At 47.4% G+C, this 70,738-nt stretch overlaps 2 protein-coding genes across 11 annotated transcripts in view; one reads left to right on the top strand and one right to left on the bottom strand.

The window, feature by feature from the left end:
- The window catches only part of WDR5 (WD repeat domain 5), a 24,018-nt gene extending 4,575 nt beyond the window's left edge, over positions 1–19,443 (bottom strand). Inside the window, exons 1-10 of one of the 5 annotated variants that reach the window (XM_070758920.1) lie at positions 19,279–19,443; positions 18,427–18,564; positions 17,074–17,182; positions 14,165–14,238; positions 9,215–9,304; positions 6,073–6,162; positions 3,579–3,662; positions 3,403–3,458; positions 2,066–2,112; positions 1,865–1,940 (exon numbers count right to left, since the gene is read on the bottom strand). In XM_070758920.1, the coding sequence (XP_070615021.1) occupies positions 1,865–1,940; positions 2,066–2,112; positions 3,403–3,458; positions 3,579–3,662; positions 6,073–6,162; positions 9,215–9,304; positions 14,165–14,238; positions 17,074–17,182; positions 18,427–18,507 (707 nt within the window). In that variant the 5' untranslated portion in view covers positions 18,508–18,564; positions 19,279–19,443. Of the gene's footprint in view, positions 1–1,864; positions 1,941–2,065; positions 2,113–3,402; positions 3,459–3,578; positions 3,663–6,072; positions 6,163–9,214; positions 9,305–14,164; positions 14,239–17,073; positions 17,183–18,426; positions 18,565–19,237 lie in introns of all 5 variants that reach the window. The other 4 variants (XM_070758921.1, XM_070758923.1, XM_070758924.1 and 1 more) reach the window with 4 other exon arrangements.
- Positions 19,444–23,842: 4,399 nt separating this feature from the next.
- Positions 23,843–69,972, top strand: BRD3 (bromodomain containing 3). 6 transcript variants are annotated; one of them, XR_011559700.1, is made up of 14 exons: positions 23,921–24,037; positions 37,771–38,099; positions 43,239–43,376; positions 43,585–43,732; positions 46,979–47,211; positions 47,395–47,766; positions 52,706–52,834; positions 56,690–56,881; positions 57,382–57,414; positions 61,267–61,502; positions 62,454–62,746; positions 67,490–67,618; positions 68,214–68,663; positions 68,862–69,972. XR_011559700.1 is itself a non-coding variant. In XM_070758915.1 (13 exons), exons 2-13 carry the CDS (start codon positions 37,899–37,901, stop codon positions 68,330–68,332), a joined length of 2,256 nt encoding a protein of 751 aa, XP_070615016.1. In that variant the 5' UTR covers positions 23,859–23,941; positions 37,771–37,898; the 3' UTR covers positions 68,333–69,972. The 6 variants fall into 6 exon arrangements, 5 of the variants coding, with proteins under 5 accessions (XP_070615020.1, XP_070615016.1, XP_070615015.1 ...); XM_070758915.1 differs by having other exon boundaries at positions 23,859–23,941; positions 57,382–57,447; positions 68,214–69,972; XM_070758914.1 differs by having other exon boundaries at positions 23,903–24,037; positions 57,382–57,447; positions 68,214–69,972.
- Positions 69,973–70,738: the final 766 nt, after the last annotated feature.

Genomic DNA, 70,738 nt, shown 5'->3' with positions numbered 1-70,738 from the left:
ACAAGCACACACACAAACATACCATGCATAAATGCTGGGATTTTGCTCTGCTGGGATTCCCCTGAGGCTCCCCTCCATGGGAAACCCCACCTCTAGACTTCTGTGTTTTTGTGATGCTGCAGGGGAATCTTTGCCAGCGAAGCGCCCGTTTTTGTGCTGCTGGCATTCCCCTGCTGGGATTCCCCTGCAGCATCACAAAAACACGGAAGTCCGGAGGTGGGGTTTCCCATGGAGGGGAGCCTCAGGGGAATCCCAGCAGCAAAAAAAGGCGGGTTTGCTGGCAATGGAAGTCTGGAGGCAGGGCATCCCAGCGGTGGCAATGGGTTTGTAAGGTGAAAATAGTTTGTAAGAAGAGGCAAAAAAAATCTTAAACCGCAGGTTTGTATCTCGAAAAGTTTGTATGACGAGGCGTTTGTAAGACAAGGTATCACTGTATTTCTCTCGCTTTCTTGCCTGTTTCTCCCCGTTTGTTCACACCATCTGTTTTTCCCCTTCTGGAAATTGTTTAAAAACCACACCCAAATATTTATTTTGGGGAGTTTATTCTTTACCTAAGCCCTTTCATCTTTTGGAGGCTCTTAGGCTGCTACTCCTAAATGGAAGCGGTAGTTAAATAGAGCAGTGTTTTCCAACCTTTGCCACTTGAAGATATCTGGACTTCAACTCCCAGAATTCCCCAGCCAGCATTCGCTGGCTGGGGAATTCTGGGAGTTGAAGTCCAAATATCTTCAAGTGGCAAAGGTTGGGAAACACTGAAATAGAGAACTGTTGTAAAACTTGAAGGGAGAAATTAAGCCGGGAGGGTTCACCCTATGGCTTGAGGGGAAGGCCAGGGGCTGCTCCTGAAGGAGGACCAGGCAGCGCCAAGTAAAAACAATCTAAAGCTCTTTTACAAAATATTATTCTCCAGCCAGGTTTTTAAAACACAGTAGTACCTCGTGATAGGAACCCCTTGTCATACAAACTTTTCAAGATATGAACCCGGGGTTCAGAATGTTTTGCCTCTTCTTACGAACTTTTTTCGCCTTATGAACTTGCCGCTGCGAACGCCGAACCCGGAAGTTCGGCAAAAGTTCAAGTTCGCATTTCGGGAGGCCGCCGAGAAGCCCTGCCGCCCGACTATCACCTCCCGAGACAGCCGGGAGACTTCACAGTATTCTCCTGAATGCCGAACCCTGAAGTTTGGCAAAAGTTCGGGTTCGGTGTTTGGGTGGCTCCCGAAAAGAGCTGCTGCTCCACTGTCACCTTTGCAGAAGAGCCATGGAGCTGTCGGCCAGTCGGGAGGCTCAAACGGAGGTGGGGAATCCCAATAGGGAATTCCAGGGACAGAGCTTTGACATCACGGAGATGTCCTTCCTGGCCGGCCAAAACGTGGACTCCAGGAAGGACGTCATCGTCCGAACCCGAACGCCAAACCCAAACTTTTGCAAAATGTCCGGGTTTGGCATTCGGGAGAAGCCGAGAAGCCCCACGGCTGTTTCAAAAAGTGACAGCCAGGCATCGGCGCCCAGCGGAGCGCCATTTTTGCAATTTTTTTTCTTTGCTTGCACGCATTAATCGATTTTACATTGTTTCCTATGGAAAACATTGTTTCGGCTTACGAACCTCCTCCCGGAACCAATTAAGTTCGTAAGACGAGGTATCACTGTACTTCCCTTTCTGACACCTTTACAAGTACAGACAGGCAAACCCTTCGGCTCCCTGGGTTCTTCACTGCCAGCCTAGGAAATGGAAGAGCCTGGCTGGTCCGGGACTCTCCAGGGCTAGAAGCCCAGCGGGACCTTCCTCCCATCGCCTTGGTCAGCCTTTCCCTCCTCCTCCCTCCTGCCACTTTCTTCGGAAAATCGAATCGTTTGGCTCTTACTTATCCAGAGTTGCTGCTAGAATATATTTGCCATTTGGAGAGAATTTCACAAATGACACAGGGGGATTGTCGTCATCTGAAAGAGAGAACGAAAGAAAGAGAGAGAGAGACAGAGAGAGACAGAGAAGGCCCCATGTCAGCACCGCGTGGGGAAAGGAAGGTTCACCTGCGCCAATTCCTTCTGGAGGGGAGCCAACTCACCAATCAATGTTTTCAAGCACTGGCCAGAAGCCGTGTCCCAGATCCGGCTGCAATGCCAAGGGAGTCACATTAGTCAGGCAGAAAAGTGGGGGGGGGGGGGGGGGGGGAGAGAGAAGATGGACAGATGATACACACATAAAACACCACAGCACAGCACAGCCAGGGCACTCTGAATAGAAACATAGAAACATAGAAGAATGATGGCAGAAAAAGACCTCATGGTCCATCTAGTCTGCCCTTATACTACTTCCTGTGTTTTATCTTAGGATGGATCTATGTTTATCCCAGGCATGTTTAAATTCAGTTCCTGTGAATTTACCAACCACGTCTGCTGGAAGTTTGTTCCAAGGATCTACTACTCTTTCAGTGAAATAATATTTCCTCACATTGCTTTTGATCTTTCCCCCAACTAACTTCAGATTGTGTCCCCTTGTTCTTGTGTTCACTTTCCTATTAAAAACACTTCCCTCCTGGACCTTATTTAGCCCTTTAATATATTTAAATGTTTCGATCATGTCCCCCCTTTTCATTCTGTCCTCCAGACTATACAGATTGAGTTCATTAAGTCTTTCCTGATACGTTTTATGCTTAAGACCTTCCACCATTCTTGTAGCCCGTCTTTGGACCCGTTCAATTTTGTCAATATCTTTTTGTAGGTGAGGTCTCCAGAACTGAACACAGTATTCCAAATGTGGTCTCACCAGCGCTCTATATAAGGGGATCACAATCTCCCTTTTCCTGCTTGTTATACCTCTAGCTATGCAGCCAAGCATCCTACTTGCTTTTCCTACTGCCCGACCACACTGCTCACCCATTTTGAGACTGTCAGAAATCACGACCCCTAAATCCTTCTCTTCTGAAGTTTTTGCTAACACAGAATAGGAATGGAAAAGACTCTGGCAGCAGTGTTTCATTTGGCTTCCCAGGAAATTATTATTATTATTATTATTGTTATTATTATTATTATTATTATTATTTATTGGATTTGTATGCAGACTCCGCAGCCCAGTTTGAGAAGGGAAGGATGGGCCTCAGGGCTGTCCCCAAAGGGTCTTTGCAGAGTACAGAAAAGGCAGCTGGGGGGGGGGGGGGCAGGGAGGAGGAAGGCAACACAATGAGCCTAAATGACTTCCCCTCCCAATAAAAGCCCCCATCCCCACCCTTACCCTCCAAGGTCAGGTCTGCTATGCTTGAAATTAAGGGTGGAGTGTGCTCTCCCTGCCCCAGGCCAGGCCTGCCATGCCCTACCCCAGTGGGAGAATGGCTTGCGGGACCTGCTTTGCCCGGCTAGGCAGCCTTGGCTCAGGGCCACAGGCCTTTCCTTGCCCCCTACTCACCACAGACCATCGTAGCTGCTGGACACAATCAGGGAGCCGTCGCGGTTAAAATGCACCTGAAGGCGAGAAGAGATCCTGCTATTTGGGGGGCAGACGGAAGAGAGGGAACAGGCTCGGGGGGCCATCCCCCTCTTGTCCCTTCTTCCTGGCCCCCTTTCTCCCAAGGAGATACCTACGGCAGAAACGGGGTCTGAATGAGCTGGCAGCGTTTTCAGGCACTTTCCCGTCTTGACGTCCCAGATCCTGACGCTTTCGTCAAACTGGAAATGAAGCAGAGAAGACAGTCAGACCTGCAAACACTCGAAGGGCCTCTTCTTTGGCAGGGGACCATTTCCTGCTCTGGGGGAAGCCTGTTTCCCCCCCCCCCCAGACCCCAGAAAAAGGCTCCAAAGGATCCCTCCCGAGGTGAACAGAACAGCCCCCGGCTCTCTCAGGGGAAGAGGCTGCAGGCCACAGAAAAGAACCAGGAAAAATCTTTCCATCACAGCATGGCTCAGATGCCAGGGGGACCTTCGCAGTGCCCGGCTATCAACCTCATATAATGACCCCATAATCCCTTGCAGGGTGGAGTCTGGGCAACTGAATGAATATTTACTGGCCGGATGCCCTTCTGGTCGCCAATGTGGAGTTTTGTTCAGTCGATATACAGTGATACCTCGCCTTACAAACTTAATTGGTTCCGGGACGAGGTTCTTAAGGTGAAAAGTTTGTAAGACGAAACAATGTTTCCCATAGGAATCAATGGAAAAGCGATTAATGCGTGCAAGCCCAAAATTCACCCCTTTTGCCAGCCCAAGAGCCCGTTTTTCCACTGCTGGGATTCCCCTGAGGCTCCCCTCCTCCATGGGAAAGCCCACCTTCAGACTTCTGTGTTTTTGCGATGCTGCAGGGGAATCCCAGCATCGCAAAAATGAGCGCTTCGCTGGCGGGGCATCCCAGTGGCGGCGGTGGGTTTGTAAGGTGAAAATACAAAGAGGGAAAAAAATCTTAAACCCCGGGTTTGTATCTTGAAAAGTTTGTATGACGAGGGGTTTGTAAGATGAGGTATCGCTGTATTCTCATGGTTCCAGTGCCCAGCTATGGAACCCCCAAAAAGCCACTGTTTCTGACTGGGCGCCCAGAGTGCCTCCATTTTGCACACACCCGTTTTCCCCACACCTTGTCAGTTAAGCCCCCCACGTCTCCCTCAAGCTCCCACTAGCATTCATGGGGCAGGGCGCACTCATTGAAAATGCCAAAAAAACATCAAAACCCTGTATGGAGGAAGACATTCATGGGGCAACACTTAATTTTGTCGCATGAAATGGCTGCCAGATAAATGGGAGAGGCGGGGATATAACTATTGAATATTTGAGCTATAATTTTCAGGAAATTTTTTAAAAAGGGGCGCAATTCTAGGGGAATGAGACAGAAAGTAATGGGAATATTTTGAAAAGGTTGTTCCACTGTAAAAAAATCATTCATCCCATATCTCCTGCTCTATTTGTTTACATATACAGTGATACCTCGTCTTACAAACGCATCGTCATACAAACTTTACAAGATACAAACCCGGGGTTTAAGATTTTTTTGCTTCTTCTTACAAACAATTTTCACCTTACAAACCCACCGCCGCCACTGTGATAAACCCGCCTCCGGACTTCCGTTGCCAGCGAAGCACCCGTTTTTGCGCTGCTGAGATTCCCCTGAGGCTCCCCTCCATGGGAAACACCACCTCCAGGCTTCCGTGTTTTTGCGATGCTGCAGGGGAATCCCAGCATTGCAAAAATGGGTGCTTCACTGACAACAGAAGTCCGGAGGTGGGGTTTCCCAGCGAGGGGAGCCTCAGCGAAATCACAGCATTGCAAAAACACAGAGGTCCGGAAGTTTCAAGGACTTCGGTTGCCAGCAAAGCGCTCGTTTTTGCGCTGCTGAGATTCCCCTGAGGCTCCCCTCCATGGGAAACACCACCTCCAGGCTTCCGTGTTTTTGCGATGCTGCAGGGGAATCCCAGCATTGCAAAAATGGGTGCTTCACTGACAACAGAAGTCCGGAGGTGGGGTTTCCCAGCGAGGGGAGCCTCAGCGAAATCACAGCATTGCAAAAACACAGAGGTCCGGAAGTTTCAAGGACTTCGGTTGCCAGCAAAGCGCTCGTTTTTGCGCTGCTGGGATTCCCCTGCAGCATCGCAAAAACACAGAAGTCCAGCGATGAGGTTTTCCCATGGAGGGGAGCCTCAGGGGAATCCCAGCAGCGCAAAAACGGGCACTTCAGCTGGCAAAAGGGGTGAATTTTGGGCTTGCACACATTAATAGCTTTTCCACTGATTCCTATGGGAAACATTGTTTCGTCTTACAAACCTTTCACCTTAAGAACCTCATCCTGGAACCAATTAAGTTTGTAAGACAAGGTATCACTGTATTCTATCTAATTAATAAGATTTTCTCACCTATGGAAAAAATAGCCAGGCAGAAAGAGAGAGGATGCTGGAACTCACAGGAGACCCTCGTCCTCCTCCCCCCGAGTCTGGAAACCCCAGGGTTCTCTTTGACCCAGAGGAATCCAGAGCCCGGCCCCTTCCAGGGACATGGGGGCTGGAAGGCTGCAGCTCTCGAAAACCAAGGAAGCCCATTCAGACGCAGGTCCGGAGAACCTAAAACAGGATCCAGTCCTGCCCAGCCAGATGCTTACCGATCCTGAGACGATGAGGTTTGACTGAGGGTTGAAATTGCAGCAGAAGACATAGTTGCTGTGCCCCTTCAGAGTTTTTAAGCATTTCCCCTGCAGGGAGGGAGGGAGAGATGAATTTTTATAACGTGTCCCACCCGCACTTTGCAGAAAGAACCAAAATGGACTCAGATAATATAATGAAAGGGGGCTGGCGAAACACTTTTGCTTTGGTCAGAGCTTGGGGGAGAGAAGGGAAGAGGAAACGTATCCAGGCCTGCCCAAATTTCACTCCTGAAGACTGGGAGATGGGGAAGGCCTCCATCTGACCACCTGACTACTTTGCAACTTGGAACTGGCAGATAAACCTTGACATGGGCTCTGGATAGGCCTCTTCACAGAATTTGGCATTTTTTCTATTCTCAAAATGACACTATCGGACACTGCACACCAGAACAACTAACACAAGGAGCGTCCCGTCCCCCCCCATGCCAACTAATTCCCACAACACTGTCAAACTATTCAGTAAGGCTGTATTAATTCCTCCTCCTCCTCCACTTTCCTATTGCTTATTTCCTTTTCTACTTATGGCTATGACTTTGTGGCTTGTATCTTTACAATTTATATTGTTTTATTTAGTTTCCTAGTGCAATTTAGGTGGATTGCTTACTTAATATCCTTTGACTCTCATTAAGTGTTGTGAGTATTGTATGATCACTAAGTGTATGATTCATAAAAAATGCATTTTTATGACTAGGATCATGATTTAATGACTTGTTGCTTGAGAGTTTATGCACCAAAGATCATTTCCTTGTGTATCCAATCACACTAGGCCAATCAAGAATCCTATTCTATTCCATTTTGCTTGGTGCCCTCACCCCACAGGGCCCCTGGAAGGCGGCTGCCCTTCAAGACAAGCCACACAAGGTTGTACTTGCTCCAACCTAGCCAGCCAGACAGGCTGGTTGGGCAAGCAAGCAAGATGCCTACCTCTTGAATACCACCCTGGCATCACCAGTCCATTCCTATCTAGTTTTTATGTCCACAGTACAAGCATTAATTCTGGTGTAAGGAACAGAATCTCATTCAAAATTTCCAGATGGGGAAATGCTCAAAGACTAGCCATGACAATTAAATATCTGCACCAGTTCTGTCCTTTTTACCCAGTAAATATCACTCCAAAGGCTCTGTAGGCTTTTGTTTTTTTGCTAAAATATAGAAAAATAAGACCAACAGGGTTGGGAAGGACCTTGGAGGTCTTCTAGTCTAAACCCCTACCAGAACAGGGGACCTTATACCATTCTGGACAATGGCTGTCCAGTCTCCTCTGAAAAGCTTCCAGTGAAAGAGCACCCACAAGCTCTGAAGATGAGGTGTTCCTCTGATTTTAACCATCACTCAACACTCATATCCAGAGTGATTTTAAAACAAAAAAATACATTTTCTGCTTGATGCATTCCCTTCATCATTCATCAAATGGTTACCTCTCCATACTCCTAATCCTATTTGTTGCTCTTCTCTGCACTCTTTCTAGGGTCCCAATAACTTTTTTATACTGCGGTGACCAGATTTAGATCAGTGCAGTATCATTATTATTATTATTTTATTAGATTTGTATGCTGCCCCTCTCCGTAGACTCGGGGCGGCTCACAACAATAATAAAAACAATGTAAAACAAATCTAATAATTAAAAGTCACTAAAAAAACCCCTTATTAAAAAGCAAAACATACACACAAACTTACCATGCATAAACTGTGTAGGCCCGGGGGAGAATGTCTCAATTCCCCCAGGCCTGGTGGCAGAGGTGGGTTTTAAGAAGTTTACGAAAAGCAAGGAGGGTGGGGGCAATCCTAATCTCATCTCCTGTGATCTTGATGGCCTGGACTCTGTTGATACAATCTAGCACTACATTGGCCTTTTTTGCTGGTGCTGCAGAGTGCTAATTCATACGTAGGCGGTGATCTACTAGATCCCTCTCAAAGTTACAACTATTAAGCCAGATACTTCCTGTTGTGTATCTGTGCAGGACCTTATATTTCTTGCCACTGAAGAACGGAATCTTTTGAATAAAGCCCAATGTTTAATTCTGTCAAATCCTGATTCTATCTTCCAATTCTGCTTCCCGGAGAGGGGCAGCATACAAATCTAATAAATAATAATAATAATAATAATAATAATAATAATAATAATAATAATAATAATTCTCCTTAACTTGCTATTACTTGCAAAGGTGATGAACTGCCTTGCTACCCCTTCATCTAGGTGTTGAAAAGTACTGGGTGCAAGACAGAACTTTCCAAGTTTTCATATCTATGTACAATGAGATTAAACATATGTGAAATCACCAATTCTCTAAGTAAAACTTCACAGATCCTGGAACCCACAACTCTCTTCAGGTTATATATTAAGGCAGAGAAGAGAAAATGAAGCACCGCAATTAAGCTTGGTTGGAAAAGAAAGAGGGACCCTAACTCAGTGGGTACATTGAAACATAGAAACGTAGAAGACTGACGGCAGAAAAAGACCTCATGGTCCATCTAGTCTGCCCTTATACTATTTCCTGTATTTTATCTTACAATGGATATATGTTTATCCCAGGCATGTTTAAATTCAGTTACTGTGGATTTACCAACCACGTCTGCTGGAAGTTTGTTCCAAGGATCTACTACTCTTTCAGTAAAATAATATTTTCTCCTGTTGCTTTTGATCTTTTCCCCAACTAACTTCAGATTGTGTCCCCTTGTTCTTGTGTTCACTTTCCTATTAAAAACACTTCCCTCCTGGACCTTATTTAACCCTTTAACATATTTAAATGTTTCGATCATGTCCCCCCTTTTCCTTCTGTCCTCCAGACTATACAGATTGAGTTCATTAAGTCTTTCCTGATACGTTTTATGCTTCAGACCTTCCACCATTCTTGTAGCCCGTCTTTGGACCCGTTCAATTTTGTCAATCTCTTTTTGTAGGCGAGGTCTCCAGAACTGAACACAGTATTCCAAATGTGGTCTCACCAGCACTCTATATAAGGGGATCACAATCTCCCTCTTCCTGCTTGTTACACCTCTAGCTATGCAGCCAAGCATGCTACTTGCTTTTCCTACCGGAAGTGTCTCTCCAAAGGTAAAGTTGTTGGACATTGAAATCACATAATCACTAACTTCTTACCGAGCTGACATCCCAAATTTTGAGAGTTTTGTCATCGGAGGCAGAGACAAGAAGATTGGAATCAGACGACCAAGCAACATCAGAGATTCCCTGCAAAACAAGAAAAAGTGCCTCTGCAATGATTTCTTCTTCACCAAAGTTTGGGGTAACATCTTGGGAAATGTCATCCCTCCCCAACTGCCTCGGGTCATCAGGAGAGGCTCCTGAAAAGCCAGACTGCTAGGAAACCTCAGGAATATACATGATATTTGGAAGCTTAAATTTTAAACCGAGTCAACGGAGAGGGGCGGCATATAAGTCCAATTAATAAATAAAACTGCAGAGAAGAACAGTTGAACTTACCTGAATGGTCTTCTCGATGCATCGCAAGGGGAGTCCAACATGGGTGATACTTCAGCCTTATTGTCAGGGACTGAGTTAAAAATTAACATATAAAACAGGTCCCGCCCCCTTAGCTGCCCCCAATGGGCCAGTCAATAAAAAACGAAGGAGTAGTGTAATGAAAAAATAAGAATTTATTAACCACAAGTATGCAAGGAAAAAACGTTAACTGAAAAATAGAAAAATAGAAAGACCAACACCCTGCGCCCCGGGTGTCAAGAAACGGCTGGGAGGGTTTGGACTCTCCTTGCAGTGCATCGAGAAGACCATTCAGGTAAGTTCAATGGTTCTTCTCCACTGCGCTGCTATGGAGAGTCCAACATGGGATGTACCCAAGCTCATTAAACTGGGGTGGGAGAAGGCTGTACCAGGGGCGCAGAAGTAACGCACACCCTTTGCAGCACTCTATGTCCGAAGGCAGCTTCAGCCGAAGCGTAAGAGTCAAGCCGGTAGTGTTTTATGAAGGTGGTGGGGGGCAGCCCAAGTGGCCGCACGACAAATTTCTTCCAGAGGGGCCTGCGTAGCCCATGCAGCCGTGATGGCTGCGCTCCTGGTGGAGTGAGCTGTGACCCCCGCAGGTAGGGGGGGTAGCCTTTGACTTGTATGCTGCAATTATACAAGAGCGAATCCATCTGCTGATGGTCTTGGATGACACTCTGAACCCCAGATACGAAGGGAGGAAAAAAACGAACATAGATTCCGTTTTCCTGAATGCTTTGTACGGTGGATATACTGTACACCTTTGGAGCTCTACGAACGTCCAGTTTATGCCATCTCAGTTCCAAGGGATGGGATCCATGAGTGCAAAAGTCCAGTATTTCTTGGGCACAATGAAACCCTGGTCAGAAAGGTTGGATCCAGGCATAAGACTACGCCCAGGTCAGGTCTCACAGACAGGGCAGAGAGCTCTGATACTCTCTTGGCCAATGTAATGGCCTCTAAGAAAGCCGTTTTAAAGGATAGGAGCTGTAGAGAAATCAGGCGTAATGGCTCAAACGGCGGGCTCGTAAGTGCCTGCTCCAGGTAGGAAAACGATGGATAATAGGAGGACAGAGTTTAGATGCTCCCCTGAGAAAAATCGTTGACCCATAGATGATGGGAGATAGGTCGAAGGTGGTCGGGTCTAAGCACCATAGCTATGGCTGCGACCTGTCTGCACAGTGTATTTGGCGTCAATCCTTTGCCTAGGGCCTAGGCCATACTGTAGGAAGAATAGTAGGTGAACCACCGAAGAAGACTGAGGGTCAACGTTTTGTGTTTTGCAGAAGGTGCAATAAGCTGCCCAGGTGGCCTGATAAATGCATGTCGTAGACGGTCTGCATGACGCTTGGATTGTGGGGATGAACTTATCTGGTAAGTGTTCTCTTCTCATGCGGTCCCCCTGAAGTGCCACACAGAGGCCTGGATGTAGTATGGACCCCTGGCTGAGGGAGACCCGGTAGACGGGAATCCACCATGGACTCGATACCGACAGGTCCATGAGATCGGTGAACCAAGGACATCTGGGCCAATAATGGGCCACCAGTAAGACTTCTGCTTGCTCCCCTAGAATCTTGGCTACCACCCTGGGAATGAGGCAGATCGGAGGGAAGGCATACAGTAGGCGCTCCGGCCAAGGGGAGTGTAGTGTGTTGATTTGTTCCGCTCCCGGAGATGGGAAGCGGGAGAAGAACCTCAGTAGTTGGTTGTTGAGGTGTGTCGAGAACAGGTTCACCTCTGGCATTCCAAATCTAGAGATAAGGTCCTGGAAAAAAATCAGGATTCAAGCTCCATTCCGCTAGGTCCAGTGTTGTGCGGCTTAGACAGTCCGCCTGAATACTGGACACTTCCAAGATATGCTTGGCTCAAAAAGAAATTAGATGAGGTTCCGCCCAGGTGAATAGCATCTGGACTTCCTGCATCAGTCTGCCTGACCCCGCCCCTCCCTGGTGGTTGATGTGGGAATGAGTGACCACATTGTTGGTCAGGATGAGGACATGGCAGCCCTCTACAAGACGGGTGAAGCGTTGAAGAGCCAGGGAGACTGCTTGGAGATCTAGCAGGTTGATATTGACCTCTAAGAGGTCCTCTGGTGTCCAGAGCTCTTGGGCCACTTGAGAGTCCGTGTGCGCACGCCCCTTCCAGAGGCTTGCATCGGTGGTGATTGTCACCTCGTTGTGTAGCAGGAAGGGGGAACCTTGTTGCAGGCTCCCGGATCTCCACCAGGGGAGGGAAGGCCTGACTTCTGTGCTGACCAGGACGGTCCGTTTGGAGTGGCTGGTTGGTCCTCTTTGAAACGGGAGCAGAAACCACTGCAATGGTCTGGTGTGTAGCCGGGCCCAGGGGATGATGTCGATATAAGAGACAAACATCCCCAATAGCTGGGATAGGAAGACTAATGTTGATGTGCCTGGTGTAACATGGTCCTGATCCTCTCCTGGATATCTGAAGAGACATACACCTTGCAGTCTCGAGTGTCTAGAATTGCCCCTAGATGTTGCAGGCGTGTGGTTGGTGTCAAATGATTTTTTTGGTAATTTATGGTGAAGCCCTGTCTCTGTAAAGTTTGGATGGTCTGCTCAAGGTCTGTGCGTGCCTGTCGTGGGTATCTGGTCAGGATGATGATGTCGTCTAAGTACGTCATGAGCCGTATTGATTGTGTCCTGAGGTCTGTCAGTATTTCGAGGATCTTTGTGAAGGTTCCTGACGCTGACGATAGGCCAAACGGCATCACCTTGTATTGGAAATGTCGCTCCTGCAGACAGAAACGAAGAAACTTTCTGTGGTCTGGATGGACCGGTATGTGCAGATAGGTCTCCTTGAGATTTATAGATGTTAGCCAATCGTACCGGCGGATGGAGGCCAGAATTGTCGTTAGTGAATGCATTTTGAAGCGGTGGTAGCGGACATAGATGTTTAATTGTTTGAGATTTAAGATTAGTCGGCAACTGCCGGAGGCCTTGGGCACTATGAATACAATTGAATAATAGCCCTGGCCTTACTGGCTGGCCGGAAATGGCTTGATACTTCTGATATCTAGCAGGTGCAGGACCTCGAGTCAGCGTGTGGCGTTTGAGTGTCAATTACTGTCGGGCAGTTAGGGAATCTGGTTGGAGGGTTGCAAAGAAACTCTATTCGGAGGCCTTGACGGACTCCCAGGAGGCGATGAAATGTTGAAGTAGGCCGCCAATGGGAGAGTGACTTGGCGAGTCACTTGGACCTATGGTAGCCTCTGGTGTTGCTGCTCTTGAATGGGCGTTGGGACTGTTGGAACTGTCTGCTTCTATCGTCAAAGGTAGTTCTGTCAGATCTGTAGGCAGATCTGAAGCCCTGGACGTTTGGATGTCATATCTGGCCCAGAAATGGCGGGCGTTCTGTCGCCCGCACCCCAAATAGCAGACGTGACTCTCTAGGAGGGAGAAATACCAGCGGGAACATGTAATAAAGACCCAAATGGCATTGAATCTCCGGAGAGGGGTGGCATACAAATCTAATCAATTATTAGTATCATTATTATTATTATTGTGCCGATCCTGCGCCTGCGCTCCATCCCCGCCAGTTTCCTTGACCCAAGGCCCTTTCCACGCTATTTTCTTGATCAGCTGTTCGGCGCTCGGATCTCACGCTTCCTTTCGCTCTCCTTATGTGACCTAATCAAGGTGATCCGGGAGGGGGGGGCGATGAGACACGCGTCGCAACGCGGAGGCCTGGGGAAGAGCAGTCTTGAATGGTCTTTCTTGGTGTGCCCCGCAGAGCAGGGACCCCAGACCAACGATTCCCTGGCTACGGGGCAATACTCCGCAGAGCAGAGGGCCCCAACAGGGAGGCAGCCAGTTTCCAGGTAAGTAGGAGGGAGGGGGAAGAGGCGATGCCCCGCAGGGTAGAGGCCCCAGAGAAACCCCACTTTTGTCCACTCCATGCAGTAAGACTTCTTCCTATGAGAGAAGGGGGAGAAAAAGGGAAAACAGATTTATTATACTGATGAGAAATAAGCAGAAAAGAACTCAGCGTCCCTACACTACGGCTGAGTTTTTAAGACTGGCCCATTGGGGCAGCTAAGCGGGCGGGACCTGTTTTATATGTTAATTTTTAACTCAGTCTCTGCCAATAAGGCTGAAGTATTACCCATGTTAGACTCTCCTTAGCAGTGCAGAGGAGAACAGCAATAATCATCTCTTTTAAAACACCTACGTGGATGTCACGTTTAATCTAGAAATCCCTCTTCCCTTTATGTTTTTTGTCTCCAAAGTATCATCTGTCTAATGCAGTGTTTCCCAACCTTGGCAGCTTGAAGATATTTGGACTTCAACTCCCAGAATTCCCCAGCCAGCAAATGCTGGCTGGGGAATTCTGGGAGTTGAAGTCCAAATATCTTCAAGCTGCCAAGGTTGGGAAACACTGGCCTAATGCTATGACTAAGAGGTCACCTCAGTGATAGACCTGAATAATTAAGCCAGACTGTAACTTTCCTCCTCATGGCTTATTATAATACCTCCTTGGGAAGGATTTTGCTAAGAAAAGGGATCCTTGGGACCTTCTCGGTTAAATCTGCAAGCAGCATCAAACTCCCAGCCCAGGCATCATACTTACCAGTTTATGTCCAGACATTGTTTTTTCAAACTTGCCATCATAAGCACCCCAAATTTTAATCAGCTTATCAGCCGCTGGAGTAAAAGAATAAAAAAAAAGTGAAAACGATCAATTATAAAAGTCAGTTTGCCACTCATAACTTTGTTTGCTCAGAAAGCAAGTGAACCTCATTTATGACCTATAAAGCCCTTCATGGCACCGGACCAGATTATCTCAGGGACCGCCTTCTGCTGCACGAATCCCAGCGACCAGTTAGGTCCCACAGAGTGGGCTTTCTCCGGGTCCCGCCAACTAAACAAGGTTGCTTGGCGGGGCCCAGGGGAAGAGTCTTCTCTGTGGCGGCCCCGGCCCTCTGGAACCAACTCCCCCCGGAGATTAGAATTGCCCCCACCCTCCTCGCCTTTCGTAAGCTCCTCAAAACCCACCTCTGCCGTCAGGCATGGGGGAACTGAGATACTCTTTCCCCCTAAGCCTTTACGATTTATGCATGGTATGTTTGCTTGTATGTTTTACAATAAGGTTTTTTTAGTTGTTTTAGTATTGGATTTACATGCTGTTTTTTGTTGTTGTTGTTAGCTGACCCGAGTCTACGGAGAGGGGCGGCATACAAATCCAATAAATAAATAAATAAATAAAATAAATGTTGTTTAATTATCATTTGAAGTTATGATGGTGCTGGAAATGGGGTGCTTATGACAGGTAGTGGCCCTCAGTAAGTCCCGTGCAGTCACATGATTGAAATGTGGGCACTGGCAACTGGCACACAGTTAACCCAATGAAAGTTGGGAGAAGGCAGGGCAACAGCAGGAGCTCCTTTCCCATTGGGAGGACAGGAGAGGCTGAGCATTGCAAGCCACAAAGTGTCGTCGATACAAACATTTCACTTTCATCTTTACAAATAACTGGGCAACAAATCCATTCATAGCGAGCTGTGATAAAAACCCCAAAGTTCAGGGGCTTCCACTCGCCTCTGCCCAGTCCAGATCATGGGAGAACCAGATTACATTGTGCAAAATTATAAAACGTTTACACCAATCACAAAAATGGCCTTCTTAGATACACCACCGAGCATATAAACAGCCTCAGGAAATCCTAAGCCTGCCAGTTTTACAGATGTTCTGACATGATGTGATCGCCCACTGCATCAAGAACAATTTTTCTTCAGTTAAAATGGCAAGTGTAACTTAAAAGAAAGCAGAGACAACATGTGCACAATTAAAATAGCAATAAGAAGTAGAGTACCAAACTCCTGCGTTTTGAAATACAATAGTACCTCGTGATGCGAACCCCTCGTCTTATGAACCTTTCAAGATACGAACCCGGGGTTTGGGATTTTTGTGCCTCTTCTTACGAACTTTTTTCGCCTTACGAACCCGCCGCTGCGAACGCTGAACCTGGAAGTTTGGCAAAATTCGGGTTCGGCGTTCGGGTTTGTAAGGCCGCTGAGGAGCGCCGCCGGCCAGCAGTCACCTTTTGAAACAGCTGGGGGACTTCTCGGCGTTCTCTTGAACGCCGAACCCGGACGTTTGGCAAAGTTCAGGTTCGGGGTTCGGGAGGCTGCGGAGAAGCACCGCCGCCCGGCTGTCACCTTTGCAGAAGAGCGCGGAGCTGTGGGCCGGTCGGGAGGCTCAAACGGAGGTGGGGAATCCCAATAGGGAATTCCATGGGCGAAGCTTTGACGTCACGGAGACATCCTTCCTGGCCGGCCGAAACGTGGACTCCAGGAAGGATGCCTTCGTGACGTCAAAGCTCCGCCCATGGAATTCCCTATTGGGATTCCCCACCTCCGTTTGAGCCTCCCAACTGGCTGACAGCTCCGCAGCTCTTCTGCAAAGGTGACAGCCGGGCGGTGGCGCTTCTCGGCGGCCTCCCAAACCTGAACTTTTGCCGAACTTCCGGGCTCGGCGTTCGGGAGAATGCCGAGAAGCCCCCCGGCTGTTTCAAAATGTGACAGCTGGGCGGCGGCACTTCTCGGCGGCCACCCAAACCCGAACTTTTGCCGAACTTTTCAGGTTCGGGAGAACGCCGAGAAGCACCCGGCTGTTTCAAAAGGTGACAGCGGAGCGTCGGCGCCTGGTGGAGCGCCGGTTTTGCAATTTTTTCTCCTTTCACGCATTAATCCATTTTACATTGTTTCCTATGGGAAACATTGTTTCGTCTTACGAACTTTTCGCCTTGCGAACTTCCTCTCAGAATGAATTAAATTCGTAATACGAGGTATCACTGTATAGCATATTTTGACATTGCTTTAAAACATTCCAATATCTGAACCTGACACTCAAGAAGAGAACACATGGGAAGACATGCCAGCTTCCCAGAGGGGATGTCTCGGAGGGGAAAATGATGTTACCAGCTGCTTCAATTGTAGTGATCACTGCTGGAGGTCTGATGAGCAAACACCAGGAACCAAGCGTCTGTAGAGATTCTCAGTCATCCAGGCTAGGGTTGTCCCAAAGGTGCTTTTTTTGGGAGGCAGCTGGACTTTGTTGTGTTTTCTTTTGAAGATATTTCGCTTCTCATCCAGGAAGCTAGTTTGGCTCTGACAGGGGCTCCATTCCCCACTATCTTATCAGAGCTGAAGAAACTTCTTGTATGAGAAGCGAAATGCCTTCAAAAGAAAGAACAACTGTTCCTGAAAAAGCACCTTTGGGACCAACAGGAACCAAGGCAAACTGCCTTCATAGAGCCACCCCTGCACTTCCAAACCCATCTCCAAGGACCTCTGAATAGCAACTTGCTCAGAAGGAAGCCTTCACCGTGTGACACAAATATCCATAAATGTAAAAACAAAACAAAAACCCCAACCCCACACATTTGGCCTCCACTTTAAAATTACCATGTTAATTTTAGTTCCTTTAACTGGGATGACATGTTGCAGAAAGAAAAGAAGGGAACAGGAGGATACTTACAAGAACTAGCCAGCCACTCCCCATTGGGACTGAATTTTACCGAGGAGACAGCTTTGGTGTGTCCCGCCAATGTGAACTTCAGGGCATAGTTGGGTTTCACAGGTGCAGGCTGGCAAAAGAAAGTCACGATAGGTTGAGAAACAACTTGTCCTCTTTACACACAGCCAAGCAGAGGCTGCACAATTCTTTGGCTACCACTTGTCAGGATCCCCCCCCCCCCAAGCCCGCTCTTTGTACCTCCCCCTCCCGGCAGCAGAGGAACAAGGACCGGATGGTGTTGGCAGAGAGTTCTGCTGGAAGGCTGCCTTGGCTTCGGGAAGGCCAAACAATCCCGATAAAATAATAATTGAATAAATGAAATATAATCTGTTATTTCATGGTCCATTACATCAGCCTTGCGACCACAAAGTCCCTCAAGTTTTATTGCAATGCTATCAAATGGGCCCATCATATTTTAAGCACTTTTTGCTAAGCAAATGATCATAAATTGAGAACTACCTGTATCTGAAACGTTTGATCAGTAGTTAGAATAGAAATAAAAGTGTATTTTTTATATCTGGCTCATTTTCAGATGCTGTATCCAACTCTTTATTTACATTGTAGTAGAATCTTTTTTGTATTTCCCATATTTTTCTTTTTTTATTTGAATCTTAGATTGATTGATTGATTTATTAAATTTGTATGTCACCCCTCTCCGCAGACTCGGGGCGGCTCACAACAGCAACAGAAAACAATATATAATACAAATTCAATAATTAGAAAGCTAAAAACCCATAATTTAAAAAACCATGCACACAACATACCATACATAAACAGTATAGGCCTGGGGAATATATTTCAGTTCCCCCATGCCTGACAGCAGAGGTGGGTTTTAAGGAGTTTGCGGAAGGCAAGGAGGGTGGGGGCAGTTCTAATCTCAGGGGGGAGCTGGTTCCAGAGGGTCGGGGCCGCCACAGAGAAGGCTCTTCCCCTGGGACCCGCCAAACGACATTGTTTAGTCGACGGGACCCGGAGAAGGCCAAGTCTGTTAACATAATTACTTGATATTGCTCAAATAAATAAAGTTCTTGCAAAAAGTTACTAGAATGTAAATACGCAGATTCAACAATTGCAAAGTTGTTGTTGCAATGAAAGCTATCATGTTCTTGAACAGATGGCACAATAGCCTGCTTCTCATGTCACAAACATTGTTTATGCTTTGACATGATGACTCTGTGAACAACTAAATCCTGCAAGTGAGGAGAGAGGTAAGCATTCTGGCCCATCCTTCTCAGCAAAAGGCAGGTTTCCATGCTCCTCGGGGTCTCCCAAGGAATTCTACTCAGGACTTGCAGCCAGAAACTTTCCACTCACCTTGCTCTGATTGGTTGAGGACGAAGGAGCCGACTGTGGTTTGGCTGACTCCCCATCAGGTTTCTTTTCTTCCGTAGCCATGATGGTGGGAAGCACAGGCCAGGATTAGGCGGTCTCCAAGGAAGCGTTCACCTGTCTCTGGGGAGAGAAAGAGACAGGACCATTTTACTTATATGCATGTAAGAGTGACACACAATGTGGCCACGGAAGGGAAGATGCAGTGGGGCATTTTACCCACCACCAGTGAAATAAATTGGGAGGGAAGGACACATTGGGAAGCCACCCAAGGGCGGCAGAGTTTCTGCCAGCCAACCAGAAACCAAAGCCCATAAACGGCTCTGGAAGGCAAGTCCCGTCCCGAGAAGACATCTCAACTGCAGGGCCAGGCCTGTACACAGGGAGCCTGTGTTGCACAACTGATCCCTCCCCCCAAAAAAAAATAACAAGAAGGGGATGTGGCAGACATCAGGAGGGACCCAAAGGGAAGCAGCACGGAGGAGGTCGGACTGCCCCCTCCCCAAACAGTACCCCTGAAGAGGGTGGACTCCGATCCCCTTCATTCCCCAGCCAGCTTCCAGGGCCGGGGTGCGTGCGCGGGGAGGTGTGTGTGTGTCACGGCCTTCCCCTCACGGTCACCAGAGCAGAGAGGCCCCGCAGCCCCATCGCAGTGGGGGGTGGGTTTGAATCACCGGCCCCAGCGGTGCCAGGGAAAAAGCCTTCCGAGGACTCCCACAGGGCCGAGGCCCTAAACGGACCGCCCGCCCAGCGTCGCCGCGTGGGATGGAGGGCCCGGAGGCTGCGGCCGGCCTACCATGCCCGCCTGGCTGTCCGCCCGCCGGGAGGCTGACTCACCGCGCGCCTCCTTCGCGGGGGGTCTCGCGGGCTCCGCTGCCGCCGCCGCCGCCTCCCTGCGGGCCGCCCGGCGGGAGGAGGGAAGAGGGAGGGGAGGCCTCGCGCAGGCGTACTGCCGGCGGTCAGGCGCGACGCTACTTTCTGTGCGCGGGGTTTGCCCTGCTCGCGCAAGCGCAGAGGCTCCTGGTAAGGCGTGTCAGGACACGCCGGGCGGAAGCGCCTCTCACGACTACGGCGGGCCTGGAGGGTCAAGAGGCGCAGGCGCGTAGCAGGGTTTGGCGGGAACTTTCAAGGAGGGAGGGATTTCAGCTGCTGTCCGGTTTCTTTCGTAACAAGGAAGGAGGGATGGAGGGAGCGGGCGGCCGCCCTGAGCGGCTTCAGGACTCCTTCGCTCCCGGAGTCTCTTCCTCACACCTCCCCCGCCCCACGCGCGCCTGTTATCAATGCATCTCCGTCCTTTGTGGATTCTGCTGAAGGGTCGCTTGACTCCAGACCAATTCCACACGCGCAGCTCACGGCGTGAAACGTTGTATCCGGGGTCCCCAAACTTGGCAACTTTCAAACTTGTGGACTTCAAATCCCCAAATTCTCCAGCCAGCAGGGTTGGGAATTGAAATCCTCAAGTCTTAAAGTTGTCAAGTTTGGGGACCTGTCATAGAGCAACAGGTTAACCCAACAACGGGGAAAACGTATACCAGCTGCCTGAATTTTCGGGGAATCCTCCTCCGGGTGCTGCAGTGGAGATGGAGCCCTGCTTAGTGGGTCCCTAGAGATGAAGCTGCTTAATACAGGGGACCTGGACTCTGCAAACTCTACCACATCAGATCAATTAACCAGGCACTGTGTGAAGCAAGGCTTTAAAAGGTCACAACCAACACTTAAAACATACCCAAAGAAAACTGGCCACTGGTGTAGTTCACAAAGTGGAAGTTTCCGTGGCTGCCTGCCCTGCTGAATTCTAGGCCCGAGAAGGCTTCTCATTCATTGGGCTTCAAGGGCAGCTTGAAGTGCAGCAAATCTTTGACTTATGAATGCTGAGCAGCCATTGGAAAGTACAGTGGCGTTGAATGAAAAAGGACTGTCAGAGAAGATCACAAGCCGCTTCCTTTCTCCTTCCCAGTGTGCCTGTTCCCCTCCCCTGTCCAGAAAGTTAAAAAGACTTTTTGGCTCAGGGAGGCAGCAGGGGAGGGCACAAGTTGGAGAAAGGAAGAAGCTGTATTATTATTATTATTATTATTATTATTATTATTATTGTATGCCCCCAGGGGCTGGAAAATTGGGCCCCTGTAGTGGGGAGGGGACTTGTACTGGGCAGGAGAAAGGAAGCAAGGCTCCCCGGGAGTCCAAGCATCCTTTCTTTAGCCCAAAGTACTGGTTCTGCACATGGAGAGGCACTGCCAGACTGTTACTCATTTTGCTTAGCATCTGGGAGTGCTGGGACAGTGGTTGTTGAGTGAGACAACCATGCAGGAACTTACTTAACAACCACAGTAACTCATTACAGTCCTAAATCAAGGATTATCTGTATAGCATTCTGCAATTGTGGGTGTCCAGGGCAGGACCCATGTCAGGCTACTAAGGGCTGATTCTATTTCAGATCCTGTGCTCAGTTCAGCTGGCGCTGTGGGGCTTCCCTGGGTTTCCCTGACTCATCAGACTTAAAAGTATTCCACTTTAAGCCACTTGTCAACCTCAGTGCTTATACTTTGTAATAATTCTACATGTACTCAATTATTTTCTCCTCTTATGAATAATCCTAACTCAATCCTTATGAATGAGTGAATAATCTTTTGATTTTATTACTTTACAGTGACTGAGTGTTCCCAAGAAGAAATTGCAATTATGAAAATAAATCAATACAGGGTAGACCCGAACATTGAACAGCAACAATACATTTTATTTTATTTATTTATTAATCAGATTTGTATGCTGCCCCTCTCCGCAGACTCGGGGCGGCTCACAGCAATCGCCATACAATGTAAACAAATCCAATATTTAAATTAATTTTAAAACACCACAAGTTAAAACCAATCATACACACTAGCATACCATACATAAATTTTATAAGCCTAGGGGGAAGGAACATGTCAATTCCCCCATGCGTGATGACAGAGGTGGGTTTTAAGGAGCTTACGAAAGGCTAGGAGGGTGGGGGCAACTCTGATATCTGGGGGGAGTTGATTCCAAAGGGTCGGGGCCGCCACAGAGAAGGCTCTTCCCCTGGGTCCCGCCAAACAACATTGTTTAGTTGACGGGACCCGGAAATGATGGTTTATTAAAATTGTAAACCACTCAACTCAGGGAAGTTCAAAGCAAAGTAATTACTATTGCAATGAAATATAAAAACTGGCAAGTTTAACAAAGCCAGGGGTGTGAAAGGTGTGTGAAAGTAACTATGGGAGACTGGAAGAGCCAGAGCCTAGACAAGGATCTGATGAACGAAATACAAGTCCAAAGAAGGGGAAGGTGTCAAGTGACACAATCCCTAATTCACTGAAAAGCAGGGTGGGGGAAGAGTCCTTTCAGATTTGCAGAGTTCGCTTATTGTAAACTTATCATAAGGCTATTAGTTGTTGAGGTTGTACTTGGTTAACGATGATACAAGAATGGTGGAAGGTCTTAAGCATAAAACATATCAGGAAAGACTTAATGAACTCAATCTGTATAGTCTGGAGGACAGAAGGAAAAGGGGGGACATGGTCGAAACATTTAAATATGTTAAAGGGTTAAATAAGGTCCAGGAGGGAAGTGTTTTTTAACAGGAAAGTGAACCCAAGAACAAGGGGACACAATCTGAAGTTAGTTGGGGGAAAGATCAAAAGCAACATGAGAAAATATTATTTTACTGAAAGAGTAGTAGATCCTTGGAACAAACTTCCAGCAGACGTGGTAGATAAATCTACAGTAACTGAATTTAAACATGCCTGGGATAAACATATATCCATCCTAAGATAAAATGCAGAAAATAGTATAAGGGCAGACTAGATGGACCATGAGGTCTTTTTCTACCGTCAGACTTCTATGTTTCTATGTTTCTATACAGAGGAATGTGTCCTTAAGTGATACATTTGTAAAGTGTGATGTCATGTGATTGCATCAGAATAGAATGGAATAGAATTTTATTGGCCAAGTGTGATTGGACACACAAGCAATTTTTCTTGGTGCTTATGCTCTCAGCGTACATAAAAGAAAGATACATTTGTCAAGAATCATGTGGTACAACACTTCATGATTGTCATAGGGGTCAAATAAGCAATGAAGAAACAATATTAATAAAAATCTTAGGATACAAGCAACAAGTCACAGTCATACATTCCTAAGTGGGAGGAAAAGGATGATAGGAATGATGAGAAAAGCTAGAATAGAAGTGAAGATTTAGTAAAAAGTCTGACAGTGTTGAGGGAATTATTTGTTTACTAGTGATGGCGTTCAGGGAAAAACTGTTCTTGTGTCTAGTTGTCTTGGTGTGCAGTGCTTTGTACTTAACCAAAGCAAGCCTGGAACTCTGCTGTCACTGTTAAGCAAGGACGGTGAGTGCCAGGGGTTTCACAAGCAGGCTGGCAAGTAGGTAAATGGCTGCCACCCTAGGGGGAGGGCATGCGGGGGGCCAGTATGGCATGAGCACAATGGGCCTAGAGAGTAACTAGCATGAGTTGCCACTTTCCCCATTGACTTTGCTTGAAGAAAGGCAGGAAAGGTGGCAAATAACTATCACCTTACTTCAAGATGCTGCCAACTATTGTTTGTCTAAGTCAGCTGCCAGGGGCCCAGATTGCAACCATGTGGCATTAGGGCTGCTGAGACAGTCAGAACTTTGAGGACTCATCCTAAGTACCACCCAATACCACTCTAACTTTTAATGGTCATGGGACAAGTGGCCAATGTATGAGGCCTACCCGAATTTACTGTTTAGGAGCCACGTTTCCACAGCTCCAAAACATGGCAGAGTTGGGCACATCCAGATCTCTGGGGGAGCCACAGAGCAGGTGCTGCTGCAGAGAAGGCTCCTTTCCGAGGTGTGTCAGAACCTGGAGAGTGCCAGTCTTGCAGGAACAAATTGGCTGAGCAGATGCTGTGGGGGGGCAGGACTCCCTCAAGGAACCAGACGCTAAGGCAATGTAGACTTTGTAGGTACACTCTATATCTGGCTTGCAAACAAACGAGCAAACAGGCAGGAGCGTTGAAAGGCTCTACTGAGGCATCAGGCCCACCAGGGAGCAGGTTACAGCTGTCGACCCAGGACCCAGCAAAGGCCTTCCCGGAGACTCGGGCGGGAGGGGCCTCAGGAGAGGCGCCCAGGGTGGCTTCGCCAGGCCTTTCGCGACCTCCACCTCGGAGGCTTCCAGGGCAGAAACGGAGTCGGCGGGTGCCTCGGTCAAGCCTCTCCCGACGGGCTTCCTCGAACGGAGGCCTACCAGGCCGGGCAGCCACCGCCGAGCGCTTTGTTGGCGGTGCGGCGAAGAAAGGCGGCGCGCGCAGGCTGGGGCTTGTAGTCCCCGCCGGGCGGAGCGCCGCGCCAGGCCGCGCCAGCGAACTACGCTTCCCGGCGGCCAACGCGGCCGGCGCATGAGCGCAACGCTGCGCCCCGTCCGCGCATCAACCCGACTGGCCCCGGCGGGCGGCAGCGGACCGGAGCGGCGGCGGCGGCGGCAGGAGCGGCTTGGTACGCAGCGCCAGCCAGCAGCCGGCCAGTCTGCCCGCCTACCCGCCCGCCGGCCTGGCCAGGCGGGGGTGGTGGCGGCGGGGGCTGCGGGCCCAAGTAAGCAGCGGGGCGGGCGGGCGAGCGCAGGCCGGGAGGGGAGGGGCGCTGCGGGGCCCCCAACCGCCGCGCGGAGGGAGGGGCGCCAGGGCAACAAAGGCGGGGGAGGGCGGGCGGCGACTCCCCCTGCACGCCATCTTCGGCGGCGGCGGCCACACAAAGGCCGGCGCCATTCGGTGGGCCCGTCTAAGCGGCGCCTCCGGGGGCGGCCGAAGCCGGCCGTCCTCCCTGCCGAGCGCCCTTCTATCGCGCGGGGAAGGGGCGCCCCTCGCGGTCTCGGCCGCGGCGCTTCCCCCGAAATCGGGGCAGCTTCTCCCCCCCCCCCGGGGGGCTCCCACGCGGCCTCCGCCGTCCCCGGGGTTGGGGGTGTCCGCTGCCCGGTCTTCTCCTCAGCTGAGGGCGAAGGCGGGCGCCGCGCCTGGCGGGGCTTCCAGCAGCGAGGAGGGACCTCACCCCCCCAAGAGGGCGGCCTTCTCGGGCTCCTTGGGCGGCGGAGTCGGGGCGCCCCCGGCCCCGCTGAGCTCTGCCAGGCGAGTGGCAGCCGGCTGCCCGGATGGATGTGGCAGCAGCTGCCGCCGCGGGTCCCCACCGGGCCTAGCGAGACATGCAGCCATTCATCGCGGGGTTCTTGACTTGCTTCTGGTGCTCCCAAACTCCCAGCTGCCAAAATCCCGCTGCCTCTTCTTAGCCTTGATCAGAGAAGTCCGGCCTTGGCAGCATGGAAGAGCCGGCAAAGAAAGTTACTGACACCTGTCACAACTTCCATTAGGTTGAGGAAGAAGCTTTGGGGGACTGGCAGGTTGGGGCTAGCCCCACTGGGCTGCTGGTGACCCAGCTCTCAGGCAGGACTGTGTGGAAACAGGGGCTCCCTCTTAGTTCAAGTGGGGAATGGATTTTGCCCAGGCAGAGACTCCAGTGAAAGTTATGCTAAGCCTAACTTCACTAAAGAAGCCATAATGGATTGGAGGAAAGATGCTCAACCCAGCTCTGAAACCAGGTTTGGGCCTGATTGCCCAGATCAGGGAAGCTTGTTTCTTGAGTCCAACAGAAGAGGCCTCCTGTCCTGTGAGGTGTCTTTGGTGTATCAAAATGCATTTCTCTCATCAGCTTTGAACTCTTAACTGGTTTTAGTTTTATGGGTGGATGGACTTTATATTTTGTGTTTTCTTTACCAGTTGCATGCCAGCTTTATATTAGCAGAAGGGCAGGATGCAAATTTCACTGTAAATGCCATGTTTTGGAGGAACGATTGTAAACCCTGGCATATTTAGCGGGCAGTAACAAAGCTACTCTATGGCTGAATGCAGAGTATGGTTTGAGCCCGTGTTTCTCTGGATACTGCTTGGTGCTGATGGACTTTGACCCAAGGCAGAAAAGCACACACACAGATAGAGCACTATTGAAATCCCCCCAACCCCCAGCATCTATCTATCTATCTATCTATCTATCTATCTATCTATCTATCTATCTATCTATCTATCTATCTATCTATCTCTATCATCTATCCATCCTTCCTTCCTTCCTTCCTTCCTTCCTTCCTTCCTTCCTTCCTTCCTTCCTATCTATTGTTTATATTTATATGCTGCCCACTCCAACAGGACTCAGAGCAGCATTTAAACCTAAACAATAAATAAATCCTTAAAGAGCAGGTGGGAACTTCCTTTCACTTCCCCACCAGACCTAAGGAATTTAGTTCTCATGAGGAGATGTGAGGCTTTTAGGTTGCCATTGAAAAGGAAAAAATGCTTTAAGTCACTTTATTTATTTATTTATTTATTTATTTATTTATTTATTTATTTATTTATTTATTTATTTATTTATTTATTATTTAGATTTGTATGCCACCCCTCTCCGAAGACTCGGGGCGGCTCACAACAAGATAGAACAAATCATAAATAATCCAAATAACATTAAAATATTTAAAGATTTAAAAGAATCCCATATACTAACAGACACATACACAAGCATACCATGTATAAATTGAACATGCCCGGGGGAGGTGTTTCAATTCCCCTATGCCTGACAGCAAAGGTGGGTTTTAAGGAGTTTAAGGACTTTGCTCAACTCTGGGTCTAAAGTTCGATTACTAACCTGTAACTCTCTGGAAAGTCCTACTTTCTAATATATATTCTAAACATTTAGAGGATGGTCTTTGGATTGCAGTACTAATTGATTGGAGCTCTCAAAGAGCAGAAATTCAATAACTAACTGTGGTGAAGGCGTATATCAATACTTAAGTGCACACTTAGGAATAAATACATTTGTCCATAAGATACAATGGCCCTGGGATCACACTGCTTTGGTTGTCGATGAATATTTCCCGTTCCTGCCCAGATGATACTAAACGAGTAAGCCCAGCCTGCACAGACGTTGTTGAAGAAGTTAGATGTAATGCTTGTGCTCCCTCTTCGAGCCCTGCCTGGGGAAGATAGGTGAAAGAGGGGGCCTCTCATAAGTTGTGGATGAAACTCTGGAAGCTGAATGTGTGCTTTGTTAGCCTAGTTCAGTACTTAAGTTGTGTGCCCCCCCTCCCCATCCCGAGTGGATTTATTCAGCAGTGAGTCTGATAGAATAGCCTCATTTCAGAGAGCGTAGGCTTCAGCTCTAACCTTTGAGATGTTTTGTGACTTGGTTCACACACTGCCTAACACATTGTTTTCTTAAGCAGGGCTCGCTGAATGAGCTGAGATTGGTTAAAGTTTGCATATCAAGCTATCTGAGCTTTACTAACGGCAGTACAGTAGCTGTTCCATAGAAAGCAGCTAAAATAGCTTTGCGTGCATTGATGCATTCAGTCCAACTTCAGCCATATTTATTTATTTATTTATTTATTTTATTACTTAGATTTGTATGCCGCCCCTCTTTGTAGGCTTTTAGGTGTAATCGAAACAGTGTCACCTAGCAGTTGAACGTCCGTCGGGTCCTTGGAACACTGTGCTTGTTTTCTTTCAGACATTTCATTACCCAACTAGGTAACATCATCAGTACTAGTAAGGAGTGCTGTTTGCTGTCAGTTTATATTCTGGCCTGTGTGGGTGGGGGCTTCTTAGGGTTACTTTCGTTGACCTCTTTACTTATGGCTCTTTGGCAGTTTATTTATTTATTTATTTATTTATTTATTTATTAGATTTGTATGCCGCCCCTCTCCGTAGACTCGGGGCGGCTCACAACACGATAAAACAGTTCATAACAAATCTAATAATTTACAATTTAAAATATTTTAAAAAACCCATTTTTGAGCAGGCATACATACAAACATACCATACATAAATTGTATAGGCCCGGGGGAGATATCTCAATTCCCCCATGCCTGACGACAAAGGTGGGTTTTGAGGAGTTTACGAAAGGCAAGGAGCGTAGGGACAGTTCTAATCTCTGGGGGGAGCTGGTTCCAGAGAGTCGGGGCCGCCACAGAGAAGGCTCTTCCCCTGGGGCCCGCCAACCGACATTGTTTAGTTGACTGATTGTTGGTCAGAAGTTAACTTGGAGTTAATCTGTGCTGATCTGGGTGTTGATTGCTGATGGACAAGTGGAGGTCTTGTTCTCTTTTGAGCTGGTTGACGGTCTCTTTGCATAACCTGTAGATGGAGTTAATGTCTGTGTGTCTTTTGATGGCGGATTTGTCAGAGTGCCAGGCTTCTAGAAATTCCCTGGCATTTTTGGACTTGGCCTAGTCTAAGATGGTCACATTTTCCCATTGGAAACTATGGTTAAATTTTTGCCATGTCTTCTGACTGCCAGTTGGTGTTCATTGATCATGAATTCTGCCAGCCTTCTGCCTGTTATAACCTTATATTTATTTATTTATATTTATTTATTTATTCATTTGTCCAATATACAATACATATGGAAGAGAATAGACATGAAGTAATATATATAAAGATAATATGTAAAAATAGAGGAGATATATGAAAGGAAGAAAATATATATGATATATGAGATAAAGGAAAGACAATTGGACAGGGGACGAAAGGCACATTAGTGCACCTATGTACGCCCCTTAAAATAGTCAATTTGTAAAATTGACTATTTATAAAATAGTCAATTTGTACACACGTATAAATGTTGAACGTTTAAGATCTTCTGGGATTAGAAACATAGAAGACTGGCGGCAGAAAAAGACCCCATGGTCCATCTAGTCTGCCCTTATACTATTTCCTGTATTTTATCTTAGGGTGCATCTATGTTTATCCCAGGCATGTTTAAATTCAGTTACTGTGGATTGGCCAACCACGTCTGCTGGAAGTTTGTTTCAAGCATCCACGGCGCTTTCAGTAAAATAATATTTTCTCAGGTTGCTTCTCATCTTTCCCCCACCTAACCTCAGATTGTGCCCCCTTGGATTGCTGCATCACTAGCTTTCCAGGGCTGGGGCTTGGGCATGACAGGTATGGGGGAGTGGGCTTTGCTCCAGGGGTGGGTTCTGACTTACCTTGATGCCATTTTGCTTTCGCATGCACTGTGTAGGTGCACCATGTGGGCGTGTGGGTGTTTCACGCGCATGTGCAGTGCTAAAAATCAAGCTTCTGTGTATGCCGGTTTGGAGTGGGAATTCCCACTACCAGTTCTATAGAACCGGTTCCAAACCGGCAGGAACCTACCTCTGGTTTGCTCTCATTTGATGCTCCCTGTGTGGATGGAAGTGGCTCTTGCCAGTTCTTTGTTGTTTATGGTTAGCTGGTTTGTCCGAGTGGGGGTTCCATCACAGTCCATTGAATTTAATGTTTCCCCCCTAGGATTAAGCCAGAGGTGCAGTGGAGGCTTTGCGTCTCTGGAGGTCTCTGCTACTACGCTGGTTTGTGGAAGGGATTTTTGGTTTTTGAATCACAGGGAAGCAGAAAGAGCTACACTGGTTCATGTGCTAGGGGGGCACCTTCTTCATGAGGATGTCTAAGCTTATTCCAGGGAAATGTGCAAAAAACTCCACCAAGAAGAAAAACCACCACTTAGGTTTTAAAAAAAACACACAGTTCAGTTAGCTGAATGGTTTTCTAAGATCACAGTCTTTGTAATTACTTGCCTCCCCCAGCAACAGGTTGTGGAAGGAACTTGGAATAAATTCCTTTATTCCGTAGGGCTGTTTGGGGCTACAGCTCCCATGACCCCTAGTCACAAGGGTCAGAGGGGCTCAAAACCTTAATTGCCAGGAGTGCACGGTGCAAACTCATCTGCTAAGAGGGGCCGATGGACGTTTGCCGATCCCAAGGAGCCCCTGGATGGGGGAGAGCCATGGGATGGGGAGGGGGGGCAGAGGTGGGCACAGCAGTGCCACTCACAGGATTTAAGTGCTGCCTGATAACAGAGAAGCTTCTGGAATCCAGAAGTCAACTACCTCTGAAAGTTTAATTGTGGAGCTCAAATAAAACGGGGCTTTGTGCCTGTTAGACCTTCTCATTATTTGGAGACTGTTTGGACTTTATTCTTTATCTGTGACTTTATTTATTTTAGCAAAAATTCTGGGGAGAATTGCAGCATTTTTTCTGTCATTGCGGCTTATTATTATTATTATTATTATTATTATTATTATTATTTAGATTTGTATGCCGCCCCTCTCCGCAGACTCGGGGCGGCTCACAACAGTGATAAAAACAATATATATTGACAAATCTAATAATTAAAATCTAAGATAACAATTATACATTGTTTAATTACTATTGTTTATTGTTATTATGGCTTATTGTTTCTGACAAATATGAAAACCGGATGCCCGAAAGTGTGTGTATGGGAACGCCATTCTTGGAAAAAGTTGAGCTTTTTCTTTCTGTGTGTGGGACTCGGAAGTTGTGTCCCCCCCTTTTTTTTTCCTTGGCAAAGTAATTGGGGAGAGTGAATTTGGAGCAGCACTTAAAAGAAACCAGAAGAATGCAAATTGGCTTCCTTCCCTTAGGGATGAAAGCCGGATGGGTGACTTTGGAGCAGGTGCTGTTTTTCCCTCTTCCTCTCCCCCTTCTTCAACCCACCTCACAGGATTGTTGTGGAGAAAACAGGAGGCATTAAGCTATGTATGCTGCCTTGAATTAAAAAAAAAAAAAAAGCAACAGGACACTAGTCCATAAGTAAACGCAATTGCCAGGACCTGAGAAATGTTTGCAGTAGCCCACCAGGTGTTTGCTGCTTTGCAGAGCTTTGTTTGTGATCTAACACAGATACCAGTTAGGTCCCACAGAGTTGGCCTTCTCCAGGTCCCGTCAACTAAACAATGTCGTTTGGCGGGACCCAGGGGAAGAGCCTTCTCTGTGGCGGCCCCGACCCTTTGGAACCAACTCCCCCCGGATATCAGAGTTGCTCCCACCCTCCTAGCCTTTCGCAAGCTCCTTAAAACCCACCTCTGTCGTCAGGCATGGGGGAATTGATACTTTCTCTCCCCCTAGGCTTATAAAATTTATGCATGATATGCTAGTATGTATGATTGGTTTTTAAATTGGGGTTTTAAATTAACTTAAATATTAGATTTGTTTACATTGTATTATTATTGCTGTGAGCCGCCCCGAGTCTGCGGAGAGGGGCGGCATACAAATCTGATAAATAAATAAATACCACTTCTCCACACAGGGATCTGGGCAGGTTGGAGGGCAAAGCAAGTCCTTCTCTACCCCAGGGGTGGTGTCCCCTCTGCTTCTCTTGGGCTCAATTCAATTCAATTCAATTTATTAGATTTGTTTGCCGCCCCTCTCTGAAGACTCGGGGCGGCTCACAACAGTAATAAAACAATATTATAGCAAAACAAATCTAATATTTAAAAAAGCATATAAAACCCTATCATATTAAAAAGCAAACAGCACATACATACCAAACATAAATATAAAAATATAAAAAAGCCTGGGGGGAAAAGTATCTCAACTCCCCCATGCCTGGCGGTATAGATGGGTCTTGAGTAATTTACGGAAGACAAGAAGGGTGGGGGCAGTTCTAATCTCCGGGGGGAGTTGATTCCAGAGGGCTGGGGCCACCACAGAGAAGGCTCTTCCCCTGGGGCCAGCCAAATGACATTGTTTAGTCGACAGGACCCGGAGAAGGCCAACTCTGTGGGACCTTATCGGTCGCTGGGATTCGTGCGGTAGCAGACGGTTCCCTAGGCTTCTCCTGGTACTCTCCAGCTCTGGCTTCCTGCCAGCCAGCCAGCTCTCTCTGACCTCTGCAGGGCGGTTGGGATCCACTTTTGGTGAGTTTTTTTGGGAGCCCCTGAGTTCTCTGACCCCTTTCAAAGCATGGACTGACTGCACTTTTATGAGAGTGGGAGGATTAAGGCTGTAGCTTCCGTCAAAGGGCAGCCTAAGCATCTGGGCTCCAGCTGATGACTGAACGAAGCCAGCATCTTGCTTTGCTTTGAAGCAGAGGCATCAAATAATGAGAGGTGGTGGTGCCCAGGAGGCACCCTAGGAAAGAGAGGAAGTGGCTCCAGGAATTCTGCATTACTCATGTCATTCTTGAGCTTGTAGCTTGAGCTCTACAGCAGTGTTTCCCAACGTTGGCAACTTGAAGATATCTGGACTTCAACTCCCAGAATTCCCCAGCCAGCAAATGCTGGCTGGGGGAATTCTGGGAGTTGAAGTCCAGATATCTTCAAGTGGCCAACATTGGGAAACACTGATCTACAGGGAGCCTTTCCTCCTCCCCTTATTGAGTCTCTTCAGGAGGGAAAAAAATAAGAAAAAACAACATACTTTTCACTTGTTAACACACAGGTAGTTGTAGCCGAAAACAGAGAGTTGGATGATGCGCGTTGTGTGCAATTGGGAAAACTTAGTGGAGAATTTCCCATCATTTATAGTCAGACGTAACTTTGCAAATTCTAGGCTGTGGGAACTATTGTTTTAATCTGTTCCAAAGTTTGGGGGATTGATTCCAAAGTATAAACCGTGGTTATGGTCATGAAAAACTGCTTCAGAATTTCAGAAAAAGATGGAATTGGTTAGAGCCTTAGGAGCACGGAGGGGGAAGTTTTGCAAACTGTCCCCAATTTTATCCCCATTTAGGTGGATCCAAAGGGATGGGGCTCCCTGGAGAGTGGAAGGCCAGTGCCTCAGCCATCCTTGTTTTTTGCCCTCTTTTCTGACCACCTGGATTGGGCCGCGATAGGCAGAAATATATATATATATATATATATATATATATATATATATATATATATATATATATATTTGTTTTCGTAAATTTTCACGGGTATATGTATGTAGATTGTTCTGAGTTCGGGTTTTGCCCTGTGTAATATTTTGCATGTTTATGTGACGTTTCGGTGAAATCACATCCACCATCATCAGGCTGAAGTTTCCAAGCTTCGTGCTGTTGTGCAGACATTCCATTTTACAACAGCACGAAGCTTGGAAACTTCAGCCTGATGATGGTGGATGTGATTTCACCGAAACGTCGCATAAACATGCAAAATATTACACAGGGCAAAACCCGAACTCAGAACAATCTACATCTATCTATCTATCTATCTATCTATCTATCTATCTATCTATCTATCTATCTATCTATCTATCTATCTATCTAAATATATAAATATATAAATATATATATATATATATACACACACACACACACGCACACACACACACACACACAGTGTTCCCTCGATTTTCGCGGGTTCGAACTTTGCGAATAGCCTATACCACGGTTTTTCAAAAAATATTAATTAAAAAATACTTTGCGGTTTCCCCCCCTATACCACGGTTTTTCCCACCCAATGACGTCATATGTGATCGCCAAACTAATAATTTTTGCAAATAAATAACAAAAAAAATAATTATTGTTAATAAATAATTATGTTTATAAATATCAGGATCACTAAGTGTCTTCTTCAATGGTGAATATCAGTAATAATGGTGAGTAAATGGTTGTTAAGGGAATGGGAAATGGTAATTTAGGGGTTTAAAGTGTTAAAGGAAGGCTTGTGATACTGTCCATAGCCAAAAATGGTGTACTGTATATACTTCCGCATCTCTACTTCGCGGAAATTTGACTTTCGTGGGTGGTCTCGGAACGCATCCCCTGCGGAAATCGAGGGAACACTGTATATATATATTAAATTTGTATGCCGCCCCTCTCCGCAGACTTGGGGTGGCTCACAGCAACGATAGAAAACAATATACAATACAAATCTAATATTACAAAGTTAAAAACCCATAATTTAAAAAAACATGAACACAACATACCATACATAAACTATATAGGCCTGGGGAAGATGTCTCAGTTCCCCCATGCCTGACGGCAGAGGTGGGTTTTAAGAAGTTTACGAAAGGCAAGGCGGGTGGGGGCAATCCTAATCTCTGGGAGGAGCTGGTTCCAGAGGGTCGGGGCCACCACAGAGAAGGCTCTTCCCCTGGGTCCTGCCAGACGACATTGTTTAGTCGACGGGACCCGGAGAAGGCCAACTCTATGGGACCTGACTGGTCGCTGGGATTCGTGCGGCAGAAGGCAGTCCTGGAGATATTCTGGAAATGTTTGAGGAAACCCTTGGTTTACTCTTATGTGGCTCATCTAGTTATATGGGCAATTCTGTGACTATGAAACTCTTTTCCTTCAGTGATGGGAGGAATTTGGTGGAGTTTGCAGTTTTCACTGGGAAAAAAAAGAGTTGCTCCCAGAATAGATTTATCTGTTGCCTTCTTCAGGACATTTCCCATAGTTAAACAAATTATACTGTCATTTATGATGTGAATTCTTGAAAAGATAAAATCTTTATTCTGATGATGGTATAGAACAGTGTTTCCCAACCTTGGCAACTTGAAGATATTTGGACTTCAACTCCCAGAATTCCCCAGCCAGCTGGCTGGGGAATTCTGGGAGTTGAAGTCCAAATATCTTCAAGTTGCCAAGGTTGGGAAACACTGGTATAGAAATTGGTTTTTAATTTACTGTCAGAATTGCCCAAAGACCCTTATGGTTAATAGCTTTAAATCAGTATAGTCACTTTGTTTCACATTGTCTTTAGCCTAATGTAAAAAATAATAACAATGTTTTGCTACCTTGAACAAAATATTTGTTGCTTAGCTTCCTTATGCATATTGAATGAAAACCAAGTCACTGCATGGCTTGCCACGTAAATGGAGCCACTGTCTTTGAACCTAGGGACAAAGAGCTGAACAAAGTCAGTTATGGTCTCTTGGTGCCATAAAGCAGGGGCCAGCAACCTTTGGCTCTGGAGCCGCATGTAGCTCTTTCATCCCTGTGCTGTGGCTCCCTGTTGCTGGTCGGCAACACAGTTTTGAGCGGAGCTTTTGGTTGGTGAGGCGGGGGGTGGGGGAGAGAACAGGGCGTGCCAGGAGGACACTCTATGGCAAGGGGCGGGTTTTCCGGTCAGCTCCACAATTGATAGGACAGGTAGAGGAAAAAGGATGCCGTGCTAGGAGGAGACTCTATGGTGGGGGGACTGGGCTTCCGGTTGGCTCCAGCATTGAAGGGGAGGTTAGGACTTTTGTGGCTCTTTGAGTGTTTAAGGCTGCTAGTCCCTGCCATAAAGAAACTACTAGCAAAGACTTACTTGGAATAAAGATTCTGACCCCAAAATATGAGCCGCTCCAAGTCTTCAGAGAAGGGTGGCATACAAATCTGAATAATAATAATAATAATAATAATAATAATAATAATAATAATAATGAGATCCTATTTACCTTTCTGTAATTGGCTAATGCAAATGTTGACAGACTTCAATTTCTAAAAAAAAGAAAAATCTCTTATAGTTATAGAGTGCTCTCTGAGCTTGGCTGTCTTCGTGAAGACATTCCTTTATCTGTGTTAAGGATTGTAGCAGTTATCGGCAGGGCTCCAGTTCAAACTTCACCAGAGATTTTGTATAACACACTAGATGCGGTCAACACAAAATTGATTATATAAGAAACACCCCCGATTGGTGGTGGGGTATGTGTGTGTGTCGGGGTGGTGGGCACATTTCACTATGCACTGTTTTATGTTGTGTGTATAGAAACATAGAAGACTGACGGCAGAAAAAGACCTCATGGTCCATCTAGTCTGCCCTTATACTATTTCCTGTCTTTTATCTTACAATGGATATATGTTTATCCCAGGCATGTTTAAATTCAGTTACTGTGGATTTACCAACCACGTCTGCTGGAAGTTTGTTCCAAGGATCTACTACTCTTTCAGTGAAAGAATATTTTCTCACGTTGCTTTTGATCTTTCCCCCAACTAACTTCAGATTGTGTCCCCTTGTTCTTGTGTTCACTTTCCTATTAAAAACATTAAACTTGTATATTAAACTTGTTAAAAATTAATAAAAAAATATTTTTTTAAAATATTAAACTTGTTAAAAATTAATAAAAAATATTTTTTTAAAAAAACACAAAATGCTTCAGTATGTTGTGGGAATCCAGCCCCCGTTAAACTATCGAGGCACTTCTTCTTTGGGGCAGATCGTGTTATTTAGGCGTAACTGTTGACAAATGGGGTTTGAGACTTTGGAGTGGGTGCTATGGTTCCCTCTGCCCAATGGGAAGGACTAGCCCTGGCCTTAGAAATAGGGGATGCGATGGAAGACACCTCTCCCCCCTTTCCCTGATGTTTGTAATTGTCACATCGGCATCTCTGAGCTTGTCAGTTGTTCACAAAGGCTCTCTCTGTCTGCAAATCACCCGTGGTTGATAGGTGGCAGTTTACTGCACTTGATAAGCATATACAGTGTTCCCTCGATTTCCGCGGTGGATGCGTTCCGAGATCACCCGCGAAATTCGAATTTCCGCGAAGTAGAGATGCGGAAGTAAATACACCATTTTTGGCTATGGACAGTATCACAAGCCATCCCTTAACACTTTAAACCCCTAAATTATTTATTTATTTATTTATTAGATTTGTATGCCTCCCCTCTCTGAAGACTCGGGGCGACTAACAACAATAAAGAAAACAATGTAACAAATCCAATATTAAAAAGCAATCTAAAAAAACCCAATTTAAGAGACCAATCATACAAACAAGCATACCATGTATAAATTCTATAAGCCTAGGGGGAAGGGAAAAAAATTCAGTTCCCCCATGCCTGACGACAGAGGTGGGTTTTAAGGAGCTTGCGAAAGGCAAGGAGGGTGGGGGCAACTCTGATATCTGGGGGGGAGCTGGTTCCAGAGGGTCGGGGCCTCCACAGAGAAGGCTCTACCCATTTCCCATTCCCTTAACAACCATTTACTCACCATTATTACTGGTACTCACCATTGAATAAGACACTTAGTGATTCTGATATTTATAAACATAATTATTTATTAGCAATAATTATTTTTTTGTTATTTATTTGTAAAAATTATTAATTTGGCGATGACATATGACATCATCGGGTGGGAAAAACCATGGTGTAGGAAAAAAACCTGCGAAGTATTTTTTAATTAATATTTTTTGAAAAACCGTGGTATAGGCTATTCGCGAAGTTCGAACCCACGAAAATCGAGGGAACACTGTATATTGATGGGGTTTCTCGATACCTTTAGGAATGTTCTCTCTTCTGCACGTGGCATTCTTTGATGTAAGGCTCTTCATTTGAGCCATCAACCTGGATGTCTTATAGCAATAAATGGACAATCCAGAATTGGTACTGGTACATGGTGGACAACATCCACTTCGAAATTATGGAAATAAGATTAAATAACTTTGATGAAAATAAATTGGAGAAGCCGATGACACGATGGAATAAGGTGAAAAATTATATCTTAAGTAGAATTTATGACGACAATGTGAAAAATAAATTCCAATCACTTTTTGTATGTGAAGAAATGTAAACCGGAGCTAAGGAAGAAATTGAAACTTATTGTAAATAATATAACCCCCTAAATGGTGGTGGGTTTTTATTGGTGTTGGGCACGTTTTTTAAACTATTTTTTTGTTTGTTGTTAATTTAGTAAATAAACCAATAAAAAAAAATCAAAAAAAAAATCTATTACAGTGTTCCCTCGATTTTCGCGGGGGATGCGTTCCAAGACCACCTGCGAAAATTGAATTTCCGCGAAGTAGAGATGCGGAAGTAAAAACACCATTTTTGGCTATGGACAGTATCACACGCCTTCTCTTAACACTTTAAACCCCTAAATTACCAATTCCCATTCCCTTAACAACCATTTTCTCACCACTATTACTGGTACTCACCATTGAATAACACACTTAGTGATCCTGATATTTATAAACATAATTATTTTTTAACAATAATTATTTTTTGTGTGTGATAACAACGCTGACATTGTTGTGAGCCGCCTTGAGTCTTCGGAGAGGGGCGGCATACAAATCTAATAAATTATTATTATTTATTATTATTTCAGCCAATCAGTAATGGCAGATGAAAGTTTGGCATAAAAAAAACCCCTGCATAGTATTTTTTAATTAATATTTTTTTGAAAAACCGTGGTATAGGCTATCCGCGAAGTTTGAACCCGCAAAAATCGAGGGAACACTGTGCTATGTTCTACTTATGTTGTGTTAATATGTACTATAATACTATACTTGTTTGACAAATAAATAAATAAAATAAATAAAATAGATGGGGGGGGGAAAAACATGGATGCCTTATGGCCCCAGAGGTGGTGGCCTCTTCCTCTACTGTGGGATAAGTGATGGGGATGCAAGATAGGAGACTAAAACTCTTCAAATTGTTTCCTTTATATTTGGGGTGGCAAGTAATCGGGGACTCTGGAAAAAGAGGTTGGGTGCTTTGTCTACGAAATGTTTCGCTTTCCGTAATGCCACCTTTTTCCCATTGAAGAAACTGACGTGCTTTCTCTCCATTCCCCTTCCAGGCTGCATAGCTGATCCCTGGAAATGGGATGCCCATCCCACGTAGGGAGCATAAAAGGCAGCCCTCCTCCTCCTCCTGTCGTTTGCTGCTGCTGCTGCCGCCCTCAGTGAAGCCAGGAGGCGGGGAATCATGTCTGCCCTTACATCAGCCATCCAGGCCCCCCAGGGGCCAGTCAACCCTCCTCCCCCAGAGATCACCAACCCTACCAAGCCTGGGAGGAAGACGAACCAGCTGCAGTACATGCAGAACGTGGTGGTGAAGACCCTGTGGAAGCACCAGTTTGCGTGGCCCTTTTATCAGCCAGTTGACGCCATTAAATTAAACTTACCGGTGAGTGATATTTCTCTTTTTCTTATGTCTCTGCCAAGACATTTAACGTTTGTTTGTTTATTTGTTGGTTTGTCTGTCTGTCTATCTATCTATCTATCTATCTATCTATCTATCTATCTATCTATCTATCTATCTATCTATCTATCTATCTACTGTATCTATCTATCTACTGTATCTATCTATCTATCTACTGTATCTATCTATCTACTGTATCTATCTATCTACTGTATCTATCTATCTATCTATCTATCTATCTATCTATCTATCTATCTATCTATCTATCTATCTATCTCAGATTTGTACGCCGCCCCTCTCCATAGACTCAGGGCGGCTAACAACAATAATAATACAGTGTAAACAAATCTAATATTTAAGTTAATTTAAAAGACCCCAATTTAAGAAACCAATCATACATACAGACATACCATGCATAAATTTTATAAGCCTAGGGGGAAGGGAAAGTCTTAATTCCCCCATGCCTGACGACAGAGGTGGGTTTTAAGGAGCTTACGAAAGGCAAGGAGGGTGGGGGCAACTCTGATATCTGGGGGGAGTTGGTTCCAAGGGGTCGGGGCCACCACAGAAAAGGCTCTTCCCCTGGGTCCTGCCAAACGACATTGTTTAGTTGACGGGACCCGGAGAAGGCCAACTCTGTGAGACCTAACTGGTCGCTGGGATTCGTGCGGCAGAAGGCGGTCCCGGAGATATTCTGGTCCGATGCCATGAAGGGCTTTGTAGGTCATAACCAACACTTTGAATTGTGACCGGAAACTGATTGGCAAGCAATTCAGACTGCAGAGTGTTGGTGTAACATGGGCATATTTAGGAAAGCCCATGATTGCTCTCGCAGCTGCATTCTGCACGATCTGAAGTTTCCGAACACTTTTCAAAGGTAGCCCCATGTAGAGAGCATTACAGTAGTCAAGCCTCAAGGTGATGAGGGCATGAGTGGCTGTGAGCAGTGACTCCCGGTCCAAATAGGGCCGCAACTGGTGCACCAGGCGAACCTGGGCAAACGCCCCCCTCGCCACAGCTGAAAGATGTTTCTCTAATGTGAGCTGTGGATCGAGGAGGATGCCCAAGTTGCGGACCCTCTCTGAGGGCGTCAGTGATTTCCCCCCCCCCCGAGTAATGGACGGACAGATGGGGTTGTCCTTGGGAGGCAAAACCCACAGCCACTCCGTCTTATCAGGGTTGAGTTTGAGTCTGTTGACACCCATCCAGACCCCAACAGCCTCCAGGCACCAGCACATCACTTCCACTGCATTAACTTCTGCATTATAGTTAAATATAAAATCAGGACCTGCTATTGACCAGGGGTGTTAGACTCAAGGCTCCGACCCGCCCAGTGCTTAAATCCCGCCTGGGGGTGGGGCAGTCTGAAAATATCAAAGGATCAGCCCATGGTGCCTCTGCTGGCCTAGAATGGGCCGCACGGGGGCTTCGGGAGGCTTCCATGTGGCCTGTTTTTGGCCGCCAGATTGCTGCAGGAGGCATCCGTCCCATCTACCCCTCCTCCCCAGGCCCGCAAAGGACAACTACAATACGGATCCGGCCTGCAAAGAAATCCAATTTGATGCTCCTTCTGTAGATCATATTGTATGAAGGTATCCTTTGCAGCTTTCTGCAAACAGTAAACATGAGATTGAGGAGGTTTCCTTGGCTCTTTGGTTCCAACTGAAGATCGTGTTTGATAGGCACGGGCTCCTGAAGATGGAACCATCGGTCTATAACACAGCCGCATGTGGAGTTTGGTTTTTGAAGGGGCAGTCAGAATCTTCCCTCTTAAGAAAATTCTCCAGTCACTTTCTCTGCGCATGGGTTGCTAAATGGTGAGATTCCCACCCCGTCCTTGGAGAGTAAACATTGCATCACCTTCACCACAACAGCCAAAATAACAGCTTTCTGATGTCTTGCAGTCTAGGCTTCCTGGCTCTGTTAAGTTGCTCAGATCCTGCAGGATTTTGCCTTAGCTGTCCAGATTTCCAAAGCAGAACAGCTGGTCAACCTAATTTCTTTCTCTTCCTACTTAATTATTTTATTTATTTATTTGAAATCCAGAAGAAAATAAGGGAATTGTTTCCCCAAATATTGTTGAATGACCACTCACAGGAAATGATGGCCCTTTGGCACTATCTCAAATGAAACAAAATCAAGTAAAACAAAAGGAACTTCCAATCTGGGTCAACATTTTGTTTCTGATAAAAGGCAGGAAAACACAAAATGGAAACAGCACTTATATACAGTAGTACCTCGTGATACGAACCCCTCGTCATACGATCTTTCCAAGATACGAACCCGGGGTTCGGAAATTTTTTGCCTCTTCTTACGAACTTTTTCCGCCTTCCGAACCTGGAAGTTCGGCAAAAGTTCGGGTTCGGGTGGCCGCCGAGAATCCCCGCCGCCCGGCTGTCGCCTTTTGAAACAGCCGGGGGGCTTCTCGGTGTCCTCCCGAACCCGAACCCCGAACTTTTGCCGAACTTCTGGGTTTGGTGTTCGGGAGGCCGCCGAGAAGCCCCGCCACCCGGCTGTTGCCTTTTGGAGTCCACGTTTCGGCTGGCCAGGAAGGACGCCTCCGTGACATCAAAGCTCCGCCCATGGAATTCCCTATTGGGATTCCCCACCTCCGTTTGAGCATCCTGACCGGCCGACAGCTCTGTGGCTCTTTTGCAAAGCTGACAGCTGGGCGGTGGGGCTTCTTGGCATCCTCCCGAACCCGAACGCTGAACCCAGTGGAGCGCCATGAATTCTGGTAGTTGAAGTCCAGATATCTTCAAGTTGCCAAGGTTGGGAAACACTGATGTAGATATTAAACAGCAGAGGGGAGCATAGTTCCCTGTAAGCTGCGCAGTGCGCTATAGCGCAGAGGTTTTTACCTCTCAGCCCGGGGAATTTCAAATTTAGCGCGGAGGACCGACCTCCGCGCTGAAATTTGAAATGAGAATTGCTGCTGCTCTACAACATAGGGCAGTAACAGTTCCTTAAGGAAAGGCGGGAAAGAAAGGGGCCGGCCAATTGCAGGCCCGCTTCCCCGGCCCTTAAATTCCAGATTTTCTCCTCCCCAGCCCCTCGGCAGCCAAACGGTTGTTTAGCTGCCGGCCGGGTAAGGTAAGGTAAGCCTCGGGGGGGGGGGGGGGGGGTGCTTGCCGACGAAGAGGCCTCTAAGCTTCCATGGGGGGGGGGCACGAAGAGGGCTGGTGGTGTGTCCTGCCGCTAGGCCTCTAAGCCTCCATGGGGGGGGGGGCGACAAGCGGGCCTCTTACCTCTCCACGGGGGCCCTCGTGTCAGGTGTGCCACAAACCCGGCCCGGCAGTGACAGCAGCCATCCACCCCCTCACCCTTCCAGGCGTCCATGACGCCCGGCCACGCACAGCCTCCACCTCCTGGTAGCCCGGCAGACTTTTACCTGCTGCCGGAGCCGTTTTGTCTTCATGGCGCAAAGCCACACAGTCCTGGACTCCCGGATCGCTCACTTCTCCAGCCAGCAAGCCAGCTGCCCAGGAAAGCATCGGGCTAACTGGTGCACCATTGACTAAGGATTTATAAAGCAGTACTAATATTTCACTTGATTTGGGTTCTTTGTCTCTGATTATTATTATTATTAATAATAATAATAATACCGGTAATAATAATAATAATAATAATAATAATAATACCGGTAATAATAATAATAATAATAATAATAATAATAATAATAATAATAATAATAATAATTAGATTTGTATGCCGCCCCTCTCGGCAGACTCGGGGCGGCTCACTATAACAATAAACGATGTATAACAAATCCAATAATTAAAAGTCACTAAAAACCCCTTATTAAAAAGCAAAACATACACACAAACATACCATGCATAAACTGTATAGGCCCAGGGGAGATGTCAGAATTCCCCCATACCTGATGGCAGAGGTGGGTTTTAAGGAGTTTACGAAAGGCAAGCAGGGTGGGGGCAATTCTAATCTCCGGGTGGAGCTGGTTCTAGAGGGTCAGGGCCGCCACAGAGAAGGCTCTTCCCCTGGTCGATGGGACCCGGAGAAGGCCAACTCTGTGGGGCTTAACCGGTCACTGGGATTCGTGCGGCAAAAGGCGGTCCTGGAGATATTCTGGTCCGATGCCATGAAGGGCTTTATAGCTTTGAATTGTTACAACCATGGATTGTATTAGGTTTTATGGCCTCTGCAGCACACTGCTGGCTCATATTTAAGTGATCATCCTCTAAGACCGTGATGGCGAATCTATTGCTCATGTGCCGGAAGTGGTACACAAAGCCCTCTACCTGGACCTGCGGAGTCATCGCCCATTGCTCTTCCGGGCTCCGATGCACCGTCCAGCTGGTCTTCACACGTGTGGGAGTGTCCGAAAGCGGAACAGCAGTCACGCTCGCATGTGCGCTAGAAAGCAGACGATTGTCTGCTTTTCTGTTTCAAGAGTGCCGTGCGCATAGGTGCATGCGTGGGCTTCCGTTTTGGCAAAAAGGTTTGCCAACACTGTTCTAAGGTAATCTCCGTGTTGCCAATGAAAGACTGATTTATTACTTAATAATATATATATTGGTTGCGGCAAGAATTACATTTGCGCAGAAATGGAAAGAAAAGGAAATACCAAAGGATGTAGAAGTTTATAAAAAAAATTATGGAATGTGCAGAACTAGACTTGATGACAAAACGCTTGAATAATCAAGTAGAAACAGAATTTTATAAAATATGGAATAAAGTATACGAATGGTGGAACTTTAAAAATAAACATTAAAAGTTAAAGTAACAAGAATTTAGAACTTCTTGAACTCATAGTTTTGAAATTTTATAAGTTAGAGTTTAATAGTTTAAAAATGTTTATAGTATGATAAAGTTAGATATGCTATTCATTATATTATATTTTTTGAATAAGTGTTTTACAGATAAAGAAATTTAATTAACATATAGAGTTAAATTTAACAAATACCTAATATAAATGTATGCTACTTTTGTATTGATCTGATTATAGTTAGGTTTTTAATTTTTGTAGTAGTTAGACTTCTAAGATAAGCAGAGCAATGGCAGATCCTTGAATGTTTAATGTTGCACGTCTTTGTTTGTCTTTTTAAAAAATACAATAATTTTTTTTTTTTTAAAGAAAGACTGATTGCTTCCTCTCCCCAACAGGATTATCACAAAATCATCAAGAACCCGATGGACATGGGCACCATCAAGAAGCGCCTGGAGCACAACTACTACTGGAGCGCCAGCGAATGCATGCAGGATTTCAACACCATGTTTACCAATTGTTACATTTACAACAAGGTAAAAGATCTAGTCCGCTCTTCTATGGGGAAGCCTGGTGGCATTCATAGGCTAAGCTCAGAAGGCTGTTTGGCCACTGCCCAGAGGGGGTGTTGGCTCTGGGCTTTCTCCCTAGCAATGGGGGTGTGGACATTTGGGTCTCCGCTTGTCTTCGGCCCTTTGTGTTACTCCGTGCTCCCTTCTTTTCCTGTGCCTTTTTCTCCGCTAGCCAACGGATGATATCGTCCTCATGGCACAAGCCTTGGAGAAGATCTTCCTGCAGAAGGTGGCCCAGATGCCTCAAGAGGAAGTGGAGCTGCTGCCCCCCGTGCCTAAAGGCAAAGCCCGGAAGATGGCAGCCGGGACCCCCAACCCAGGTCAGAGATGGAGGCTGCGGGCTTCCCTTATGCTGGAAGATGCAGGCGGGCCTGATGGCCGTCAGAATTTATTTGTTTGTTTGTTTGTTTGTTTGTTTGTTTGTTTGTTTGTTTGTTTGTTTATTCATTTATTCATTTATTCATTTATTCATTCATTCATTCATTTATTCATTTATTCATTTATTCATTCATTCATTTATTATTTATTTATTATTTATTCATTCATTCATTCATTCATTCATTCATTTATTCATTCATTCATTCATTTATTTATTTAGATTTGTATGCCGCCCCTCTCCGCAGACTCGGGGCGGCTAACAACAGTGGTAAAAACAACATGCGACAATCCAATACTAAAACAGCTAAAAACCCTTATTATAAAAACCAATCATACATACAAACATACCATGCATAAATTGTAGCAGCCTAGGGGGAAAGAATATCTCAGTTCCCCCATGCCTGATGGCAGAGGTGAGTTTTAAGGTGCTTGCGAAAGGCAAGGAGGGTGGGGGCAACTCGGATATCTGGGGGGAGCTGGTTCCAGAGGGCCGGGGCCGCCACAGAGAAGGCTCTTCCCCTGGGTCCCGCCAGACGACATTGTTTAGTCGACGGGAACTGGAGAAGGCCAACTCTGTGGGACCTAACTGGTCGCTGGGATTTGTGCGGCAGAAGGCGGCTGGAGATATTCTGGTCTGATGCCATGAAGGGCTTTATAGATCATAACCAACACTTAGAATTGTGACCGGAAACTGATTGGCAACCAATGCAGACTGCGGAGTGTTGGTGTAACATACCGTATATACTCGAGTATAAGCCGAGTTTTTCAGCCCAAAAAATGGGCTGAAAAACACAGCCTCGGCTTATACTCGGGTCATTGACAAAGTCACCACACGAGGGCGCCATTGCTTGAGCCAGAGCGAGGAGGCACCAGCTTTTGTCCCCTCTCGCACCCTGTAGTTCCTCTCCCTAGCTCAAGCAGAGGCAGCCATTTGCTCCAACCGAGAGGGGAAAAAAGCAATGGTGAGTAACTATTCCTTGCTCTCTCTGCATTGGTATTTTGTGGTAGTTGCTGTCCTTGCTTGGATAGGATCTAATAATGTGTTATGAGGCAGAGCTAGACAGGAATTCTTTTTCTATCTGTCTATCTTTCTATCTATCTATTTTTCTATCTAACTATTTTTCTATCTATCTATCTATCTATCTATCTATCTATCTATCTGTATCTATTTCTATCTATCTATCTATCTATTTTTCTATCTGTCTGTCTGTCTATCTATCTTTCTATCTATATCTATCTGTATCTATCTATCTATCTATCTATCATCTATCTATCTATCTGTATCTATTTCTATCTATCTATTTTTCTATCTTTCTATCTATCTATTTTTCTTTCTTTCTTTCTATCTATCTATCTATCTATCTATCTATCTGTATCTATTTCTATCTATCTATCTATCTATCTATCTATTTTTCTGTCTGTCTGTCTGTCTATCTTTCTATCTATATCTATCTATCTATCTATCTATCTATCTATCTATCTATCTATCTATCTATCTATCTATCTATCTATCTGGTTTTCTATGCTGATAACCTCACAGCAGCTAATGCTGAAGCTCTTCTTTGGATACACTTATTTATTTGTTTGTTTGTTTGTTTATTTATTTAATTGGATTTGTATGCAATCCCTCTCCAAGGACTCAGGGTGGCTCACAGCATATATAAAAACAGAACAATAATGTAAATCCAATTAATGATGAGAAGGAATCCAGTTTTGAAGGATTTTAACTCTTAGGTTTTAGCTTTGTTCCTGATCGAGCTACTTTTTTAACTTTTTAATTTATTGTTAATATTGTTAATTTGTTTACCCTCTTTTAAATTTACAGAGCTAGTTTACTGGTTTTCTTTAAAATAAATATTCTAAAACATGTCTCAATTAATGTAATTTTATTGTTTTCCATTTTTATAAGTTACCAGTAGCCACTGCATTTTCTAACCTCGGCTTATACTCGGGTCAATACGTTTTCCCAGTTTTTGTGGCAAAAATTGGTGCCTCGGCTTATACTCGAGTATATACGGTATATATACATTTTCATATTTTGTGTCAATAAATGTTGTTTTGCAGAATAGATTCTGTTTTAAATTTTTACTATGGGCATATCTGTATAGGAAGGCACATTGCTTATGGCATTTTGGTCTGGCTTATCCATATGTGTGGCTATTTTTAAAAGAGTAACATACACATATGTTCTGTCGGGCTCTCTGGTAGAATCCTCCCAAAAATTCACAGGTACAAATTTCAGACACACACACGTTTGAAAATTCAAAACATTGTTCTTTATAATGAAAATTCACTTAACCTAAGCCCTCTTTTGGTATAGCAAAGAGCACTCGTCTCAAAAAAAACTGGTAATTGGTACAAGTCCCTTATCAGTTCTGTGATACTTAGCTTGCAGCTGTGAGGCAATTCACAGTCCTTCTTCTTTCACAAAGTGAAACACACTTTTCTCTGGTTTAGTTTCAAAGCGGGGAAAAATCAGCACACAAAAAGTCAAAGTCAGTAAAGCAGTCACGAAACACAATGATCAGATAATCCTCCACAATGGCCAAACCCACAGGCTGCTATTTATAGCAGCCTCACTAATGACCACAGCCCCACCCAACCACAGGTGGCCTCATTTTCTTTGATAATAATCTCTCAGTTGTTGTTGCCTATGCATCGCTCTCCACATGCGTGGCTGTATCATTAACTCTTGTTCTGAATTCAAGGAGGAGCTAGATAATTGATCTCCTTCTGAGCTGTCTGCCCCACTCTCCTCCTCCCTGTCACTCATGTCTTCTTGGTCAGAGGAGCCTTCATCATCAGATTCCACCGGGGCAAAACAGGCCTGCAGCATGTGGATGTCTCCCCCACATCCACAGTCCTTGGGGCAGGAGCAGGGCCAGAGCTAACCGCAACACATACATATATATTCAAAGATAAGACGATTTGCAGATAAACCAAACCCAATTTTGGGAGTGCATTTTTGAGCCAAAACCTCTTGGCTTTTCTATCAGTTGGTGAGTTGTTGAATTCTTAACGGCGTTTCTACAATTGCTTTACTTTTCGTATTTGTATTTGCTGTTTTTAAATGTTTTAAGCATATTCAATCTAATACAATTTTACAGAATTGCCATCAATTCCACATCAAAAAAAGAAGCTGGATTTTTCCGGCCTTCCTCTCAACACCTTTGCTTTCCTCCCGCCAGGGACCCAGCACCCAGCAGCCACAGCCGTCTCCTCCGCCTCCCCTCCGGCGCCCTTCCAGAGTGTCCCTCCGTCGGTATCTCAGATGACGCCTGTCATTGCCGTCACGCCTCTGCCAACCATCACTGCAAACGTCACTCCCATCACTGCCCCCCCTGCGACTCCCGTGCTGCAGCCTCCGCCTCCTGCCGCCCCAATCATGGCCGTCGTTCCCCCAACACCACCCATCGTCAAGGTAATGGGGGGCCCCTCCCTGTGCAGGCCCTCCTCCCGGGAAGGGCTGGGGGGCTGCTCCTTTCTGATCCCAGGGCAGAGAAAGGCCGCCCTCTTTCTGGCCCCCCTGTGTTCCTCCTGAGCCTCCTTCTCGGGGGCCTCCTCTCCACTGGCCCCTTCCTTACGAGCTGTGCTTGGATTTCAGAAAAAGGGGGTGAAGCGGAAAGCGGATACCACCACGCCCACCACGTCCGCCATCACGGCCAGCCGGAGCGAATCCCCCCCACAGCTGTTGGACTCAAAGCAGGCCAAAGTGGTGGCTCGGCGGGAGAGTGGTGGCCGGCCCATCAAACCGCCAAAGAAAGACCTGGAAGACGGGGAGGTGCCCCAGCATGCCGGCAAGAAGGGCAAGCTCTCGGAGCACCTCAAATACTGCGACAGCATCCTGAAGGAGATGCTGTCCAAGAAGCACGCGGCCTACGCCTGGCCCTTCTACAAGCCGGTGGACGCCGAAGCCCTGGAGCTGCACGACTACCACGACATCATCAAGCACCCCATGGACCTCAGCACCGTCAAAGTAGGTCGCTTCTGGGACCCCCCTGGGCCAGCCCTGGAACATTTGCTTGGCAGAGATTGGTAGGCGCCCTCCTTCCCCCTGCTTGACCCGCAGGTGGAATCCGGCCTGGCAGGGAGGGGCTCCCCCTTCCTACCCATGGTAGGTGGTACTCCTGGAGTTCCGGTCTCTGCCCACGAGATTAGCCGGATAAAGATAATAATAATAATAATAATAATAATAATTATTATTATTATTATTATTATTATTAATTATTATTATTATTAATTATTATTATTATTATTATTATTATTATTATTATTAATTAGATTTGTATGCCGCCCCTCTCCAAAGACTCGGGGCGGCTCACAACAATAATAAACAGTATACAGTAAACAAATCTAATATTTAAAAGAAGAAATATCTAAAAGCCCATTATATAAAACCATACAACACAAGCATACCATACATAAAACTATATAAGCCTGGGGGAAATGTTTCAATTCCCCCATGCCTGGCGGTATAGGTGGGTCTTAAGCAATTTACGAAAGACAGGGAGGGTGGGGGCAATTCTAATCTCTGGGGGGAGCTGGTTCCAGAGGGACGGGGCCGCCACAGAGAAGGCTCTTCCCCTGGGGCCCGCCAGATGACATTGTTTAGTCGACGGGACCTGGAGAAGACCAACTCTGTGGGACCTTATCGGCTGCTGGGATTCGTGCTAGTCCTCAACTTATGGTGATAGCCCTCAAATGGTGTAGGAACTCCTGCTTGAGCGGGGGGTTGGAGTCGATGCCCTACAAGGTGCCTTCCAACTCTAATACTAAATCTAATATCTAAATCTTATGATCACAATTGGGACTGGAAATTCTGTCACTAAGCGAGACAGTCTTTTAAGTATGTCCAGTTTTACATCCTCTTTGCCTTGGCCATAAAGCAAAGGATTGTTAAGTAAATCATGTAACCACTTAAGCAAGGTCTGTTTTCCCAAATTGTCATTTCTGGTTGGAAGTCGGTCACGTGATCCCAGGATGCTGGCAACCATTGTTAATTGGTTGAGTCCTTCGGGATAGGGTGGCATAGAAGTCGAATAAATAATTTGCCAAGAGCCTAAATTGGGACACCCTGATGGCAGGCAGGGATTTTTAAGATGGTTGGAAGTGGCAGGAGCTGGTGTGGGGCTTTCCTCAGTGCTACCATAACTTTGAAGAGTCATTAGGCCAGTGTTTCCCAACCTTGGCAGCTTGAAGATATTTGGACTTCAACTCCAAGAATTCCCCAGCCAGCGTTCGCTGGCTGGGGAATTCTGGGAGTTGAAGTCCAAATATCTTCTAGTTGCCAAGGTTGGGAAACACTGCATTAGGTAACTGGCTGCAAGGAGAGAAACACCCTCCCGGCCCCAACCCAGGAAAGGAGCCCCGCTTTGACCTTGCGGCCCCTGGGCAGCTCTTCTCCGCCTCACCTTCCTCCAGGACATGGGGCAGCCCTACCCGCCCTAGCAGCTTGGCAGGAAAAGCCCCCGTTGTTGCTATATTTGTTGGTTTGAATTTATACGGCCAGCTCACTCATGGGGCAAAGGAAAAGAACGGAAAATAAAGTTTATTTATTTATTTTTTGATTTTATTTTATTTTATTTTATTTGATTATTTGATTTGATTTGATTTGATTTGATTTATTTTACTTACTTATTTATTTATTTTTTTATTTTTTTATTTTTTTTATTTTATTTTATTTTTTATTTTTATTTTATTTCATTTATTTTACTTATTTTACTTATTTATTTTATTTATTTTTATTTTATTTATTTTATTTTATTTATTTTTATTTTATTTATTTATTTTTTTATTTTATTTTATTTTATTTTATTTTATTTTATTTTATTTTATTTATTTTATTTTTATGCCGCCCCTCTCCGTGGACTTGGGGCGGCTAACAACAATGATAAAAACAGCATGTAACAATCCAATACTAAAACAACTAAAAAACCCTTATTATAAAACCAAACATACATACAAACATAACATGCATAAATTGTAAAGGCCTAGGGGGAAAGAATATCTCAGTTCCCCCATGCCTGACGGCAGAGGTGGGTTTTAAGGAGCTTACGAAAGGCGAGGAGGGAGGGGGCAATTCTAATCTCTGGGGGGAGTTGGTTCCAGAGGGCCGGGGCCGCCACAGAGAAGGCTCTTCCCCTGGGTCCCGCCAAATGACATTGTTTAGTTGACGGGACTTGGAGAAGGCCCACTCTGTGGGACCAAACTGGTCGCTGGGATTCGTACGGCAGAAGGCGGTCCCAGAGATAATCTGGTCCGGTGCCATGAAGGTGCCTAAGTAAAGTGGAAAGCCATTTAAACCAAAGCCATGGCAAGTCACTCTGACCAAAGTCAGAGCCCCGGCTGCAGCTCACAGGATCCCGAGCCTGAATGGTCTGGCTAAGCTTTCCGACTCTTCCCAAAAGGCTAGTAAGGTGGGAAATGACCTTCCAGAGGGTCTCTGCTGGGGCAGAAGCCACAGGGTTTCTTCTCCAGGGTCTTGCCTGGTGGAACACCTCTGGGGTGGATGGGACCGGGAGACATAAGCTGCCCCTCAGATCACCTTGCCCCCCAAACCTGGGGCCTTGGAGCTCATACCCAGCACCCTGTGTTGAATCGGGAAGCAAACTGGCAGCCAGCATAGTTCCGTGGAACAGGGGGACAGCACGTGCTGATCTTGGGGTGCCCAACACTCCGCAGTCTGCATTGGTTGCCGATCAGTTTCCGGTCACAATTCAAAGTGTTGGTTATGACCTATAAAGCCCTTCATGGCATCGGACCAGAATATCTCCAGGACCGCCTGCTGCCGCACGAATCCCAGCGACCAGTTAGGTCCCACAGAGTTGGCCTTCTCCAGGTCCCGTCGACGAAACAACGTCGTCTGGCGAGACGCAGGGGAAGAGCCTTCTCTGTGGCGGCCCCGACCCTCTGCAATCAAATTCCCCCGGAGATTAGGATTGCCCCCACCCTCCTTGCCTTTCGCAAACTCCTTAAAACCCACCTCTGCCGTCAGGCATGGGGAAATTGATTCCCCTGGACCGTTTCCGCTTTACGTATGGTTTGTATGAGACGTATGATTGTTTTTTATATTAAAGGTTTTAAATTGTTTTAACCATTGGATTTGTACTGTTTTGTTGTTGTGAGCAGCTCCGAGTCTCCAGAGAGGGGCGGCATACAAATCTAATTAATGATGATGATGATGATGATGTGAGCAGCTCCGAGTCTCCAGAGAGGGACAGCATACAAATCTAATTAATGATGATGATGATGATGATGATGATGATGATAATAATAATAATAATAATAATAATAATAATAATAATAATAATAATAAATGATAATAATAAGTGCGCTCACCGCCCCATTTGGCATTAGATGTGTTGCAGATGCTTTTTAAGGGCAGCCCCATGTGGGGCCTGTTACAGTAGTCCATCTGAAGGAGACGCGCAGGGAGCAAGAGTGGAGCCTTTTATGGCTCTTCTCCCAAAGGACTTCCAGAAGCGTCCCCAGGCTGCTTCCGCCCGAGTGGGGAATGCCCGCGGGCCCTTCTGCCCCCCTCCCTCAGGCCCCACTCTTGATGGGCTCAGCTGGCAGCGAGGGAGGGTCCGCTTGCCCACCACAAGTAAGGCAACCTTGGGAAGCCTGCCTGGAAGGCCCAGGGGCCAAGAGCCAGGCGCTTTGGGCCAGGGGTCTGGGATTGGGTTGGGAGGTGGAAGGCCCTGACTGGTGCCCTCCTCCCTCTGTCTGCCTCGATCTGAGTTCCCTGGGCTTCTCAGTCAGTTATGCTATGGGTGTTTGCTCAGGCTGCCCCCATTCCAGCGCAGCCCCCCCACCTTTGATTATTATTATTATTATTATTATTATTATTATTATTATTATTATTATTAATTAGATTTGTATGCCGCCCCTCTCCGTAGACTCGGGGCGGCTTACAGCAATGATAAAAACAATATATAATGAGAAATCTAATAGTTAGAATCTAAAATAACAATAATGCATTTAAAAAATCTAAAAAACAAGAAACCCCAATATATATATACAGTGTTCCCTCGATTTTCGCAGGTTCGAACTTCGCGAATAGCCTATACCACGGTTTTTCAAAAAATATTAATTAAAAAATACTTCGCGGTTTTTTTCCTATACCACGGTTTTTCCCACCCGATGACGTCATATGTCATCGCCAAACTAATAATTTTTGCAAATAAATAACAAAAAAAATAACTATTGTTAATAAATAATTATGTTTATAAATATCAGGATCACTAAGTGTCTTATTCAATGGTGAGTACCAGTAATAATGGTGAGTAAATGGTTGTTAAGGGAATGGGAAATGGTAATTTAGGGGTTTAAAGTGTTAAGGGATGGCTTGTGATACTGTCCATAGCAAAAATGGTGTATTTACTTCCGCATCTCTACTTCGTGGAAATTTGACTTTCGCGGGCGGTCTCTGAACGCATCCCCCGCGGAAATCGAGGGAACACTCTATATATATAAAAAAACCATACATACAGTCATATCATACACAAAGAACTACATAGGCAGGGGGAGATGTTTCAGTTCCCCCACGCCTGATGACAGAGGTGGGTCTTAAGGAGTTTACGAAAGGCAAGGAGGGTGGGGGCAGTTCTAATCTCTGGAGGGAGCTGATTCCAGAGGGTCAGAGCCGCCACAGAGAAGGCTCTTCCTCTGGGTCCCGCCAAACGACATTGTTTAGTTGACGGGACCCGGAGGAGACCAACTCTGTGGGACCCAACCTTGCTGTTCTGTCTATAGCATCTCAAGGGGCTTTAAGGCAGGCAGGCAGGCAACCGGCCGGGGTTTGGGGGCCTTTTCCTGCTCACTGCTTTCCTTGGGGTCTGGGTCTTCTATCTCTGCTGAGGGGTTTCCCCTCCTCTCCCCATCTAATTCCGCCCCTTTCCTTGGCTCCTCTGCAGAAAAAAATGGACAGTCGGGAATATCAGGACGCCCAAGGATTCGCGGCCGACATCCGGTTAATGTTCTCCAACTGCTACAAGTACAATCCGCCTGACCACGAGGTGGTGGCCATGGCCAGGAAGCTGCAGGTAAAGGGGGGGGGGGCCCTCCGTGCGGGATGAAAAAGAAAAAAGGGGGGAGCTAGACGGAAGCAGAGCCTCCTCCGTCGCCAGCAGTGGGTCAGTGGAGGGCTTGCGGGGTCTGATTTGGTCAGTTCTGCCGCTGTTTGCAAGGAAGCTGCTCCAGAGCCAGCGGGACTCCAGCAGAGATGCAGCAGGCCCCCTCCTCTTTTTAAATTTTTTTTTTTAATTGGTTTTTTAAATGTTACACACACAGGCTGCACATCATACAACATAAAACAGTGCCCTGTGAAGGTGCACCCACCACCTAACAACATACATACCCCACCACCAATTGGAGGGTCTGTACAAACATCTTTAACATTCTTCTAAGCCTGGATCTGCATTTTATTTACATATCAAAGATTAGATTAGATTAGATTAGATTTATTGGATTTATATGCCGCCCCTCTCCGCAAACTCCGGGTGGCTCACAACAGGGTAAAAACAGTACATAATAACAAATCCAATACCCACCAATCCAATTACAATTTTAAACTAAAAAATTCATAAAAAACAGCCCCAGAATATTAAAAAACACGCATACAATCAATCTAACACCAAAACAACATGGGCAAGGGGGAGATGTTTTAGTTCCCCCATGCCTGACGGCAGAGGTGGGTTTTAAGAAGTTTGCGAAAGGCAAGGAGGGTGGGGTCAATCCTAATCTCAGGGGGGAGCTGATTCCAGAGGGTCGGAGCCGCTACAGAGAAGGCTCTTCCCCTGGGTCCCGCCATACGACATTGTTTAGTCGACGGGACCCGGAGAAGGCCAACTCTGTGGGACCGAACCGGTCGCTGGGATTCGTGCGGCAGAAGGTGGTCCCGGAGATATTCTGGTCCGGTGCCATGAAGGGCTTTATAGGTCATAACCAACACTTTGAATTGTGACTGGAAACTGATCGGCAACCAATGCAGACTGCGGAGTGTTGGAGTGATATGGGCATACTTAGAGAAGCCCATAATTGCTCTCGCAGCTGCATTCTGCACGATCTAAAGTTTCCGAACACTTTTCAAAGGTAGCCCCATGTAGAGAGCGTTACAGTAGTCGAGCCTCGAGGTGATGAGGGCATGAGTGGCTGTGAGCAGTGACTCCCGGTCCAAGTAGGGCCGCAACTGGTGCACCAGGCGAACCTGGGCAAACGCCCCCCCCCCCCTTGCCACAGCTGAAAGATGTTTCTCTAATGTGAGCTGTGGATCGAGGAGGATGTCCAAGTTGTGGATCCTCGCTGAGGGGGTCAATAATCCCCCCCCCCAGGGTAATGGATGGACAGATAGAATTGTCCTTGGGAGGTAAGACCCACAGCCACTCCGTCTTGTCTGGATTGAGTTTGAGTCTGTTGACACCCATCCAGGCCCCAACAGCCTCCAGGCACCGGCACATCACTTCCACTGCTTCGTTGACTGAGTGATTCTAATTTATTCTTTAGGGCTAGATCACAAATTCTACTTGTCATATGACCTCTCACCATGTCCCATCGATCCATCAGTTTCTTCAATTTATTTTCATTGTACATGTTCATCCTTACCTCCATAATTTCAAAGTGAATGTGGTCCACCATGTACCGATACCAATTCTCTATCGTCCATTTTGCTGCTTCTTTCCAACCCAGTACAATTACTGCTTGAGCACTTTCCAATGCTGCTACTTTTATTTCTCTTAAGTTCTCTTAAATCTCCCTTTTTTACCAGTACTGCCATTTCGTTTGTGATTGTCCAGTTAATATTTAACATTCTGTTCATTTCATCTTGCACTTCTTTCCAAAATTTCTGTACTACTGACCACTCCCAGAATATATGCATAAAAACTCCTCTCTCTTGGCATCCATGCCAACAGGTGCCCTTCCCCTTCTTCTGAAAATATGCAAGTTGTGTTGGTGTATAGTAGTGTATATAGGCCCCCTCCTCCTTGGCCTGAAGCCCCCCTTTCTCTCTTGCTGCCCAGGACGGGTGCTTGGCCTCTAGGCCTCCCATGGCCTCTCTCCCGGCTACAGCTGCCTCTTGCTCCTCCATCCCAGAGGCTCCTTTTTTAAAAAAATATTTTTTTAATTAATTTTTAAACTATAAGACAGGACAAGACGCACAACATTTAACACAGAAAGAAGCTACAATTGCTCCGCTCAGTATAGAAGTCTTCTTAAAACAGAAAGAAAAACTAATCCTAATTTAGATCAATACAGAAAAGTAAACTTTATCAATAAAATATCTCTATATAATACAGTGGTACCTCGGTTCTCGACCACAATTCGTTCCAGAAGTGTGGTCGAGAACCGATTTGGCCGAGTACCGAATTAATTTATCCCATAGGAAATAATGGAAGTGGATTTAATTGGTTCCCAGCCCCTGTTGACTCGCTGGGAACCAATTAAATCTATTTTCTTTATTTCCTATGGGATAAAAATCTGAGGAGCTCTATAGTCTAACCACTCCAAGCTGCAGGAAGGGTGGGGGCGGCTGCAATACCGGCAGCTTCGGGGGGCTCCTTTCTTCAGTGCTTCGTCTTGTGCACCAACTTTCTCCTTCCCGACGGCAGCGGTGGTGACGGCAGTGGCTTCCCTTCGAGGAGCAGCAGCGCCAGGAACGTCACGTAATGAAGGGAAGCCGGTGGAGCGGCGGCAACTGCTGAGATGGCTCCACAGGCTTCCCTTCATGACGTGATGTTCCTGGCGCTGCTGCTCCTCGAAGGGAAGCCGCTGCTGTCGCCACCGCTGCCGCCGGGAAGGAGAAAGTTGGTGCACAAGATGAAGCACTAAGGAAAGGAGCCCCCCGAAGCTGCCGGTATTGCAGCCGCCCCCACCCTTCCTGCAGCTTGGAGAGGTTAGACTATAGAGACTGGGAGGCTGTTAAGCGGGCGGTAACATTTTAGATAACAAACAAAATTTTCTGTGGCTGTTCGGTATCCGAATTTTTGTTCAGATACCGAAGCAAATGTTTGCCGAAAATTTTGTTCGGTATCCGAAATGTACGAGAACCAAAGCGTTCGAGAACCGAGGTACCACTGTATATGCTGACATAAAAATCAGGGCTTCTTGTTACGCTGTCTAACATCACAAAATATACAGAATCCCTGACAGGCAGCTCTCACAACTGAGACTAACTGCTCTTTCCCTCCACCCTGGAGTAAATAATGACTGGGGCTGGTCTTCAGTGTGACAAGTTATAATGGCTTCATTCTTCGTGGCCACTTGCCCAGAGCTGATGCCTCTGGGGTCTCCCCCTCCAGCCCCTAAGACCTTATGTCAGCCTTCCCCCCCCCATAATAAAATGGGTGGATTCTTCAGTTTCAGATCTCCACAACGTTCCCCTCAAACAACGGCATCTGTAAACAGCAGTGTGTGTGTTTTATGCAGAGTTGGATATTGGTGTAAGGGGGAGGGTACGCATTTGCATGATGGTTGCTTATCGTTCATGCTGCTCTTTTTGTTCTGCTTGTCCTTTGGGGGTCAGAGTGGCCTTTGCTGTTCAAGGAAGTTGCCTTGAATGTGGGCTGGGTGTCTTCCTCGGTCCCTGCCTCCTTCACGGCCTTGGAGTCCGGGGAAGGGGCCGCTGGGCTTGCTGCCATCCCGGAAAGCAGGATGGTGGAGGACGGGCCGGTTGGTCTGGATAGGTGGAGGACCCCTGGCTTTCATGGAGAGGGCCTGAAGAGGCCTTGGGCAGCTGGCATCTCCCAGAGGTTCCCCCAGTTCCAATGTGGGGCAGGGGGGCACAGCTGCTGAAGAGCCCCGAGCTGCCCTTAGTGGAGAAGCGGGGTGTGTGTGTGTGTGTGTGTGCGCGCCTCTTTTGGGGCCGCCTTTGCCCCTCTCTCCAAATCCGGCTGTTCCCGCAGGACGTCTTTGAGATGCGGTTTGCCAAGATGCCGGACGAGCCTGCCGACCCTCCCCCGGCCCCTCTGCCCACGGCCCCCGAGGTCAGCAAAAGCACGGAGAGCAGCCACAGCAGCGAGGGGAGCTCCTCGGACTCAGACAGCTCCGACTCGGAAGAGGAGCGGGCCACGCGGCTGGCGGAGCTGCAGGAGCAGGTGGGTGGCAGAGCCGGCCGGCCTTTGGAGCCGTTTGGGGCTCTGGGCCGCTCTCAAAGGAGCCTCGAGAGACGCTCATCCTGGCCCAATGAAGGTCCTCAAGGGTCCCCGCTTTCTTTATGAAGCCTCCCGGTCGCTAAGAAGGGCATTCAGACAGCTGGAAAAGGCAGGGCCAAAACTGTGAACATAGGCAAATCGAGGCTGCGGCACCTCCCGGAGGTCCACCTGTTGCCTTGGTGGTTGTGCAGAATAACTCCCAGGCCTACTCTGCGGCCGGTAGTAGAAAAGGAGCCACTGTCCTTTTTTTCATACGTTGGTCGCAGCAGTGAGGACTAGAAACTTGGCACTTGAAACCAAAGACCCAAAGTGTCCCCCAGGTTTCCCCAAGAACCGGAGGGTGGTTCTGTGGACCTCCTCCCCCCCCCACTGCCCCCCACCCCGACTCAGGGTGCGGTGCGGACACCCGATTTGCTTCCCTGCCTGTCTTCTTGTTCACACAGGACTGTTCCCGATCATTGAGGCAGTGCTACAAGGTCATTGACTCCCGAGACTGGAATGGATGGAATGTATTTGTTTATTTTTTTCCCCCCTCTCTTTTCCCCCCTTTTATAAAGTGCTTTCCCCCTTTTTCTGTATTGTGTGCGGATAACCTACAGTTCCTAATGCCTGTTCAGAAATGCTTTGTCCCAGCCAAGTCAGTCAGGGCCTTGTGGGTGCTGGCCCAGGAAGGCCGGGTGGGGAGATGGAATGTGGTGGTGGGGGGGCAGCCCCAGAACCTGAACTTGGGGGGAGCCTGTTCTCTTCCTGCCCTGCCATCTGCTCCTGGAGCCCCTTGTAGTGTAATCCAGAAGTGCCCCCCGGTGTGAAGCTTGTAAAAGCTGGCAGAGAAGCGAGTGGGCTGCTCCGGGCAGGAGGGGGCTCCTCATTGCCCCGCAGGGCTTTGTAGGAAGGGCTCACGGTGGCCGACCCTCCCCAGTTGCAGCCTTCCTCCAGGGTGGGGGTGGCTGGGATGGGCTCCGCCACTCCGTCGTGTCACACCTCTCATAGGCGAGTGCTGTTTTTTGCCCCTTGGGATTGCACCGGATTTTCTGAGCATTTGCTTTAGTTTTCGGTGAACCAAGTGTCTAGTCCTCATGAACAGGGGGAATCAACGCAGCAATGCTTCTCTCCCCGGTGCCACAGAATTGCCTTGCCTTTGTTTGAACCAGGGGCGTCAAACTCTTCCTTTCATCGAGGGGCTGCACCAGGGAAGGAGTTGGGCGGCTTATAAATGAAAGAAATTAAATTGTGTTTGACTTGGTGGGGGCTGGGGGTGGGCGTGGCCTGGTCATCTCAAGGGACTTCCCTCCCTCTCCTTACAGTCTCCTCCCTCCCTCCCTTCCCTTTCCCCTCCCCTCCCCTATTCCTTCTTTCTCCTGCCTTGCTCTCTTCCCTTCTTTCCCTTCGTCTTTCCTCTTTCCTTCCTTTTTCCTGTCCCTCCTTCCGTGCTCAAATGCAAAAGGGGAAACCTTTCTCCTTTTATTTCATTTTTACTTTGCTTTGATAACGTTGATGGCCTCCTGCAGTCTTCTGCCAGAGAAAAGAGGCTCGGGGAGAGCAGCCCCTGCTTCGTTTTCACCGGCAGAGGCACCACAGGCCCATCCCTGGCTGCTTCCGGGTGGCCCCGCAGGGCAGATCTAAGCCCCCTGCGGGCTGGACGCAGCCCTTGAATTTGACACCCCTGATATACTGTACGTAGCAGCAGCACCTGTTTTATCTTTCACCTTCTGACTTTAGAATTGGGCTGAATTAAAACCAAAGCAAAGGAATAAGAGCAGTGTTTCCCAACCGTGGCAACTTGAAGATATTTGGACTTCAACTCCCAGAATTCCCCAGCCAGCGAATGCCATTCGAAACAGAACACCCTACGAGACTAGACTTTCAATCCTGGGCCTAGAAAGCCTAGAACTAAGACGCCTTAAACATAAGTATTGCCCACAAGATCATATGCTGCAACGTCCTGCCTGTCGGCGACTACTTCAGCTTCAACCACAACAACACAAGAGCACACAACAGATTGAAAGTTAATATTAACCGCTCCAAACTTGACTGTAAAAAAATAGGACTTCAGTAACCGAGTTGTCGAAGCGTGGAACTCATTACTCATTCGCTGGCTGGGGAATTCTGGGAGTTGAAGTCCAAATATCTTCAAGTTGCCACGGTGGGGAAACACTGGAATAGAGGACTCTCAGATGGAGAGGCTGGATTTATGGGACTTTGTATGGGTGGAATTTCTGAAACGCTCTTGCTGGGGGAGGGGAAGGGAACCAGAAGGGCAGAAGGCCCCCCCCCCCCCCCCCGGCCTCTTCTCCTGGGCATCTACATGTAACCCCGTCAGGTAGACCAAAGCTGCTGGGCAGTATCGTTGCTGAATGAGGATTTGAACCTGGGTCCCTATCATCCCAGAGGCCTCACCGGTTCCATTAGCCTGATGCCCCTTTAAGGCTCTGAAAATGCAGAGGAGTTGAAAGAGGAGAAGGCTTGAACCCCAATGCTGGTCCCTCTGCCCCAGACGCTGGGATCAGCGGGGCCCTCTCCAGGAAGGCCAGATCCCTCCCTCCCCGTGGCCCTTGCCTTCTCCCTTCCTCTCTGGGTGCTCCAGGAGCAAAGGCCGGCTCTCCTCTCTCACCTGCTCCCTGCCGGCTGCAAAGTGGGTATCTTGTGGGGGGTGGCCCCTCCATCTGTTTGGGCCTCTGTATGCTGCAGGCGTCCTGCGCCGGCCATGGCCGCGGGATCCCTTAAATTGATTTGTGATCTGATTTGTATGGCTGCCCATCTCGCCTAAGTGTCTCTGGGCGCCCCACAACTAGTGTTGGGCGAACCCAACGAATTTCGGGTTCGACGAGTTTGGCCGAACTTTGCTGTGAAGTTCGGGTGAGTGCGTCGAACCTGAACCCGAACAGCGTCCTTTCCCATAAAAATAAACAAGGAGGTGGGAAATTTTATTTATTCTATTTTATTTATTCGATTCTTATGCCGCCCTTCTCCTTAGACTCAGGGCGGCTTACAACATGTTAGCAATAGCACTTTTTTAACAGAGCCAGCAATATTGCGCCCAACAATCCGGGTCCTCATTTTATCCACCTCGGAAGGATGGAAGGCTGAGTCAACCTTGAGCCGGGGATGAGATTTGAACCGCTGACCTTCAGATCTACAAGTGGCCTGCAGTACAACACTCTACCTGCTGCGCCACCCCACCACTTCCCACCTCCTTTTGCTTCCTTTTATTTTTACGGAAAAGGATGCCGCGGCGACGCTACAAGCAAAAGGAGGTGGGGAAGCCCACGATGGGATTCTGGGGGCGGGGCTTTGACGTCACAGAAACTCCTTCCTCCCTGTTTCGGCCGGCCAGAAAGGAGTCTCCGTGACGTCAAAGCCCTGCCCCCGGAATCCCATCGTGGGATTCCCCACCTCCTTTTGCTTGTAGCGTCGCCGCGGCATCCTTTTCCGTAAAAATAAAAGGAAGCAAAGGGAGGTGGGAAGTTGCGGGGTGGCGCAGCAGGTAGAGTGCAGTACTGCAGGCCACTGAAGCTGATCTGAAGGTCAGCGGTTCAAATCTCATCACCGGCTCAAGGTTGACTCAGCCTTCCATCCTTCCGAGGTGGGTAAAATGAGGACCCGGATTGTGGGGGCAATAGCCTAGCTCTGTTAAAAAAAGTGCTATTGCTAACATGTTGTAAGCCGCCCTGAGTCTAAGGAGAAGGGCGGCATAAGAATCGAATAAATAAAATAAAATAAATAAAATTTCCCACCTCCTTGTTTATTTTTATGGAAAAGGACGCTGTTCGGGTTCAGGTTCAGGTTCGGCTTGCCGAGGACTGCAAAGTTCGGCACGAGCCCGAACTTTGCAACTTCGGTTCGACCAACACTACTCACAACAGTTTAAAAAAACAGCAAATCAAGTCAAAAGCAAGGTACAAACTGTCAATAACCACTTGAAAATCAACAAAAGGAAACAAACTTTTCCCCATTGCCCCCACGCTGGCCGCTTGGCTCCCATTTGGTGTGGTTAGTCCAAGTCTGGTTAAAAAAATGTGCCATTGTAGCATTTACCTGCCAAGTGAGCCGTGCGGTGGCCCAGCCAGAAAACCCGATGCATGCAGGATATTAAGGGAGCGGCCTGTGTCGGTCCCTGGCAGTCTGGCCTGGGGATAGGGGGAAGCGCTGGGCCTGGAGGGCTGGGAGCTGCTGACCCCATGAACGTTTCCCAGCCCTGAGCTGGCTGGAGAATTGAAGGCTAAGGGGATGAGAACAGGCCTCTGGCTGAGCGCCAGGCTTTGCCGGGGTCGAGGGGATGCGAGGGCGCCTCCGGTCGGCTGAGCTTCTCTCCTTGGCTTCTCTCTCAGCTGAAGGCCGTCCACGAGCAGCTGGCTGCCCTCTCGCAAGCCCCGGTGAACAAGCCAAAGAAGAAGAAGGAGAAGAAAGAAAAAGAGAAGAAGAAGAAAGAGAAAGAGAAGGAGAAGGAGAAGCACAAGACAAAAGCCGAGGAGGAGAAGAAAGCCAAGGTGGCCCCGCCAGTCAAAGCCCCCCAGCAAAAGAAAGCCCCCGCCAAGAAGGCCAACAGCACGGTTCCCGTGAACAGGTGGGGGCTCCAGGAGGGGGCTGAGACTGGTTGGGGCAAGGCTGGGGGGGGGGGGGGGAAGGGGGCGCCAAGGGAGAAGGACCCACACAAAGAAGTTTGTTTATTTATTTATTGGGTTTCTATGCACATATGTATCATTTACACCAGTGTTTCCCATACGCTGGCTAGGGAATTCTGGGAGTTGAAGTCCAAATATCTTCAAGTTGCCAAGGTTGGAAAACACTGTTATAGAGGATATAGTAGAGAAGAAATACGAGCTATAGGAGAGACTATAGGACATGGGACGGAAGGCCCTGTAGTGCACTTAGGTATGCCCCTTACTGACCTCTTAGGAATCTGGAGAGGTCAACCGTGGATAGTCTAAGGGTAAAATGTTGGGGGTTAGGGCTAAGGGAGAAAGACCCACACAAAGAAGTTTGTTTGTTTATTTATTGGGTTTCTATGCACATATGTATCGTTTATACCAGTGTTTCCCAACCTTGGCAACTGGAAGATATCTGGACTTCAACTCCCAGAATTCCCCAGCCAGCATTCGCTGGCTGGGGAATTCTGGGAGTTGAAGTCCAGATATCTTCCAGTTGCCAAGGTTGGGAAACACTGATTTATACAGCTGGCCAACACAAAGCAGAAAGAGATGTTGGGAAAGGGGCGAGAGAAGGGCAGGGGTACCCAGGGGCGAGCAGGGTGAAGGGTGCCAGGAGGATCATCGAGACAACCGGTTTGGGGACGTGGCAGGCCTGGGTCGCTGCCACAAAAGTTACTACCGGTTCCATAGAACTGGTTCGAGCCCAGCTCTGGGCCTGCGGGAGCTGGTTGCCTGCAGCCGTTTTGCCCACCTCTGTCTGGACCCCTGGCCGCGCACTCTCTCAGGCTGCCAGGCTGGGGGTGGGGGCCTTGCCGGGGGGGGGGGCTTGGAGCTGCAGGCCCTGACCGCTCCCCTCCCGCCCACAGGCAGCCGAAGAAGGGTGGCAAGCAGGCCTCGGCGACCTACGACTCGGAGGAGGAGGAAGAGGGCCTCCCCATGACCTACGACGAGAAGCGCCAGCTCAGCCTGGACATCAACCGCCTGCCGGGGGAGAAGCTCGGACGGGTGGTGCACATCATCCAGTCGCGGGAGCCCTCCCTCCGGGACTCCAACCCCGACGAGATCGAGATCGATTTCGAGACCTTGAAGCCCACCACGTTGCGAGAGCTCGAGAGATACGTCAAGTCCTGCTTGCAGAAAAAGCAGCGGAAGCCGTTTTGTAAGTGGGGTCCCTCGTGCCCTTGAACCGGTGGGGGGGCCCTTTCCCCGGCTCACAAGGCAGTTTTGGTTGGAGAAAGGAGGGAAATAGAACGGCAGCCTCTCTTTTCCTAGCCGTGAAAGTCTTTGTTCTGTTTTTGAATTATCTGGGCCAGGGAGCTCAGAGAGCAGTAGTTTTGGGGTGGAGGGGTTGGGGGTGATACCAGCAAAAAGCGAAAATGGGCAGCTGCCCCCTGTGACCAGTCCAGGGCCACGAGGGCCACAGACAGGCTCCGCAGCGGGGGGGGGGGCAAGACCACAATGGGGCCCAGGAGCAGGGCAAGGTGGGGTCCGTAGCAGACAGCATAGAGAGGCCTGTCTGTGGCCCTGGCTGGGGAATTCTGGGAATTGAAGTCCAAATACCTTCAAGTTGCCAAGGTTGGGAAACACTGCCCTAACCAGATCCCCTCTCCTTACACACACCCTGGAACCTATCCAACAAAAAAGAGAATCCCCCCCCCCTCTTTGCTCATGATTGGCCCCTCCTGGAAAGAAATGCTCCTATCACCCTCTCTCCTCAGAGGGTCCTCCTGCCCCATCCCCACACCTCAGCCCCCTGGCCTCCATGGAGAGAAAGGGAAGGGCAAAAACACCCCAGGTTGAATGACAGAATACACTGCACCAATCCAGTTGGTTGCCTGGCATCAGAGGCGGGTTCTTAGAAATTGTGGCGCTGGTGGCGGGAGGACATGCATTGCGCAAACTGATAGTAAAAGGTTTTAGACCCCACTACTGCCGAACAGTGATGTGTAAAGGACATAAAGGGTTTATTTTCCCCCCCTTTGATTACGCTACTGTAAGAATTTTTCAAATGTTTTTTTAAAGGGTATTTTATGAATAGGCATTAACTATTTGTAAAGGGTATTGATTATATATGAAAATTGATGGGGGAATGATAGCCAGGATTTCCACCACCGAGGCTGCTAAGTTTGGGGAGGGGGTGCAGGAGTTTGAAGTCGTGCTTTCTAATCCATTCTGAATTCTTTCCCCCTCTCCGGTCCCCCCACATGCCCCCACCTACCTCCGTCGTGCTTGGGAATGGGAAAAGGCCCCCCAGCTCCTCCGAAGGGGCTGCACGCTCTGCTTTTGGCTTCTCAGCTAGTCTGTCCCAGTCCAAACCTTTCGGACCCTCCCAGGGTTTCCTGCCTACTGAGGGGGCCCAGCGAGGAGGGGGCTTTAACATTTAAACATGTTAAAGGGTTAAATAAGGTCCAGGAGGGAAGTGTTTTTAATAGGAAAGTGAACACAAGAACAAGGGGACACAAACTGAAGTTACTTGGGGGAAAGATTTATTTATTATTTTATTATTTGGATTTGTATGCCGCCCCTCTCCGAAGACTCGGGGCGGCTCACAACAAGTGAAAAGCAATCCAATACATAATCCAATTAATTAAAATATTGAAAAATTTAAAAAACCCCATATACAGTGGTACCTCGAGATACGAGTTTAATTCGTTCCGGACCTGGGCTCTTAAGTCGAGCAGCTCTTATCTCGAACGACTTTTCCCCATAGGAATTAATGTAAATAATTTTAATTGGTTCCAGCCCTCAAAAAACTCACAAAGTTAGTCTAAATTATGCAGAAAGACATGTTTTTAATGAAGAAATGTACATGTACATATAAATGAATAATGAAGTTTCTTTCATTTAACTTGTAAACTTTCTTAAACTTTTAAATTTACATATGTTCAACTTCTCTGCCACCCAATCCTGTAGGAAAGAGGTCCCCAACCCTTTTTGCACCAGGGACCGGCTTTAAGCGATCAAGAGAGGAATGGGTGAATGAATGGACGGAGGGTGGGAAGGAAGGAAGGAAAGAGGGAAGGGACAGGAACAGAGGAAGGAAGCAATGAAACTTATGAAAGGGGAGAGTAAGAGAGGAATGAGTGAAGGGAGGGAGGGAGGGAAGAAGGTGGGAAGGAGAAAGAAAAGAAGAAATAGAGGAAGGGAAGGTAAAAGAGAGAAAGAAAAAGAGCAAGAAAGAAAGCAAGCAAGCAAGAAAGAAAGAAAGAAAGAAAGGGGGAAGGGACAGGAACAGAGGAAGGAAGCAAGGAAACTTATGAAAGGGAGAGGAATGAGTGAAGGGAGGGAGGGAGGGAAGAAGGTGGGAATGAGAAAGAAAAGAAGAAATAGAGGAAGGGAAGGTAAAAGAGAGAAAGAAAAAGAGCAAGAAAGAAAGCTGCAAGCACCCCCCCGAGCCCCCCAGGCCGGCTGCAACCTTTTAAAACACGCGCGCCGCTTCGCAGCTGTCTCTTGAAGCCGAACGCGGAAGTTAGCGTTTGGCTTCAGGAGACAGCTCCTTGGCGCTTGTATCTCGAATTTGGGCTTGTAAGTAGAACAAAAATATCTCTCCCCTCCCAGCTCTTATCTCGAGTTGCTCTTAAGTAGAGCAGCTCTTATGTCGGGGTTCCACTGTACTAAGATACATACACACAAGCATACCATGTATAAATTCAACGTGCCCAGGGGGAGATCAGAAGCAAGGTGAGAAAATATTATTTTACTGAAAGAGTAGTAGATCCTTGGAACAAACTTCCAGCAGACGTGGTTGATAAATCCACAGTAGCTGAATTTAAACATGCATGGGATACACATATATCCATTGTAAGATAAAATACAGGGAATAGTATAAGGGCAGACTAGATGGACCATGAGGTCTTTTTCTGACGTCTGTATGTTTCTATGTTTCTATGGTGCTGGGGTGGGTGGGAGAAAATTTACTTTTCAGCGCCATCTCCCTCTTTTTGGCGTATCGGTTCAGAGGGAGGGGGCACCAAGGAGACCCAGACCCACCTCAGCCCCCCTCAGCCTTTCCTTGGGACGCTTCGGGCCAGTCACAGGCCTTCATTCGTCCCACCGCTCAGGTTGTTGCTCAGGGAGCAAATAAACACAGCGAGTCCTCGATTTACGACAGCAATTGAGCCCAGCACTTCTGTTCTGAAGGAAGACAATTATGCGTTGTCTCATTTTACAACCTTTTCCGCCACAGTTATTAAATCACTGCAGTCGGTAAGCGAATTTGCCTCCACCCCCATTGCATTGAATTGAATTGAATTTGTATTGGCCAAGTGTGATTGGACACACAAGGAATTTGTCTTGGTGCAGATGCTCTCAACGTACATAAAAGAAAAAGAGACATTTGTCAAGAATCATGTGGTACAACACTTCATGATTGTCATAGGGGTCAAATAAGCAATGAAGAAACAATCAATATTAATAAAAATCTTAGGATTATTTAGGATTGACTTTGCTTGTCAGGAGGTCACAAGACGGGATCATGAGACCCCAGAACAATACAGCCGCCATACATCTGAGTCCAAAGTTCTGAATTTTGATCAGGTGACCGTTGGGATGCTGCCATGGTCATAAGCGTGAAAAGCAATCACAAGATTAAAACATCTGAAGAATGGCTACAGGATTTGGGTCTGGTTAGTCTAAAGAAAAGAAGAATTAGGGGTGACATGATAGCAGTATTTGAGGGGCCACCACAAAGAAGAGGGGACAAATTATTCTCCAGAGCACCTCACGGTAGGACAAGGAACAATGGATGGAAACTCATCAAGGAGAGGGACAAGGAGAAATCAAGGAGAAATCTCCTAACAGAACAATTAACCAGTGGAACAGCTGGCCTCTAGAAATCGCTGGAGGTTTTAAAGAAGACTGGACAGCCACTTATCTGAAATAGTATCTATGGCACTAGAATAGTATCTATGGCACTAGAAGCCCAGACAAGGAACAACGGATGGAAACTGACCAAGGAGAGATTCAACCTGGAAATAAGAAGAAACTTTCTGACAATGAGAGCCATCAGTCAGTGGAACAGAAGTTGCCTGCATAGGTTGTGAGCGCTCTAACCCTTGATACTTTTAAGGGGAGATTGGACTGGCATTTGTCTGAAATGGTGTAGGGTCTCCTGCTATATGCTGCCCCTCTCCGAAGACTAGAGTTGGAAGGGACCTTGTAGGTCATCTAGTCCAACCATCTGCTTGGACTAGATGACCTACAAGGTCCCTTCCAACTCTTCGGAGAGGGGCGGCATACAAATCTAATAAATTATTATTATTATTTGCCATATTACAGATGCCTCCAGGAATGTCAACCCTATTGCACACTTTAGAGTCATCGGAAAATGGGCAAACCTTCCCTACCAAACCTTCCCCTATGTCACTCACAAAGATATTTTAAAGAATAGGACCCAGAACAGACCCTTGTGGCCAGAGAACTGAGATGTCGGGATGGGGTAGGAGGGCCCTCTGGGGAGAGAGCATTTCTTTCCAGGAGGGGCCAATCGTGAGCAAAGGGGGGATTCTCTTTTTTGTTGGATAGGTTCCAGGGTGCGTGTGTGCATGTGTCTGTAATTTGTATTCCTTCTTGCAATCCTCTGCCCCTCCCTGCTCCTGTGTAAGGGTTTCCAATTTCCTTCCGGCTGCCCTGGAAGGCCTCTCTCTCCTGTCTGCTGCGGACCCCACCTTACCCTGCTCCATACAGTCCTGGGCCCCATTGTGGTCTTGCCTCCCCCTGCTGCTGAGCTCATCTGTGGCCCTCGTGGCCCTGGACTGGTCGCAGGGGGCCGCTGCCCAGCCCTGGCCAATTGGACCCCTGCCCAGAATCATTGCCTTCCGTCCAAGGCCTGCAACGGGTGAGCCCGGCGGTCCATGTCTCCCCCCCCACCCCCGGTCTGAGCCCTTCCACTTTTCTCCCCCAGCCGCGAGTGGGAAGAAGCAGGCGGTCAAGTCCAAGGAGGAGATGGCTCAGGAGAAGAAGAAAGAGTTGGAGAAACGCTTGCAGGACGTGAGCGGTCAGCTGAGCAACAACAAGAAGCCGGCCAGAAAAGGTGAGTGGAGGCCGCCTCCCTCCCAAACTCTGCCCCAGCACCTGGGGGGGGGGAGGCTGTGGCCCCCAGACCCTTTCCCAGGAGGGCCCGTGCTGGGCGTTCTGGACCAGGGCTTGGCAGCCAGCTCTCACCTGGGACCCAAGGCTGCTAGAGGTTTTCTTCAGGGTCCAGGCTTTATTCATTTTTGAAGGCTTCCATTCCACTCCTCCCTGGGGAGGATCCAGCAGTGCCCGTCAAGCCCAAAGTGGGGAGGAGAACTTGAGTTTCACGGATGTGTAAAATCATCAAGTTGCCTCAAATTTGGACTTGCAATTGCAACTCTTTTGACCTGGGATCTCTTGGTGGTCTCCCATCCCAGCCTTTTCACTTGATACATATCCAACAGGAACCCACCCACCCATCCAAGGCCAGCATCCCAGGCTGCTTTCTGCAGGGGCTTTGAGGGGAAGCAGGGAAGACCCAAGCCCAGGAGGGGTTGCTGCCCAAGGGAAGGCAGGGAGGGAGGGAGGGCAGTTTCAGGCCCGAGACCCGGGAGGGGAGGGAACTGCCCCACCAAGGCTCAGCTGACCACTCCTCTGCCTCATTTTCTTGCTAGAAAAGTCGGGCTCCTCGGCGCCGTCTGGCGGTCCATCTCACCTGAGCAGCAGCAGCAGCTCCGAGTCCGGCAGCACCAGCTCCAGCGGTTCCAGCTCCGACAGCAGCGACTCCGAATGACCAGGGGGGACTCTTGGCTTGTCCGGACTGGCATCTCTGTTGCCTGGCTTTATTTTTCTAACGGTTCCTCTCTTCCATCACGACCAAGTCTGCGTTTCCCACCCTTTTGCAGCCCTTCTGAAGGACTCGGTGTTACAGAAACCATCCCTTTCCTTCTCGGAGGTTTCCTTCTGCTTTTATTAGGTCAAACGCCTGACTGCACTTGGTGGCGAAATAATTTGCATCACTTAGTCTCTAAACTCTTTTTAACCTGAGAGGCTGAAAGAGAACTGGACAGAGGCTCTAGTGACCCTCTCCCGCCATGGGCGAAGCCCAGAGAGGAAATGACTCTGCCCTTCCTGGGGGGGGGGACGGGACTCCTTTGGCCAGGCCAGAAGGCTGACCCTCTACGAAGGCGATGGCTCAACCTCCGTGAATGGTACTGCAGTGGGAAGTGGCCAGATCTCCAAGGTCGGCCGGCCGGCCGGCATGAATGTTCTAATCTCCTCCTCTTCTGCTGACCCCCCCCCCCACTCAAGCCTGGCAGCAGTTCCCCCCCCCCCCGCCTCCCCAAAATCCTCCATTGAGATGAAGATCCTAATCTTTTTTTATAGATAAGAGGGAAAAAATGTACTGTGGATTGTTTTTTAAAGCGTACCTTTTTAGATATTTCTTTTACCTTTTTAAAATCAATATATAGATTCAAGCTCTGGTGACAGCTCGGTTGAGGGCGGTGGGCGCGACCTGGGCCCGGCAAGGGGTTGCCCAGCTGCCCTCGGCAAGGCCTTGTGCCTGCCTCTTGCCCCTTGAGGGAGTAGGAAAGCCTGGCTCCTTGGCCTTTGGGCAGAGGGAGCCTGTTGGCCCCATCGCTCGGAGTCTCCCAGCAGCCAGTGGGACCTGAGCTCCCCTTCGGATCTGGGCATTGGGCAGCTTCTCTGGGAGCGAAGGGGCTGCCAGATCCATGGCAAGGCCACTCCAGACAGCCGGCAGCCCCGAGGCCGAACTACGCCCAGGAGAACGCGTGTGTCGTGTAAGTGCAGGTTTCCAAATAATCAAAACTTTTACCTCAAGGTATGGTGGGAGAATATGCTTTGGGGAAGGGGAGGGTGGGCAAGCGATGTTTTTGTAAGGGTCATCCATTTTTTAGCTTTTTCCCCTCCAGCCTGCCCCGGAGACCTGCACTTTGCCCACGACGCACCCGGAATCGAGTTATCCCTTTTTTTTTCATGTACATAGAAATACTTTATTTATTAACTCCAGTGGTCACTTAAAAAAAAAAACGTATCCTGCATTTTGAAGAGCAGCAGACAAAATGTAGATTTGTGTTGTTTTTAAAACTTAAGCTCTGGAAAAAAGAAAAATTGGGAATCCTTTTTAATTTAAATGTATTTTGACTTTTTAACCAACAGGTGCTATGGACCTTTGATAGTTTCCTGTTCTGGTGCTTATTCCTTATACGTGGGTTCAGTTTCGGGGAATGGGATTGTTTGGGATTCTTTGGGTTTCTTTTTGTATAGACTTTGGACTTACAGGTATTGGTAACTTCCAGATAAAGCATGTTTTATTTGTATATTCCTAGTCTTCTCCCACGTCCGTCTTTTCTCTGTACCTTGTTTTAAAGTAGAACAGTTTGGAAAAAAAAATAAAGCAACAAAGACCCATTTAAAGAGCAGATGCCACTTCTGTACTTGACACCATAACAGGCCTGGGAGCAGGTGCCAAGTTACACTTTATTGCAGGGGTCCCCAAACATTTTACACAGGGGTCCAATTCACTGTCCCTCGGACTGTTGGAGGGCTGGACTATAAAAAAAACCTATGAACAACTGCACACTGCACATACCTTGTTTTAAAGTAAAAAACAAAATGGGAACGTACTATTTAGAGGGGGGAGAAGATCTGAAATTCATAGTATGTTTATGTTTTGTTTTTAATTTTCTTTTGTTAAACCTATATAAGGTTTTCTTGGTTTATGAAAAATGTATAAAGAAAGAAGGTAGCACTTTGGCATAATGGGCAATAAGTAAGAAATATAATTGGTGTTGTACTTTTTGAAGGAACATTAAGGAGGGAATTAGAAAAAAAATTAGAAAAAAAACCTTTTGCAACTTTTTGATGATTGGTATTAGTTACTAACAAAATACCGCATTTTATTCATGGAAAATTAGATGGTACACTGTGTTGTTTGAATGTATGTTGAGAGCAAAATTTAAAAAAATTACCCCCCCCAACAATCTTTCCTTCTTCTGTCCTTCCATTCATTTCATTCTTCCTTCCTTCCTTCCTTGTTCCCTCCATTTCTCCTTCCTTCCTTCTTACCTTCCTTCCTTCCCTCCTTCATTCCTCTCCACTTCTCCTTCCCTCCCTCTCTTTCCCTTTTCTTTCTTTCTCTCTCTCTTTTCCCTGTGCTCGTCACTCACTGGCGGGC

Source organism: Erythrolamprus reginae, chromosome 8, assembly GCF_031021105.1.
Source record: "Erythrolamprus reginae isolate rEryReg1 chromosome 8, rEryReg1.hap1, whole genome shotgun sequence".
Classification (NCBI taxonomy): Eukaryota; Metazoa; Chordata; class Lepidosauria; order Squamata; family Dipsadidae; genus Erythrolamprus; species Erythrolamprus reginae.
The sequence above is the reverse complement of the archived record's forward strand: the minus strand, read 5'-3'. Positions and strand labels throughout refer to the sequence as shown.

Excerpts from the sequence above, each read along its gene's own strand:
- BRD3 (XM_070758915.1), top strand. The coding sequence starts at position 37,899 with ATGTCTGCCCTTACATCAGCCATCCAGGCCCCCCAGGGGCCAGTCAAC. Across the intron at positions 38,100-43,238 it reads CCATTAAATTAAACTTACCG|GATTATCACAAAATCATCAA; the intron begins GTGAGTGATATT and ends TCTCCCCAACAG. Across the intron at positions 56,882-57,381 it reads TGGCGGAGCTGCAGGAGCAG|GACTGTTCCCGATCATTGAG; the intron begins GTGGGTGGCAGA and ends TTGTTCACACAG.